Here is a 72,089-nt window from a genome sequence, read left to right on the forward strand (position 1 = left end):
CTGACAGGCTAACAGAGAAAACAGAATATATATCAATGCAAAGATTATAGCCAGGCGCGCACACACACACACACACACACACACACACACACACACACATATGTATATATACATATATGTGTATGTATATATATATGAAATCCACAAAACATGGTTACACACACATTTAATTCTAGTGTGAGATATGGAGGAGACAACAGGATCAAAAGTTCCAAGTCATCGTCAGTCTTCAGAATTACACAGGAAGTTCAGCATAGGATCTTATCTCAACAGAACAAAAACAAAAAAATCTGTAAATATTAGAAACAAAAGAAGCTCATTAAATAAAACAATAAATCAACATAATCATTATAAATAGATACACATGAAAATTATATCACCCAAGACAATGAAGATGTTTTTTTTAAAACAAACAAGAACAAAAAATGTAACCTACAAAATGTACATTATTTTGCTAGAGAGGAGATATCTCACCCTCACTTCCACCCATTTTGATAGAAGTTAAAACATAAAATACCTTTAAGAAGCATGGAAAGGTATCTAAAAGGTATCATTTGAAAAAGGTAAATAAATGTATTCTGTTTAGGCTGCAATAACAAAATATCAAAGGCAGGTTATTTTATAGCAACAGGATATATTTTAAACAATTCTGGAGGCAGATAAATTCAAGTTTAAGGTATTCACAGACATAACATCAGACAGACGTCATCTTTTGTTTTACAGAAGGTATTCCTGAGTGTACTCACATTACAGAAGAGGTAAATGTGCTCCTTTAGGTCTTTCTTAATAGGAGCACAGTCCTGTTCCAAAAGGCTCCACACCTCATCTAGTCATTTGTAAAGGCTACCTCTTTAGAACTTTTCGCATTGGTAAGTAGTTTAAGGACATGATTTTGGAGGAACATAATGTGCAGACCATAACCAGCCTGATTACACAACTATATACAATAGTCATATTCTATACAATACAGTATGATGGCACTGACAATAAATTCAGAAGACAGAAATCACCTTAGGAAACAATAGTCCCTAGACTGTCACTATGTCAAGAAATATGATATGATAATACACATATCAGAAAAAATAGAGTTTAAGTTAAAAAACAGGATCTGATATAGAAGGTTATATCATGGTAAACACGTTCCCTAACAATATTTACTAATCCTAACTAAACTAGCACATACTTTATAATACATTCAGTTTAAAGAAAGCAAAATCCAAATGGGATAACAAGTAGAAATAGATGAGTTTATAGCAGTCATGAAAGAATTAAGGAACTCCTAAGAAACAGATCTAAGAATAAGGAAAGATGAAGCAGTTGAACAAGGGAAAAGGATGTAGAGATCAAGGCCACAATATAGTTAGTGGCACATTCAGAAAGGGAAAAGTGATTCTTCATACTTGAATAATTCTTTGTATTTTAAAACAATTACACATAGCATGATTTGGTTTTGAAATTATCTATTTACAACTTTGACTTTCTTAGCACAATTGAGCCAACAGTCTTGAGAATTTAAGCAGTATGAAGACTGGAGAGATGGCTCAGTCAGTAAATGTCATCCAACTGTGAGAACCTAAATTCAAACACCTTGTTCCTGTGTAACAGTCAGACACCACAGGACTCATCTGTAACCCTGGGGCTGACAGGAGGAGACAGGGGTCCCTGGGGCTTTCTGATTAATTTAGCCCATCTAGACAGCTTGTCCTATGGACAAGTTCTAGGTTCAGTGAGAGATCTGGTCTTGGTGAAAAAACTGTGGAAAACAATAGTAGATAATGTTATCAACTGTCATCCACCTGCAGTAACCTCCACACAGAGAACACCACACACACACACACACACACACACACACACACACACACATACATACACACACGTACACACAACATACATGTGTATACTCAGACACACTAAACAAGCTTTGTTGAGAGAATGAGAGTATTTTCTTCACATTTTGTCAGTGGGTCAAAGGAAAAACTTTGAATAAAGATGAAAGCAAAGGGTAACACCCACTTTGGTGCCAAATCTCTCCCACCCACCCAACTCACAAATATGGACAACTTCATTCTAAGTATCCAGACAGATAATTTTTCCATGAGTAACACACCAGCAAACATGTTTTTCTTTAGAACTAGATGATAGTACCTTCAGATAGAGGTTTTTGTTACTAGATGTAATTTGGCTCCTTCAGATTCAATTGTTGGTTTAAGTAACAAAAAAAATAAGGAACTGTTTAGAAAGTGTTACACAGCTACCATTCTGTGAAGGCATCACTGAAGGTCATTCCACATTTCCAGCAGGCCTATTGCATGGAATTTACCATTTACTTTAATGTAACAACAAGAGCTTTTGGTCTTTGGTTACTGTTCTGTTTCCTCTTCTCAGAAAATTTGACTCCTGAGCATCTTTTCTCTACATCACAATGTTTCTTTCCCTGCAGCTCCAGCTCACAGATGACTTTGGCTCAGCTAGACTCTCTTGACTCTTACGATCAAGCACTAAAGGTCCAGTAGTCTTCATAGTTCCAGACAAACTTGTAGCCAGTTCTGGCCAAGAAGAAAGTGCTAGCATAGCCTAAAGGCATCCAATCAATTATATAATTGCTGAATGATTAGTAGTCAGTCTACTCAAGAACATTTGTTTACTTATGTAACTTTAACAGAATTCTAAATCATGATAGAAAACTACTTTAAGAAATGCCAAAAGCCAACAGTGGTGGCTCAGTCATTCCTTCAGTTGGCAGGCAAGAAAATCTTGAGTTTCAAAGACAGCCTGTGTTACAAGTAAGATCTTGTATCAAGACAAACACAGAGATAGACAGACAGACAGACAGACACACACCCACAGATAGACACACACACAGAGACAGATACACACACACACACACCAAGAAGGAAGGAGAGAAAAAGTGGGAGGGAAAGAAAAAGAATGTGGGAGAGTGAAGGAAGAGGGAGGGAGCAGTGGGGAAAGCTAGCTTTTCCTCATTACTGCTAACTAATACTGGAACAAATCTTCCCACCTAACTGTTTCTGCTGGTCATGGGTACTGCCTGATGTTCTCTATGGAAGGCCTACTATAAACGATGATGGTTTTAAAGTTTCAAAGAATAGTGGCTCAAAATTACAGTATGTTTATCTTTCAAAATTACAGAATTAAGTAGATAAATATTCAAGATGATAAATCAACAGCTACTGAGTCCCAGCAAATGTCTGCCTCTTGGGTTCCTTTGCGTGCTAGAGTCCCTAGAGGGCAACAGATACACAGGAAAGGAGTGGCAGCTGGTTGTGGCGCCATCTTGAGGAATGTTCATAAAGATGAAGCTGTGGAAGAACCATGGGTTAGAAGGACTCCAAATTGCCTAGGAACATTTCCCAAGTTTTATTTATAGCAATTTCTTCATGTTTAAATGTGTGATATTCTAAACTAGCGTAAAATCCACACAATGGGAATCAATGCTCTATCTTTCAATCCACACTTTTGTTACACACCTTGTCAAACTCTCTTCCCCCCCAAAAAAAGATCTGCCACTGGTGTTTAGAGAAAAAAAAGTCTCCTGCTTCATGCATTTCCTTCTAGATTTTTGTTTTGTTTTCCTCTTTTGCAAGCCCAGCCTTCAAAGACCGCTTCTTTCCTACACAAAGAATGTCCTGAGCTGGTAGTGTCTAGCTGGACTGTCACACGCCGACAGCTGAAAAGCTGCAAATCTGCAGTGAGCTAACAATAGGGTCCCTGACCTCTAGCGCGCCTCACAGTCGTCTGACCCATTCCTTTGTGTCTCTTACTTTTAGTTTGGGATATGGCGCCTAGAGTTTCTTCAAAGATCCAATGCCATTTTATTAGTTTTTTTTTTTTGAAAAAGTTACATTCCTTTTCTCAAATCCTCTTGGTAAAAGTTAACTTACTTTAAAAAAAAATATTCTTTCATCCATATGAAGACTCTCACATATACACAGTTCAAATGCAATCTTTGATTTTTGAGAATGTGTCTCTAGGTGAATGTTCTCAATTCCTTCCAGCTGAAATAGAAAAAAAAATAATATTACTAAGTCATTCTGACAAGCTAACTAAAAAATTCTCAGTTTGCATAGTACATAGCAACAAGTGACCTGTTAAATGATGACAAATCCTTCAGATTATGGCTTTAGACCTTTAACCTTTTGACTTTGGGCTGTATCCAGGGAGCAGTCAGAGAGGAAGAATGCAATAAACGGCTTGTAATCTAGTGGTCTCAAAAGAAATTACATCAAAACCAGCTGTTACCCCACTAGTCATTAAAGACTGACAACATGTTAACTGAAATGCGGCCATTATATTGAAAACGACTTTTTCCCCCACCCACTGCCAAACTACTAGAGGTCTCTTGTGTCGCTGGACAACATCAGAAAACATGGATGCGACAAAACAAGTGCGTAGCTGAACTGGGAGAAAGTGAGTTGCATTAGACTGAGACATGCCCTCTTTATTTTTAACATGTTTGAGGGATTTGCCCAATTTTGAACATTTGTGCCTTATACTTCTTGGCAGCTAGAGTAACTTCTCTTTGTATTGCTTTAAAAAAAATGTGTGTGTATTTCTGTAAGATTGCACCTGTCTTCTTTCCTCCCTCTTTTGATAGGAAGAAAAGCTGATGTGGGGATTTTAATCATAAACTACAATTCCCCGGGTATCATCTTCCTGCCTGCTTCAACTCGCAACGCTGAAGAACTGAGGTGGAAGTCACACTGGTCTGTCTGACAACCAATGACATGTCAAATCTATGGTATAAAAGCTTGAAATGTAGCACGCATCTTTCTGGAGATTGTCATCCAGCCATACCAGCGTTTAAAATACAGCAAACAGTGCTGGTAGGCTTCAAAGATGAAAGTCAAAATCAGTGTGGGAAGCACATAGGGGAAGCTGAAAAACATGGGATGGAAAACCTGTTGCTAAGTGACTGCTTCAAAGACAAACCTGTATAAAACAGAGAAGCCAAGGGCATCTCAATATGAGCAGGCACATGTCTGTACCTGGGAAACCATGCGTTTGAGCAAGAAAGAAAAACCAGTGACATAGCCAGAGTATAAACTCAGAAAGCCATGATTCCCAAAGCATCCATAAGACCTTATTTTCTCTCAGGCAAGGTTCAGGACATAATCTTCTCATGAGAAAAGACTCTTTATTGCATTCTTAGGCATTTTATACCTAATTCTATTTTGATCTTTTAGGCTCAATTTGGTTGGAATGCTAAAGCCCAATGTATGAAAGGGTAAATTTCCATTTTAGAGAAATGAAAAATAGCAAGTATGTACTATTGTTAAGCTTAAAAACTTAATTCTATCATGTAGAGTCAAGTCTATAGCCAATAAGAACATTGCAGAACTTTCTCTACTGCTGAAAACAGAGTGAGTCTGGCATCTTCCTGTTTGCTGGTGTGCTGTACAGTCATCAGCCCCCAGCAGACCTCTGCAAAGAGGCCCGAGTCAACCAGGCCTGAGGTTCGAATTTACGTATCATGAAGGACCAAATAAAGGACCCACAGTGAGTCCTGCTTCACCACTACCTGTTCTGTGTCCCAGCACAACTTTACCAAAGCTGCCATTTTTCTATTTGCACAATGTAGTTTGTAATGCTCTCAAATTTCACAAAATCATGTTTTCATTTTTTTTTTTACAAAAATACAACAAAGTACCATGATGTCAGTGCAGCTCAAAAGCCCATGAACAGAAGGCCTTAATACTTGCACAATGAGTGGTGAACTTGTTTATGGGATCTCTATGTATGTGAGATTGCTCCCATATGAACCCTATGGCTTCTGGCATCTCTAATGTGGACCTTAAAGTATTCACTGGTAAGTAAAAATGTTAGTTCCTTTTAATGATCATATGCCTTCTAGTGGTTATAGCAATCCACACAGCACTTTCAAATTAAAGAAATTCTATCACCAATTATTTTTAATTCACTGATTACTTTTCAAAACATGAAAAGGTCACTGGTGCTCTATCTGTCTTCCCATGTTCAATCCATGCACATCCTGCAAGAAGTCCCAGTGAGTTATTTACTTACTGCAAGTCAACTTCACGCCATTTAACCAAGGGACATCTTTTACCAGGAAAATTTCTCTCTTTGATAAATTTTATTTTGATCATTGTTTTGGGATGTTTTACACTGAAAATAGTGCATGAATGGCTATCGTCTGTCTATTATTTTCACACTTTCTGCCCAATTCACAGGGATGCTTAATTTGCTTAAAATGGCTCTCTACAATGTAAAAATAAGCCCGTGGTAGCCATGTTCATAGTCCATGAACATGCCCGATAGAACACATGGCCTCAGACAATAAATGTAGGCTAAGATACTATTAGCCTAATTATTAAAATTGAATAATTTAAGTATCAAAATTTAAGCACTGTCACATTATGTCTGCATATTGAAACCTGTGACCTATAAACTCATGTAATACATTATTCCCCTGCATCGAACTACAGATCAGAGAAGATAGGGGTTAGGGTTCATATTCACTGATCCATTGATAACATCTTAAGGCAGGCAACGAAAATAGAGAGACTATTTAAATTGATAACAAATTGATCAAAATTTTTATGAGCTTGTCATAATAAGTAATATTCAATTGAAAATTTTCTGCATGATTTTCTGATATTAAACTAATTGTACTAGAGATTTACATTTTTAGAGTAGACTTTTGCGATCATTTGTTTGGACCAGATGGTCAGCAAATTTTTGTTATACCATTGCCAGAGCTTATCTTTGAGTTAACAATAACAAAGACCACATGTACATTCTCACATATGCATGCACAGTGCCTCAAGACACTGACCCATAGAATCGACAAGACTTACCTCAGTCTCAGTGTTCTCAAAGGACCAGCTTATTCCAGGTCTAGAGCAAAGAACTTCTGATGTGAACTGTAATTATTATGATGATATGTCAGAAAAAAGAGAAGTCTATATGAAAGTGGCCCAACAGACCAAAATCTAGGAAAATTTATGAACTAAAGTGATTAAGAATAATTTGCAATTTAAAATATTTGAAAATGTAGAGATTCAGAATATAAAACTAATGTTTAATGAAACAATTAGAATGGCATATAACTAATGTTAAATGCCAAGTAGCAAATGACAGAGGTGGTTAAATTTCAGAGTGTGCAGAAGTATGGAAATGGGCATTTACAATCTTCATAACAAAGCTTGGGTCAGACAAAATTTACATAAAATTGATCAACCTAGGAGTAAATTTTAACCAAGTGAAACATTTATTTTTGTCCCAAAATTATGGCATGCAAACTCCATTAAAAGCATCTGATTTCTTTAGATACACATGTTCTGCAGAGAACAAGAGGAAAGGAGATGACAGCTTGCCCTGGTTCTCTCCTTCTATCATAATGGGTCCAGGGATTCAGTTAAGGTCAACAGGCATAGAAGCAGTCGCCTTTACCCTCTAAGCCACATCAATATTCCCACAAATCCCTTTTTAGTGACAAGGAAACAAAAAAAGGCAAGGAGAAGGTAAAGGTATGAAACTCTTCACATATGATTAAAAGTACTGCTACTAACAAGGGTAAATTGGCACCCTGTATCAGAGATGTTGTCACCTGAGGAGACAAAGTAACAAAGTACTAGGAGACACTGGGCTCTCTTTTTAATACTAGAAAAATTAATTTAAAAGTGTCCAAAAAGTTGTAGATTAAAGAAAGTATAAACAGACACAAATGCAGGATGTGATCTGGATCCTGTGCTGAAGAAGGAAAAGTCTATAAAGGGTTGATTTTTAAAATTAGAAAACGAACAGAGCGTTAACTTACTATACTAGTAAATCCATTAAAAGATGTTGATGGTTGCACTGTAGACACATAAAGAAGAATTCATATTGGAAAATATATGTTGAAATAATTGTGGATAAAGAGCCATGTGATACATAATTTTCCCTTCTCCAGATGGTTTAGGCAATTATATATCAAGTAGGTCGGTAGATGCCTAGATAGATTGATGGTAGAGAATATATGATAGATGGATAGATAGATAGATAGATAGATAGATAGATAGATAGATAAAATTATTAAACAACTTGGACAAAATGATCACACAGGTGACTCTGGATAAAACTTTTATGAGTGTCCTTTGAATTATATTCACTTTTGCATTTTTCTATAAGTTTGAAATTATTTCCAAACTGTAAGATTTTTGTTGTTGTTGTTTATAGGACAGACTACAACTTTGAAAATTTTTTATTCCAGCATATCTCAAACTATTAAAAAGTATTAATAAATATTCTGAAAGTGTAAGTATACCATATTTAGACAAACTTTAAAATATAGTATAAATATTAAATGTTCTTTGCTGGAGATCTTCAGGAAGCCTTTTGTTGTGGACAGAGATGGTCAGTCTCTAGGAAAGGTCCTTTGGAAAGTTCTGGGAATTGGACCCTTTCTCCTTGTCTGTTCTCCATACTTCATGAGTTGACAAACCACAGTCACAGAGGGCAATCTGAATTTTGAGCAAGGGGATATAACATCCTGCAACGTAAAATAGCACAGTACTTAATTAGTATACAACCACAAGTACAAGCTATGAGCCAATTTTAATGCATTTCATCATAATCCTCTAAAGTGGAGGTTACATTTGATAGGTCGGTTTCAGAGGCCACATTACCATAACATCTATCTTCTGTTAGGAGGGTGGCTGAGCTCAGCCTGCTTAGCTCTGAAGCCAAGAGCCTCTGCATCAGACTGTCAGATCAGTTTAAGGCTAAAACCTTGAGACTTCCTTCTAAACTAGTCCTCTCCCTTGGAGGGAGTCACTAAATAAAGTGACCTAATTTACTTTCTGTGTTCATTATCAGAGTCACTTAAAGAGTTATAGAACTGGATAATTAAATTACTGTCTTGTTCGTTTTAGTTGTCCTTCCATGTTTTCTATTTTACAAAAAAATTAATGTCTTATACGTCCCAATAAATACATATATAACAATTATCTTGGCAAATGCTAAGTGTACAGTTTACTTTAAATAATTTTAATTTTTGCTTGTTTGCGTATTGTTTCAAGTTTCTAAACTAGCACATTAGCTGTCCACTCCTGGAGACTTAGAGTGTTATTATTATGAAGTAGCATTTACAGAGCACTTCATATTGCCAAGTGTTTTGCAATCAGACATTCCTCTCTAGACTCTCCTAATGTGGAACAAGAAGTTAGTTAAATCCCCTGAATGAGCCGTAGATGATAATGATTCCAAATAAGTGTAGTGGAACTCAAAGTGCGAACACCACCCTTCCAGGTGCTACGATTGCCGATGCCTGTCAAGGGCAAAACCCCAAAATCATGAACAACGAAATCCCTACTAGTTTAAAAGTGTTGACAGAGCTAGGGAAGAAAGCTGCTGAATCATGCCTATGTGCAAAGGAAAAACTGTATCTTCCAGCATTTCTGCTGATTAGTTTCTGAAGTTGGCTGCACATCAGCCTAATTTTCTTTCCACTTGTAATTTTCAAGTATCTTATTGAGGCCAGTCTTCTAATTCCCATTTTAATGGAAATTCTAAGCAGCTCCTTACTTTGATATGTATTGCAATAACATTCCACAAGGAGAAGAATGTGGATCTGCTACTTTTAATGAAGAATTATGGTACAGACAGCAATGCTTGTCTTAGCAACTACTGATGTAGAAATTGACAGCTCTCGGGCCGCTGTCTCCTCTGTCCATCTTACGGTAACTGCTCCAGTGAGATGACAGTTTTCCAGAATGCAAACGCCACTAGACATGCACAGCTAACTGCCTGCAAGAACAACACTGTGGGTCTCAGTTACTCTTTATTTTACTAGCTTATCAATCAAAGTACACCAGGAGCAGAGCTTGTAGAAAAGTCTGTTACAAGCAGGTGGAGTCAGGCAGCAGCTGTCTGTTCATAAAAATAAGACCAAGAAGAGATACTCGCTAATGGCTGACCAAAATCATAGCTGTGTGCAAAAGTTAGACCTGGGCTGAACAGGGCATGATGCCCAACTCGAGTTCAGGAAGCATTTGCTTCTTTTCAGCCTGCTCATTCAGCCTCACTTTTAGTCACACCAAACCCAATCAACTCTTATCTCCATGATTTCAGCAAAACTTAATACTTCCCCTTGTTCTCCATTCTTCTTCTCTTCCAAGTACTATACTGCTTCTGCACCTTCCTAGACTCTTTAATCTTTGCCTACCTTGCAGAAATTCTCCCAGATTTCCATCTCCTGTTAGCAAAGGCTGCTTGTTCTTTTCCTGGCCACCCAGACAACCAAAGTGATCAAACAGACATCTGTATTAATTGCAACTGTTTGGCCAATAGCTTAAGCATATTTCTAGCTAGCTTTTACATCTAGAATTAACCCATTTCCATTATTTTATATTTTACTATGAGGTTCATGGCCTACCGGCAAGGTTCCAACTGGCAGCTCACGTCTTTCCACCCTGGCAGCTACATGGTGTCTCTCTGACCCTGCTTTCTCTCTCTCTCTCTCTCTCTCTCTATATATATATATATATATATATATATATATATATTTCAGACTGGCTATATTCTGTTAAGCCATTGGCTAAAAGCAGCTTCCTTATTCATTAACCAAAAAAGCAACACATATATAGAAGGACTTTCCACACCAATCTCCTATCCTGTAGACATAGGTTGTTGATATTTGCTCAATGTTCTTTTTGTTCCTTTCATTTTAGTATTGCTGTATGCATCCATTTATTTATAATGATGATTTACAGATATTTATAATCCACTAAAGTGTGAACACCTAGAGAGAAGGTAGATATGCCAAATGATGGCTTTCAACCAAGAGCCTACCAGTGTACAGATTCACGGTATATCATCTATAAATACTAAAAATATGTTCACTTTAAGTCAATCTTGGAGACTTAATAGATAACCCAATAAATATGTATAGTGTATTAAGATATCAATAAATGTTATATCTCATTTTATAGCATAATCTTTTTATAAGATGATATTTTGAAAGTATTAAATAATAAAAATACAAAGTAAAAATTTGTCATGTTGTACATGTACCCAGAGACTTGGTAGGTGTAAAGTTATATAAACTTACAAGCATAAAACAAAAATTTACAAATGACATAATTTTATAGAAGCCTTTATGTAATGTTATTTTTGAAACTCAATTGTGTTATGTAGCTGTATGTATTGATACTTATAATCTAAGTTTCATCACAGTGGCAGTGGAGTCATTCATAAAATTAACAAAATCGAAAATATGCTTTTTTACCTTGATTGATATTTAGGTGCATTCAGCTTTCCATTGCCCCAGATATTCTTACCTCTGTGATTTGTGCTAGTAATGTACAAGTTACCTTTAGAGTCTTTGGAAATATAAAGTGGTGCAGCCACTGTGGAAAATGGCATTTTGGTTTCTAAAAATAGAATTACCACATTGTACAACAATACTTCTGGGACACAAATAAAAGAATCAGAAGCTCAATATTAAAGAAATGTTTGTATGCCTGTGTTCATTCATCTCTTAGCTGAAATGGCAGTGCAATCCAAATGTTCACCAACAAATAAATGCATAAACAAAATGTGGCACATGTATGGAGGAATAATAGTCTTAAAAGGGAAGAACATTCTGCCATATGAAACAGCATGGATAAGCCTTGAGGGTATTATGCTAAATAAAAGAAGACAGACAGAACGACACAAACTTTGTGTTGAGCCATTTGGGTTAACACCTTAATTGTAGCAGAATTGTAGAAGCAGAAGGTAGAGTGAATGTTGAAGCCTAGCAGCTGAAGAAAAATAGGCTTATTGCTCCATGGATAGAGTTTTAGCTGGAGAGCTGAAAAAAAAAATGAAGATGCATGGTGGTAATTATTGCACATACAGTTATGCTTTTTTTAATCTTGAAGTTGCATATTTTAAAATAGCAAGCATGCCACAATACATTTCACGTGTGTATTTGGTTCTTACTTTTAAAAACAAAATGTTTTATAAATTGCTGTTAGTCGTCAGGTAGACCATCTCCCCATGTTTACTGCTTGTCTATAATCCTTCTGCTATAATTTGCTAATATAATTGCCTGCGTTTCTGGTGTTCTGACAGATGTGCCACAAAGGGTGGTCAATGTTCTTAACACAGATGTGAGCAACTTCAGAATTCTCTGTAAGCATGCAAAGCAATGAGTAAGGCTCTTCTTGAACCTAAGAGATGGCTTATTACTTAACCAGAAGACCATGGTTCAGGTCTCATTGCTCAGAACCATGTGTAACTCTGGCTGCAGGATATCTGGTGCCCTCTTCTGGCGTCTGCAGGCACCAGGTGCACAGGGGTAATACACACCCAAATAGGCAGAACACTCACAAAATCATTTTAAAGGACTCTTACTTGTTGTTGTTGTTGTTGTTGTTTTAGTGCGTATCAGAGCACAAACCTCCATTAGTTCTCTTTCCTAAATCATGATGACACTGTGTCACATGTTTAAGCCACAGAAACCAAGATTGTCCTTTGTACTGCCATTGTGAGGTAGTCTGCAAGATTAAGGCATCAGAACCCTTCTTTCCACCTCAGAGTTATCCCTAACCACATTCCCTGAGAAATAATTGTGACTAATATAATTTACTATCTTTAAAGATTTTATTTATATTCTTCATATTAACTATGTGATCTGTTTTTCACATACAAATTTCAAACTCATGTTTCAATAAAATTTACTTCTTCAGAATTATAATTTAAAATGTTATTTAACTGAAATACTTGGCACAATTTATTCCCCAAAGCATACTTTCTTTCTGAGGTCTGTAATTCTACAAGATAAGACAGTTGCTAGGATGAGTCTTGACACACCCTGCACACCCCCTCGTGCCATGATTCACTGTGGCTTTGTTGATCTCAAAGGTATGAAAATAAATCTGATTTTCCTGCTATGAACACCATTATTCTGAGATCCTGAAAGATTAGTAGGTGAGAGCCCCGGTAATGTTGTCTCTAAGCAAAAATGAAAAAGCAAAGTTTCAGGATCGATTTTTGTCAGGTATGTGAACACCCGTTCTATAGAATTCAGCTCCTGTTTTGACAGCTTATTGAATACTCTCTCAACTTTCCCCGCCTGGTAATGTCTCCCATTAATTAATAGTGATTCTCTGCTCACAGTTGTGATAGAACTGCAGTGGTTGTTAATACAACACTCACAACCACAATTGTTCAGGTGTTATTTGTCTGTGTTCCACAAAAGCCCTGGATACTAATGCCTAAAGGGAAAAGGGACATTATATTTTAAAAAATCAATCTCAGTTTTAAAATAAGGCTAAAAATTCTATTTAATTTCACTTTTCTGTCTTTTCTTGCAGTGGTATCAGATTTTATAAAGAGTCACTCTTGTATTTCCATATTTTATATGAATAAGACTTACCAGGATTTGATGTTTGACTTAGTATATACCAAGCAGTATATTGTTATTTAATTGAACCTAGGAATTTTCTACAATAATGCATATAAAGAGATGTCACACATCCAAGAATGATTTTTCCTTTTCGGTGTTAATAGTAAACTTTTGAAACTTTTCCAAAGCTCAGAAGACACTAGAACAGACCGTCTCCAAATGGCTAATGTGTAAAAGTATCAAAACCCTAAGGAATACTAGAATCAACTTTCATAGAGGAGTGTAGATTGATTAGGGAATAGTATAGTTGTCTACATATGTTTCAAAAAGATATGTACACACTGACAAAAACTGAATGTAAAAAGTTTGATGGAGAAACACTTGTAATAGTGGTAAAAATAAACTTGACCATTTTGTGGTTTCTTCAAGTGTTTTTTTCTGCACATACATTTTTCTTGATATATAGCCTAACCATCTCTTTCATGTTATAACCTCTTGTTCAAACTATTGTTTATTGTCCAGAAAACATGCTATGAAACACATTAAACACTGAAACTTCACTTGGAATATTCTATATAATCATAGATTTGCTTATTGTCATTCAAAATATAATACTAGGTAAATATTAGGCAAAATATCTTAAAGCCCATGGCCTTACTCCAAATTAACAATTACTAGGGTAAGATGAGTTTCTAATAGTGAAAGTACTTGTACAAATATATAAATATATGTGTGTTTACATAGATGCATATACACATACATGTGTTCTTACAGAGATACATATGTATGGTCTTATAGCACACACACATCCATATATATATACATATATACATATGTGTATATATATATATATACATATATATATATATATATATTCTGGGGGGGGAGAAAATAGAACCAACTTGCCCTTCTGCCAGAAATATTTAAACTTTAATGGAATCATGAAGCACTGTAAGCATTTTGTGTTGTTTATTTTTGTTGTGTTATTTCATCTTGTTTATTTAGCTAACAGTAGAGAGGTATCGAACTCTTATTTTAAAATCCTTTGGCTTTTGTTCTGGTATTGTGGATTATTTCCCATTTTGCTGTTGGTTTATTAAGAAATAAAAGTAATTGAGATTCTGTGTACACAAAAACAATAACATCAGCAATTTTTAAGAAAGCAATATGAAACTTTGAGTCTAATGGTTCATAATTATTAAAGTACAGAAAGAATAAGCTTTTCTGAAGAAATTTACGGCATGGTGATTTTAGTATAATCTTTAATTCAGTGCCCTGATCATTTAAGGAAAATGATCAATAGTGGTTGGAAAGACAGAGTTGTTACTTTAAAGAAAGATAGTCAAGTTTCTTGCCAACCCTAAGATAGCTCCCTCAATTAGGATATATATTTCTCTGCTCCCGTATCCGCCCTTCCTTTATCCCAACCATCCTGTTCCCCCAAGCTCCCCCCATCCTCCCCTTCTCATGTTTCTCATCCCGTTTCCCCTTAACCCCATGCCACCTCACCCCCAAGTTCCTAGTTTTTGCCCGGCAATCTTGTCTACTTCCCATATCCAGGCGGATGGCTATATGTTTTTCTTTGGGTTCACCTTCTTATTTAGCTTCTCTAGGATCACAAATTATATGCTCAATGTCCTTTATTTATGGCTAGAAACCAAGTAGTGAGTACATCCCATGTTCATCTTTTGGGGTCTGGGATACCTCACTCAGGATAGTGTTTTCTATTTCCATCCATTTGCATGCAAAATTCAAGAAGTCATTGTTTTTTACCGTGGACTGAATAAGCATGGGATGAAACCGGACTTTCTGAACATGACGGACAATGAAGGCTGATGAGAAGCCAAGGACAATGGCACTTGGTTTCGATCCTAATACATGAACTGGCTTTGTGGGAGCCTAGCCTGTTTGGATGCTCACCTTCCTGGACCTGTATAGAAGTGAGGGGACCTTGGACTTCCAGCAGGGCAGGGAATCTGGACTGCTCTTCATTCTCCAGAGGGAGGGGGAATGGAGTGGGAGGAAGGGGGAGAGGGGGAGGAGAGTGGGGGGAGGGGACGATGTGTGGGAGGAGGGGCAGGAAAATGGGAAACGGGGAGGAGGCGGAAATTTTTTTTCAACAACTAAAAAAAATAAAAATAAACAAATAATAAACAAAAAATAATGCTGAAAGTTCTGTAAGTATCAATGAGGATGGAAAACTCTTTAATACATACACGTTAAATAAAACTTATGGACATCATTTCTGAATAGATGGAAATAAAAAAAAAAGAAAGAAAGATAGAAATCCAAGACACACACGGTCTCCAAGGAGCTGCAAACCTGCAATACTTGCATGGAAGAGGCCGTGTGTTTGAAGCTAGCTTGAGCAACATACGTGAGGTTTGTTTGGTCTTGAGAAAAAAATGTAAATAAAAAGACAAGGAACTCTTCAATACATACAATGAATACACACTGGTAAAAATTTTAAAATAAGCCATAAAGTGGATGAGACCATCTTAGAAGAGTAAGGATACCAATTATTGAAAGATGTGGGAGAAACGTGGGTAATGAATGGGAGAACATTATATAATATATATATGTGTGTGTGTATGTATATAGTAATGTAACATAACATAATATATGTATATTCACATTTAAATTATTTTGCATGATGAATATTCTCTATAAAATTAATTAATTATATGTACACACATATGCACACACACACACACATATAAACACCTCACTTTGCAATAAATAAAAAGACAAAAGCATGCTTGGGTCACATGTGTGATTTTTGGACCATGGACTTTTGGTGGTCGACTTTTGCAACCACTGCATTTTAGGCTGACTTGGATTCAGAAGCGTGATGACCTGAGAACACAGCCAAGTTTCCATGTGTGAATTTAAGAACACATATACAATGGACTAACTAATTAAGGTAAAACTTTCTGTTCAGGAATGAAGCTGAGGGAATGAAAAGGAGAGTGGTTACTGATATTGGGTCAGATTTATATTGGACTTGCTAGTGAAAGTCCATCATAAATTTCGGGTCTACAATTGACCCACTTAACACTGATTTCTACACAGCTAATCCCTAGGTCAGTATCGCCTAATTGCACTATGTAAGGAAAAGTTATTATCTGTTTGGAACTACAGTGAAGCACAAATTCATTTTATTTTTTATTGTAAGAGTATTTCTACAAAGAGTATGTTTTTCTTTGTTCAACGGGAAATCACGAGAAGGCCCTCATTTTCATTGCATTCATGTGGCATGCCATTCTTGGCGGGGAACTGTAGGTGTTGCTGCAGCCACATAGCTGGGAAAACTGGGCTCGGCTGTCACTCTGTGGCTCTGATGCAGTTCTATTTCAGCCTTGTCCTCCTCCTCCCACTCAAATTCTGTCCCCTCATGTGTTTGGATACGCCGCGTCCTCCAGGTTTTCACCCTAAATATAGTCTCAGGCGGGAGGAACAGAACTTGCCGATGAGTCACGCTCTCTGAAGACTCCTCTCTGGTGGACAGCTCAGGGGCTGGAACAGTTCCAACGGGTCACAGGGGTAGAGAACAGGAGTGAGTCCATCGAGTTCTGCAAAGGCAGAGAAGACATGGAGGGAGTGGAGCTTTCAGAGCACGCTGAAGCGGACACACATAATATACTTAATAAATTTGGGTGAAGGAGACTGTCCTCTAAGATGACGCTCTCAAGCTCAGAAATTGTATTCATGGCCTGTGTAGGAGGTCAGGCTCTTTGTGTTCCTTCCCGTTGGAGTTGTTGCCCTTTGACCATTCTCTGAGCATAATTTGTTTCCAGTCCTTTTGTTCTATGAGTGAAAAGGTCAGGGCCTTTTGACATGGCATGAGCATTCAGTGCACTAGGGGAAATTTCACCAGCAGTGCTGGACTTAAAACAACTTCCGAGCAAGCAGAGTCAAACACAGGAAGTGTTGTTCCAGCCCCCAGAGGATACTGGCTTTGTTGATGAGCCAACTTACATCTTGTTGAATTGCTAAGTGTTGCTATCATGAATGAGCAGATATAGTAACGACTCCAGACCCAGATGAGGAATTTGTAGGCAGGAGATAGCAACATCATTTTCCTGAAGTGTCCCCTACAGGAATCTAAATACAGAGTGGCTATTTTCTTAAATAGGAAAAGTTCCATCTCAGGTCCCCATAGTCCAATCCATGCTAATTGATTCTCCAAATGAACAAATACTGCTTTGATGAGACAGTAAATTTAGTTAGAGAAATAATAAACCAGAAATGTAGAAAAAAGTGTGACTTTTTAATAAATAGTCTAATCAAGAAGTGAATTACACATTTAATTTTGTGCACACAAGACTTTTTATTATTATTGTTAGTTTAGGAAATACTGACCTGTTCACAATAGCATTGGAAACATTTTTACTCATATAGCCTATATAAATTTCTAAGTGTATTGTGGTGAATTAATTGTTATTTTACTCATATAAAATAATGTTAGAACTTTATTTCACAGATTGGGAAAAAAGATTAACTGTTTTGAATAAGGTCATTCAGTAAATTTAAAATAGTACCACATTCATTTTCCTAAATTACCAGCTGTCTACACCTTTTAAATGAGCGAATCAGTTTGTTTCTGAGTATAGTGGAGAAGTTCTGAGGCTCAGGAATACAATAGTGATGTACAGCTGTCCTCAGCGTGAAAATAGAGGGAACATGGCAAACACACACACACACACGCACGCACACACAAACACACAGCTTTTATTGATTCTCTACTTCCAGGATTTTGTTATTGTTTTTGCTTTATAAACCAGGACTCACTATGTAACCCTCCTCAATAGCCAGGAACTCACAATGTAGACCAGGCAGACCTTCAACTCTAAGAGATCTGCTTGCCTCTGCCTCCTAGGTGCTGGGATTAAAGGCATATGTCACTAGGCTGAACAAGACCAACCATTTCTGCAACATCAAAAGTAGTTTTAAATAGGCAAAAATAAACCAATGCAGTCCAGAGAAGAGTACCAAATAAGCATGCAGAGAGCAGCCTCCTTGCTCTTAGGTGGTCATGATACCACTAGACTTCTGGTCTCAGCCTAGCTTAATTGCTGGGTGATTGTCACCAAGAGTGTGACTTTCCTTAAATTTAAGAAGACCTAATAAGATCTGCCCTCACTCAGCAATGCCATGAACACCACATGGGATTATGAACACAACAGCTCGTATAAAGAGCTGTACGTTCTAATGTGCTGCCCAGATCCCATTAGAGATTATAATCGTGGAACCATTGTTCACATGAAAGAGAAGGCAGGAAGCCAATGAATCTGTTTTCGTCATAAATTGAGTCCCCAGTTTATATTACCATCTTCACTGAAAACTCAATGAAAATCATGAATTTTGTCTTCAGAACAGTTTATATTGGGAAATCCAGCGAAATTTTCATTGCAGTTTCAAGAGAGTCACAGAGCACTTGAAGCCTATGTGTCATAGAGCTTACAATAGGAACACTTGTAGAAGAAAAGAAATGCAGGTAACTCAGAAAGCATGGCAGTCCAAGAGTCCAGTGGGGATGTGAGTGAGCTCAGCAATCCAGGAACAAGCAGAGAACAAACAACCACTCAATGTAAGACAGAAATGGACAGATTGCTGGTTCAGAAATCGTGTCAGCATGCCCTTGTTTATGAGATACAGGAAGTACCTATCCGTTCATGATTGTTCTGGGAGGACTCTCATTTAATTGAGAACAAAACTCAGAGAAGTGTATCAAAAGGGAGCCATGAGGATGCACATGTTGAGAGGTGGAGGTGAGGTGACAGTGTTGCCCAGGAGTCAGCCTGGGCTGCTTTGTCCCTGTAGTTCACAGTAACTAATAGTTCAGTGTTTCACTCCCCAGGCCCTTCTCCTACAGGCCTCCCAGGAGGCCACACTGGAAAGGCTTACAGGCAATGCTCGAAAGAGAACAGGAACTCTAAATGGCAAAAACTCCTCGCTATTAATGCTATCCTGCAGCTGAACAGTTCTGAACTTGATAACTGTGCTCTCTACGAATGCTTTGATTACCTACTGCTGAGTCTGCCTACAGTTACTCCTTTTGTACCTATAATGACAACCTGAATCATAGATTTGACTTCAGCCTTGCCCAAAGCAACTCCTGTGTACTCTGCATGACTATCTGCATGTGTTTGTCTCAGTGCCACTACTTAGGTCCGTGGTTCTCAACCTGCAGGCAATGACCCCTTTGGGGGTTGCATATCAGCTATCCTGCATATCAGATATTTACATTATGATTCATAAAAGTTGCAAAGTTCATTATGAAATTGCAATGAAATAATTTTATGGTTGTGTGTCATCAAGGCATGAGAAACAGTATTTAAGGGTCACAGCATTAGGAAGTTTGAGAGCCACTGATTCAGGCTCTTCTGTCCTATAATATATGACACATTCCGCTAACTTCATTCTGACTCTATAGCCTCTCAGATCTCATCATGAACAGTCAGGAGAACTTGTGCAAGTTCTAATGTCATTTCTGTTGATTCCTGATTTGAAAAATATAGATGAGAAAGGACAGAGATTTGTTGAGAAATGGCTGTGTTGTGGAAGTCCTAACCTACACAATAAATGTGACTGGTTGTAAATTCTTCAGTAGAAGTCATGGGTCACCTCTGAGAAGAGAACTCCCCTCAAAATGTCATTCTTGAAGTTTGCCATCTTTGAAATAGCTATGAATTTGTGTATATTTTCTGAAGACAAAGTCATCAGCAACTGATGGAAATTGAACTATTTTTAAGACTTCTATTTTAAATTGTAATGTATGTGTGCACATGCATATATGTGCATGCGTGTGCAGGTGCCCTTGAAGGCCAGAAGAAAGTAGTAATCCCTGGAGCTATAGTTACAGATGGCTGTAAGACTTGTGAGTGCTGGAATATGGACTCGGGTCCTCTGGAAGAGCAGCATGGAGCCATCTCTGCAGTCCAGAAATTGAATTCTTAACTGTTGGACTACCTTGTATAGTGAAGTAACAGGCTGGTGCTTTTCCTTCTAAGAGCAAGGGGGCACATATGCTCACAAATGCCCTTCATTTTCATTTCACCTTGGAGTATAACATTCGTCCTAGCACTAGCATCCTAGGATGCTGAGATTTTCTGGGTTTTGTAGCCCACATAAAATCTATAACTGTGTGCTCTGTTATGTAAGACAAAACTTGGTTCTATTCTGTTCTTCCAGCACTCACCCCTCAATGATTCTCAACTGGGAGGTGGAAATAAAAAGCCTAAAGAGGGAATTGGAGAGGTGGAATTAATAAGTAAGGCCAGACACCTCTGACTCTACTGTACTTCTCTGGGTCTTAGAAATGGCAATCTATTTTAAGAACCATAAATTTATTATATGCAGCTCTGAAAGGAGAACTTCCTTTTGAGAACAAACTATGAGAACCTCAGCAAAATATCCCAGTAATTTATATAGGCTACCTTAGATTGGCTAAAAATGCACAAAGAACCTAGCTTTTAACAGACATGTTATTCCACTATCTGAAAAAGCAGCAATCATTCCACGTGTGATATATAGCAGTTTGTGGAGAACTGCTGTTTTATAAACCCTGAGGATCTCTACATAGAGAATAATGTAGAAAATTTCACTAAGTACTTAGCTTATTCTCTAAGAATCTAGTTCATTATTTCTTACTCTATCATGTAATGCTTTGACATAAAACATATAAACAAAGAATCAAAATTGATTTTCATGTTCTTAAATAAGTTTTATTTAAATGAAAGGAATCTTGTATTGTTATTAGAAAACAATAACTTGGAAATTTTTAAATTCCCTTTTGGAAAACTTATAAATAATTCACCAAATTTCAGAATGAAAAAGCTAAAAATCTGAAGAAGGTTTATCATGCTTTAACCATAGATAAAGAACTGTAGGCAACTCGGAGCAGGAGAAGTGGTCTGTCCCAGGGAGAAGACCCAAATGGTCATCCCCGAAAACATGCACATACAAATGACATTACCTGAACCAAGCAGGCTGGACTTACACATTCAGGAGTACATATATATCAACAATTAAAGAGAAAGAGGATGCGAATTTGAGAGACAGCAGGGATGCACATAAAAGAGGCAGAAGGGAACATTATAAGTTCAAAAAAATGGAAAAGTGATAAAAAAGCTTAAAAATCCAAGTTCATCTAAAGTTGCTAATTAGTCATAATCAGTAAGCCTGCGTAGATTGCCTGACCTGAAAATGAGAAGATAGTTCTTTTGGCAATAATTATTATCGTAAGTGAATTTGAAAAAAAAAAAAGAATACACTGTACTCAGAGCTTCCATTCGCCACCCATAATCCAGGTCAAATAATTCAGACTGAGTGCTTGATCCCTGGGTGCACTACATGTAGAGGGCCTACCTGGCGGAAGTAGGTCACTGGGGCATGCCTCCGATGCTATTCCTGGTTACAAGGTCTCTACATACTCTGTTTCATGTCTGCCTTGAAGCAAAATCTCTGCTTCTTTATGTTTCCATCAACAGGTTGTTCTGACCAAGCAACCATGGAATGAGCTAAGAAACCATGAGCATCACCAACTTCCTTGCTTAGGGTGGCTCTAGAATATAATGATAAACCAGAAATAGTTTCTGTCTCGGTTATCATGAAAACGCAACACATAAATATTATGATAATAACAACCTTTGATCATAAGCCCTATTACTTAGAAGGCTATTTAATGGTTAATAATGCTTAGGGTAGGTGAGAGGAAAATGATAAGACAGATATAAATGAGAAAGTTATGTAGCATAACCTTGAAAGATAAGAGTTTTTATATGAGATAATTAATATTTTCATGTAAATGTCTGTTTAGGTGGATATTCTGTAATCTCCATTCCAAAACCTCCTCATAGAAGCTCTCAGCAGTTGCACTAGAAGATTGTTCTTTTTATAGGTCAAAACCTGTTAGCATTAGCTGTTTCGTGGTTTCAGCATAAGACTTAATGTCAGGAAAGACTGGGATATTCAGCAAGGAATCAATACGGCTACATTTTAATCTCACAATAATTTTATGGACAGCAGAGTATAGAAAGATTTAAAAGGGTGCAAAACAGTGATAAACGAGCCAGAGTAGAGGAATATTGCAGAGATGAGTTTGGAGCTAATGGGATTCTAATTTAAAGCAAGAGAAGCAAGAATTCTATGGCATCCAAGCACAGGTGGGAGACTACAGAACTGGCATGTTTGGTACCTTACTGAGATTCCCATAGCAGAGGGAAAGAGAAATGTCAGGTAGTTTTCACTAAGCGCTAATAGTACCGCCTAGTGTAACTGATTGATTGTTCTGATTTTATTTTTGTTTTTAAGATGTTTTAATTGAAATAGATATAGTTTTCCTCTTTTCCAATCACAATCATGCCCTCCACTCTCAAGTTGACAGTATACATACAGATACATTCTGCCGAGTCCATGTGTGTGTGAGTTTTGAGACAGGATTTCTCTGTGTAACAACCCTGGCTGTCCTTGAACTCGCTTTGTAGATCAGACTGGCCTTGAACTCACAGATATCTGCCTGCCTCTGCCCCCACAGTGCTGGGATTAAAAGTGTGCATCACCACGTCTGGCTGGCAAGTTTTTGTTGTTGTTGTTGTTGTTGTTGTTGTTGTGTGTGTGTGTGTGTGTGTGTGGTTTCAAAGCTGACCACTCTGCATTAGACAACCAGAAAGAGGGCTGGGAGAGGCTAATCCTTATTTTCCCAACAGAATTTAGTTGCCTATATTTCTTCGTCTAGGGCTAGGAAAATTTCCCCTTTCCCCTTTCACATGTCCATTGGTATTGTCACTGTTCCAGGCTTTGTTTGCGCAGCCATTATAGGAATGATTATTGCTTTACAGCAGAATTCCCCAGCATTCTGATTCTAAAAACCTTCAACCTTCTTTTCATAGACATAGTAGCTGTGATGGAGCTGTGTCAGATGAGACTGAACTTCTGTGGTCCATCTGTTTATACCTGTACATCTGACTGGCGATTAATATTCAGGATACACAAATGACCCAATTATAAAGCAGGCTGAGGATCTAAACAAAGTTCTCAATAAAAGAAAGAAAAATACCTAAGAAATCCCTGAAACATTGTTCATCATCCTTAGCAACAAAGGAAATGCAAATAAAAGAACTTGGACATTTCACCTCAACCTAGACAGAGCAGTAAAGATAGACAGAACATCTGCCAAATGCTGGTGAGGTTGGAGAGAAAGAGGACCCCTCGTTTCCTGTTGGTTGGAATGCAAGTTGGTGCAGCTACTCAGGAAATCAGTATGGAGAACCCTAAAAGGCAAAAACAGAAACAAAACAAAAAAACAAAACAAACAATAAATCTACTACATAATCCAGATCTGCCATTCCTTGGTTTATTCCAAAGGACTATCCATTGTACTGCATAGACACTTTCCCAGCCATAAGCATTGCTGTTCTATTCACAACAGCCAGTAAGAAACAACTGAAAGTTCCTTCAACAGATGAATGGATACTGAAGATGGGAGACATTTAAACAGTGGAATACTATTGAACTGTAAAGAAAAATGAAATTTCCAAGTAAATGAATGGACCCAGAATAGATTATGTTGAGTGAGGTAACTCAGACCCAGGAAGACAAATGGTACATATTCTCTCTCACCTGTGACTCCTAGGACCAAATCTGTACATGTGAGAAGTAACCATAATACTGAGTAGCCACAGAAATAAGGAAAGTATAAAGGGACCATAGGTGGATCGAGGATTGGGAGAGAAGGAGAAGGAAACAGGTGATATGAAATGGGAAGGATAGAGATCAATACAGAAAAACAGGGAGGTACAAGAGACAAATAACCCTAACGCTGTTTGATAAAGCCTCAAAGAATTACATTATTTTATATTCATCTAAAATTATATACCACAATACACATAAGGGTCTGTACACACACATGCACACACGCGCACACACACACACACATTAAAATAGACCATGGATGTAGGACTTGGTTGCCTCTCTTGGGTGAGGATGGACCTCTATTTCTAAAGACACTTCCCACTTAGGACACAGGCTTTGAATAAAATGAAATGAAAAGATCCCTCTTGCAGTCTAGTTTCTATGGTTTAGAAAGCACTATTCAAGCTGGCAAGGAAAGGAAACAATTAAGCAGTTTTACCCAGGTGCAGTTTCCTATGAACTATCGTATTTCCCAGCATGGCAAGATATGCATAAATGTGCAGTAAGTGGCATTCGTGTGTTGGTGGCAAACAGCATCTGTCTAATGGGACTTATGCCCCCCTCAACAAGTAGAAAATCACCCTGGTTCTGGAAACCTAGTCAGTTTCCTGCGGTTAATAATGTCATAGACCTTAGAAAAGAATAGCCACTGCCACTTTGCTAGACCACAGTGATTTCTTACTACATTTTAGATTGTGTCCTCATACCCACAGATGAACAGAGCTACCATTGGTCACCAAGAAGCCAGTCTTTAAAGTAAATGGAGACCACCACAGAAAACCACAGCTGGACACTGCAGAGAATGTTCCTGGTTTTTGACTCGGGACCCTAATTATTCCTGGCAAACCTTGCTCTTTCACCTTTACTAAACCCCTTTCACCTGCCTTTACCTGGTCCTTTGGAAACCATTGTCTATGTAACGCATTTTGTTGTTCAAAAACAATGACTTGATCTTGTTTTATTTGAAGGGAAAATGGAATGTCTAACCCCACCCCACCCCCATCCAGTGGGAATACCAGCTCTTCATAAGCAGAGCACATCTGTGCTGTCTATACCTTGACTGTCACTGTAGCGCCTGCAATGATGCATGCCAAAAGAAAGCAAAATTGACTTCGGTAAAACTGCAGGTATATTTTTTAAAGTGTTTGTAATTACAGGAAGAGAAGATAGTTGTAACATCCCAGACTTAGCTGTCCAGTTGCTTCCAATCACAAGTTACAGACTCATCCTGCGTGCTTGACGGGGTATTAGACATTTGCCCCACCTCAGCAGTCCTTTCAGTTAGTGTACTTGGAAAATAATTATAAAAATTTAGAGTTTGACACTTGCTACCATTTTTAGCAGCTTACTGTTTGTTTTAATAAATCTGAAAGTGAAAATAGTGGATAGAATGTTAATTTTAAAGATGAATAGAAGCCAAGTTTGTTGCATGTAGCGAACTGTAGGAATGAAAATGGATGGCGTCAGAATTCCTCTGACCTTGAATATCATTGTAATATATTTTTCTGGAATTGAGCACATCTATTTTACTGATATTTTATTCAGTTCTCAGATCCTTCATATAAAGGGAAATTCTTTATTAGCGTAAGAAAAAGTGCATTGATATTGTCAAACAATTTAACATACGTTGCTTTTGATTATTTATTAATGCTTTTTGGTGGGTGATTTTTCTACAACTTAGATAAAGTATAACAGCTAAATATTTAGTGTTTTATTTTTCAGACTTAATTAGTACGATATTTTCTTTGTGCATGTTGAGAAGAAAGACAAGTCTATCACCATAAAGACCTTTCAATAGTTCTCGTTATGTCTGCCATTATAATTTAACCATTTTGATATAGTCTTGTCTATATTGCATATGAAACTGCAAAATTTGAAAGGTGAAATGATCTATCCAAATTATCTGCTATTATACAAACAGGTTAATAACTGTAATTAAAAGAATAATTATGCAACTGCATGCCACTCAAAAGAATCATTTAAATTATGTAAATCAAACATAAGGTCATGTAATGCTAAGAGGAATGAACTAAAGATTGCAAAGTACCGCCTTCTGTTGGTGGTGCCAAGATGAAAAATGATCCCATCGTGGCAAGCACAAAGCATGCCTCTCATTTTGAACCTTTGTACCATAAAATCAAATTAATTTTTCTTACCTTATTGAGTACTCTGAAATTTGAGTACTACATAATTTTACAGATGAGCTGGTTTCACCAAAAGGGAAGAATGTTTAGGGTTTTTTATTTGTTTTTAAAACAATTTTTCTCATTATGGCAACATATAACACTTTAAAAAATTATTTGGAAACCCACAAGAGTATAAATAATTAAATAACTTAAAACTACCTATTATATAAACTTGAAATAAACACAAATTCACTTTGGGGCTAATTATCTCTTTTTCTAGTGCATTTTTCTCTCATATTCAAATTGTGGCCTTTGTTATATTTGCTTTTATGTTTTATTTGATATTATAATGAATACTTCTTGAAGCCTGAATTCTTGATGGTGGCATAAAAGTTTTTACCTGTGTATCTTATATTTAAATATTTCATTTTATGCTCTCTTCATTGATCACTTTTAAATTATAAATCATGCAATAATTAACAATTATATTAAACTGTAATGAGAAGTATTGAATACTGTGTTTGAGTAGATTGTTAGAAGATCAGAAAATTGTTTCACAGCAATGGACAGAATTAGATTTTTATTTAGTATAAGGATTAGAAAAATAAGAAGTAGGAACTTAAATTTTTCATAATACATACTACATTTATTTATAAATATTTCCCAAACTCTTCAGCTTGTGCACATATTAATAAACTTAACTCTAGAACATTTCTAACAACAATGAAAATTATCTCCAATTATATGGTGACAACTAGAACGGCCTCCATGCCAGCAGGTTCTTGGCTTTCCCCTTCTGTTTACCAATAATTATATGTGACTTGTTCTTTCTCCACTAGGTAGAACTCTGTCACACTGTTGCAAAAAGTTTTTGGGGACCCCATTCACTTTACATTCCTGTTTGGAACAGGACCTTTTGTCTGTTTACCTACTCTTCCTTACCTGCCTTTTAGCTTCATAAGATGTTCACCAAATTTAGACTATTATTTTCTAGATCCATATTAAATTATGTTCCTAAAGGGTATAAATAGGCATTTTACTGCTAGACAATTTTCTAATGTTTTTTAACTATACCTCCTTCCTGCATGTTTCATGTTAGCTTATTTCCTAACAGTTGCCTAAAATTTATTTAGTCTGCCTTATTTATCAATCTATGGACTTTTATATGAATATTTAATATTTCAATGACTATGTTGTATATTGCTTTAATGTATTGGAAAGCTCATGCAATACCTACTTCTTCAGTCTGAACACACTGAACCTGATAGAAGAGAAAGTGGAAAGTACTCTACAACACATGGGCACAGGAGACCGCTTCGTACATATAAGCCCAGCAGCACAGACTTAAGGGCCTCATTGAATAAATGGGACCTCCTGAGACTGAGAACCTTCTGTAAAGCAAAGGACACTATCACTAAGACAAGAAGGCAACCCGCTGACTGGGAGAAGATCTTCACCAACCCCGCAACTGACAAAGGTCTGATCTCCAAAATATATAAAGAACTCAAGAAACTAAACCGTAAAAGGCTAATCAACCCAATTATAAAATGGGGCACTGAGCTGAACAGAGAATTCTCAACAGAAGAAGTTCAAATGGCCAAAAGACACTTAAGGTCATGCTCAACTTCCTTAGCAATCAGGGAAATGCAAATCAAGACAACTTTAAGATACCATCTTACACCTGTCAGAATGGCTAAAATAAAAAACACCAATGATAGCCTTTGCTGGAGAGGATGTGGAGAAAGGGGTACACTCATCCATTGCTGGTGGGAATGCAAACTTGTGCAACCATTCTGGAAAGCAGTGTAGCGGTTTCTCAGGAAATTCGGGATCAACCTACCCCTGGACCCAGCAATACCACTCTTGGGAATATACCCAAGAGAGGCCCTATCATACTGTAGTAATAAGGGCGAGCAGCGGGGCTGCATCCCCAACACCCCAGCCGCCTGCTCGGCTAGCTTTTGCCCCGAAATAATTACACAGACACTGTATTCCTTTAATCACTGCTTGGCCCTTAGCTCTAGCCCTTACTGGCTAATTCTGATATCCCGATCAACCCATCTCTAATAATCTGTGAGCACCAGTCTTACCGGGAAGATTCTAGGTCGGAGCTTCATCGCGTGTGTCTGCCCGGGAGCGGGGCATGGCGTCTCTGCTGAGGCGTCTGCTCCCGAGAGGAGAGCTGTCGAGTCTGACCTCACTTCCTCTTCCTCCCGGCATTCTGTTCTGTTTACTCCACCTACCTATGTCCTAACCAATAATATGGGCCAAGGCAGTTCCTTTATTAGCCAATGACCTTCCTCCATCATCATACAACAAAAGTATATGCTCTACGATATTCATAGCAGCATTGTTTGTAATAGCCAGAACCTGGAAACAACCTAGATGTCTTTCCATGGAAGAATGGATGAAGAAAGTATGGAATATATACACATTAGTGTACTACTCAGCAGTAAAATACAAGGACTTCTTGAATTTTGCATACAAATGGATGGAAATAGAAAACACTATCCTGAGTGAGGTAAGCCAGACCCCAAAAGAGGAACATGGGATGTACTCACTCGTATTTGGTTTCTAGCCATTAATAAAGGACATTGAGCCTGTAGGGATAAGTCCCGCCCCTTAGGGGGCGTGTTCTCCTCTGGCTAATGTTGGCCTATAAATATGGCAAGCGTGCTCCCAGCCGTCTCTTCTTCTGCCTTTTCCTGGTCTCCGTGGGAACGGTGGTTCTGTAAGTCTATTTTGCCATTAAAGCTGTATATATATTTTTACAATCTGTCTGCATTCGTTTACACCGTTACATGAGCCTATAATTTGTGATCCTATAGAAGCTAAATAAGAAGGTAAACCCAAAGAAAAACATATAGGCATCCTCCTGAATATTAACCTTCATCAGGTGATGAAAGGAGACAGAGACAGAGACCCACATTGGAGCACCGGACTGAAATCTCAAAGTCCAAATCAGGGGCAGATGGAGAGAGAGCATGAGCAAGGAACTCAGGACCGCGAGGGGTGCACCCACACACTGAGACAATGGGGATGTTCTATCGGGAAATCACCAAGACCAGCTGACCTGGGTATGAAAAAGCATGGGATAAAATCGGACTTGCTGAACATAGTGGACAATGAGGACTACTGAGAACTCAAGAACAATGGCAATGGGTTTTTGATCCTACTGCACGTACTGGCTTTGTGGGAGCCTAGGCAGTTTGGATACTCACCTTACTAGACCTGGATGGAGGTGGGTGGTCCTTGGACTTCCCACAGGTCAGGGAACCCTGATTGCTCTTCTGGCTGATGAGGGACGGACGGGGACTTGATCGGGGGAGGGGGAGGGAAATGGGAGGCGGTGGCTGGGAGGAGGCAGAAACCTTTAATAAATAAATTAATTTAAAAAATGTGATAGAACTTCAAGGAAGTCACTGGATTTAATTATCTCATTAAAATTGTATCTGTTCCATGTCTTCTTAGACAGCAACAAAGTCCTACATTTATTTTTACCATTTGAGCATACGCATAGAACACAACTAACTGAGGGGCCTGCCAGGGCCTCAGCCTGGCCAGCAGAACTGGAGCACAGCTCCCGTGTAAAGGTGAAAAAAGAGAATGACGCCTCAAAACTCCCCCGCCTTCCAAACATGCGTCACGGTACAGGTGCTGCACATACATGTCTTGCACACATGCAAGCAATGTAATAAATTTAAAAACAAAATGTTTGTTTAAAATATATAAGTGAGTGAAAAATTCAAATGAATTGCAAATTCACTAAATTTTGTATGTTTGAATATATTGCAAAAATATTTTTCATTCAGATCCACAGCCCTTCTTGAAACTTTTAGCACTCTTATTCTTGCCTTATGATTAAATAAATACCACATTATTGCATGCATTGTGATTAATCACAATTTTTTTTACATCTATCTTGTATTTTTGACAGTTTCTCACAAGTATTCAATGAGTTTTTGTCATTTTACCCCGTTATGCTCTATGATACACCCTCTCCTGTCACTAAAAACCTTCTCACTAACAAGGCTTGCTTAGACTTTCATGTCTTTTCATGCGACACCCTTGGTTTAATTAGGGCTTACATAATCACAGATGAGAGGTTATTTCCTAAGGCAAAGGCAGCTTACCAGTGGTTGTTCCACTAAAGAAAGGATGCCCATTCTCCAATCACCGCTGGCTGTCAGTACTCCCTCAGGGAGGGTCAGGATGTCATAAGCCCTTCCACAGTCTATGATGGGCCCAACCTAGTGCAAGTACTGTGCAGAATGCATAGCTTCAGTGACTTCACAACTGCAATGGCTATGTCATATCCAAAAGATATATCTGTATTTGCATCTTTCACATGGTCCATTCTTTCTGCTCTCTTTTTTCCAATGTTTCCAAACCTTGGGAGGGTGATAGAGATGATCTTTCAGGGCTGAGCCCTGCATCATCACTCACTAATGCTCACCGTAAAAGTTATGAAAACTAAAAGTGGAACCTATCTACGGATATACATGTAAGTATTTTAAAAGAAATTTGACCACATTTAGTAAAATGACAGTAATATATTTCCCCCTAGGGCCTATGATCTTCTCAACCACCAACTCTTGAAGAGGTTTACTCTACCAACCACGCATTTCTTCCTTTGGAAGGGGCCTTAAAGCCAATCAGAGAGCAGTTGGTTACCCAGTAATATTCATGCCATGATTGCACCAAGCACTACATATTGCCTGGCCCACCCACAGCTAGATACAGCTGTTAATGTGTTTAGTAACTTCAGCAATAGGCCTATTATCAAGTTCTGGTAGGTAACCAAGAGCAACGATAATAACTTGCATTGTTTGGAGAAGACTCTCTGATCAATATCTTATCAGAAGATATCTGATACCGGGCATCCAGCATTTGTCTCATAACCTATTTTGCGGGGAGAGACATTATTCCCCACCCAGTCATGTATAGTTTCTTTTTTAAATTGTATTTTCAGTAATCTTGTAAAATATTAAGTTTCCACATGACCTTTTCATACATACTTAGTGTTGCTTTTCCCTCTTCTCATTCCCTTCTCTGTCCTACCCTCACATTACCCTTCATACTTAATTTTTTCTAACTGATTTTTCCCTTTTCCACCTTAATTTTACCTCTGTTCTACTATGTCCCCTCCCTTAATGTCCTCCTTTTGCCCTTTTGCAATAGGCCCTTTTGACCTTCCTGGCCTCTTCATACACTCCATGTTCAACACACTAAGAATTCATAGTGAGGATCTGCATATGAGTTGGAACATATGGTGATGCCATTAAGGCCTGGGTTACTTCTCTAAGTATATTTCCCAGTTCCATTCATTTTCTTGCAAATTGTATCATTTCACTTTTCTTTACATATGAATGAAATCCCATTGTGCATATGTGTCACATTTCATTATTCATTCAGCAGTTGATGGACATGATAATCGAGGCTGGCTTCATTATCTGACTATTGAGACTAGCACAACAATGAGCAGAGTTATATGAGTTTCTCATATACGCTATAGAGGCTTTCGGGTATATGACGAGGAGTGATAAAGCTGGATCACATGGCAGTTATGTTTTCAGCTTTTGAGAACTCTTCACACGGACTCCCATAGAGGCTACACAAGTTTACACTGCTGCCCATGGTGGATAAACTTTTCCTTGTCTCTAAACCCTCATCAACATTTGTTTGCTTACCATTCTCACTGGGGTCTTGTTGGAAATTGAAAGTCCTTTCTCTTTTAATTAGGACAGATAGTTTTGCAGGTTGCCTTAGGCTGGGTTGGCGGCTGTGATCTTTAAGAGTTTGAAATGCACCATTCAGAGCCCTTCTTATTTTTATATTTTTTTTTAACTGAGAAGTTGGATGTTCTTCTGAGGAGCCTGCCTATATATGTGTCTTTCTTCCCTTGTGGCTTTCAGTGTACTTTCTTTGTTCTGTAGATTAACTGTTTTAAGTGTAGTCTGATGTGGAGAATTTCTTTTCTTGTCCTTAATGTTTAGTGTCCTGTGTGTGTCTCGTATCTGGATAGGTTTCTCTTTCCCTAGAATTGAGAAACTTTCTTCTATAGTACTAATAAAAATATTTTACCCCTTTCTCATGAAATTCTTCTCATTCTGAGTCCATAATTCATAAATTTGCATTCTATGATAGTCTAAAGATTTTGTATGTTCCATTCACATACTTTTAAAATTTATCACTGACCTTGGCAGCTCCTTTACCTTGTCTTCTAGCCCTGATATTTTATCTTCCACTTGACTCATTTTATTGGTGAGACTTTCCAGTGAAATTTTTATTTGACTTAATCTATTAGATTTTGCATTGCTAGCATGTTTTGCAGTTCAGTTTTCTTCAATATCACTATCATTATTGATTTTATATTTATATTATAACTTTATTTCCTCATTTCACTCATCTGCTTTTTGCATTCTATTGGAAAATACTTGTCTTCTTTGAAATATATAAATATGTCTATACTATTCTTTTGACTTCTAAGTCTAGAATTCATCTGAATATCATCAGGAGCCTTTATTATGAGATGGTTATTTTTGGAAAAGACATGTTGTCTTAGCTTTGTATGTTACTTTTGTTTCTGTTCTAGAGTCTGTCTATATGGTTACCTGTGTTCTTTCAGCAGAAGCATATCCTGTATTCAAGGGTATCTAGGTTCTAGTATTTTAGTGATGTTTTCCTCTGTTATACTTGTATTCAACTAACCAGATTCTACCCATAGTCCACCCTTGCATGTTGCGTATTGTCTATATCATCATTCACTATCTAGCTGTTAATCCATACTGAAAATAGAGTACACATTGACTATATGTTAATTTTAGTCTCACCATTGTTTTCTGCATGCATAGATTCTCTGTATTGTCTTCCTAGACCTGTTCTAAGTTATACTAAATGTTGATTTTTACCAGTCCTGTTTGTTTGTGTATTTCCTGATTCACTTCTGTGTGGAGCTAATTGGCTCTGCTTCACGAGCTGATGTTAGCTGAGACCCTGACCAGTCTCGCATCGAGTTGTTCCAAAGACATTCTCACAATTTCCCAGTTTCCTATGGGAGTGTTGATGGCAGTTGTGGATATAGGAGTTTTTTGGATCCCCCTGTCAAATAGGTTAAACCCCTATTTGTGGTGATCTGAATGAGAAAATCCCCTGGGCTCAGGTATTTGAATACTCAGGGCTCCCAGCTGTTTGTATGTTTCAGGGAAGCTATGCCACTTTTTGAGGGGCCAACTTGTTGGTGGAAGTATATCCCTGGGAGGAGACTTTGAGAGTTTATTTCCTTGCCCCATTCCAATTCTTTCTCTGGTTTGTGTGTGTGGTTAAAGATGTACACGCTCTGCTTCTTGTTCCTACCCCTGTGCCATGATAAGCCCTTATATTTCTTAAAGCATAAATCAAAATAAACTCTTTTTCTGTATGTTGTCATGGTCATGATGTCTTACTGAAACAACAGAAAAGTAACAAATACACCATCAATGCATCATCTGCGGTTTTCCTGAAAGTCTTTAAGTCTGGTTTGTAGTTGACTGCAGGAGTTTTATGGCACCTGCAGGGTGGCAGCCACTTTATTGTTTGTGATCACAAGCAAGAATACAGGTCTAGTGGAGGAGGAAGTTAATTTGGGCACTGATCAAGTGAATCCTAAGGACTGGAGAAGCAGCTTTTGATGTAATAAGATATTTTTCTTTCTTTTCCTCTAACTATTGTTGGAGGAGGGCCCGCTTGTTTGTCCCAGCTGCCCAGCTAGCTTAGCCCCGAAATAACCACACAAAAACTGTATTAATTAAATCACTGCTTGGTCCATTAGCTCTAGTTTCTTATTGGCTAACTCTTATACTAATTTTACCCATTTCTATTAATCTGTGTATTGCCACATGGCCGTGACTTACCAAGTAAAATTCTCAGCATCTGTGTCCAGCGTATCCATGGTGTCTCTCTCAACTCTTCTTTCTTCCTCCTAGAATTCAGTTCTGTCTTCTCTGCCTCCCTAAGTTCTGCCCTATCAGGCCAAGGCAGTTTCTTTATTCATTATCCAATGAAAGCTGAAAATGGACAGAAGGACCTCCCATACCAAACTATAATCACCCACTCACTCCAGTGTACCTTCTGGGCCACCATCTTACCTGGAAGACCCACATAAAAATTATTGTGATGTAGGAGGTGGAGAGATGCATGTGGAGGTCAGAAGTCAACATCAGGTGTCTTCCTTGTTTATTCTCTACTTTTCTTTGGAGACAAGGTCTCTCCTGGGACATAAAGAAACTCACAAGTTCATCTATATCAGCTGACCAACAAGCCCCTTACAAAATTCTCCTGTCTTTGTCTTGCAATAGCTTGAATTACAAGTGTTCATCACCATACCTATCTTTTTACAAGGGTGGTGAGGATCTGATCCAGGTCCTAATGCTTTACCAGCTGAGTCCTTTCCCCCAGCCTTCAGGATTCTTTACTAGGCAGTTCATAAAACTTTAATTTAAGACCACTTAAAAAGAAATAGAGCAGCTTAGTAACTACATTGTATAATGATATCTACATTCACATATTGTTTGACATCGATGTCAAAAAAAAGTGCCAAAATCTTCTTTAAAACTCCATGTTGATTTATTGTCCTGAAAATGGAGATGATCTGAGATTTTACCCACTGTTTGATGCCTACCCAGGTAGGTGGATGTGTTACAGGGGAGGTTTTCTAACTTTACAGAACCAGGATATTTCATCATGTGTGGAAGACATGTCATTGTTTTATTTTTTCCTTTGGATCTCTACCTTTATTCTCTCAGAACTGTTTACAACTCAAACACGTTTGAAACTGGAGAAAAACATAAGTGCATTACCTATAAGATGGATAGAAATGCAAGAGTCCCATTGGGAGCCGTTTCTTGATGAGAGCCTTCCTTAAGGAAATAGCAGCAAAGACCATCCATTACTCTCAACTGTCAGCTGTCTCAGCAGAAAGAGAAAACAGGCTCTCATTGAGGAGCCCTGGATGAAATCATTGGTTAGTCATTTTCACCTTTGTTATGACTTGACAGAAGAAAACTTAAATGTTGAAGGACTTATTTTGCTCACAGTTTCAGTGTGTTCAGTCCATAAGGATGAGGAAGGCCCAACAAAGCAGCTCAATTCACAGTAAGGTAGCCAAGACACAGAGGTGGGGGAATGCTGGCACTCCTTTTATTCTTGCCAGGTCTGTAGCTCAAGAGATGCCATCCCCCATATTAAGGTTATGCCATTTCTCCTCACTTATTCCTCTCTGAAATCTCTCCTAGATGTATTCAGAGTTGTGTCTCAGAATCTGAGATGGTTCTGAATCCATTCAGTTTGTTGTTAAGGATTAATACATGCATATCCCTCAACCACTAAATCTGATTGACCTGCTCATCTTTGGAACTCATGTGTTTATGAATTGAGAACTGGAGAGAAGTGAGTATCCAATGATAGAGCTGTGTACTGTTAATAGTAAGAAGTATTGATTTCATGAAAACATGATGCAGAGATAGTTTCTATCACTTATCCCTTTTCCTTTCTGTGCCTTACTGTTCAATCATCTCTCTCTCTCTCTTTTCTTTTATATCTTTTTCCGTCATATTCCTGTAGCCCCATAGTTCTTTTCTTGGCTAGAGAATGCTTCCCTAGATATACATGGTATTTTGTCTCCTCAATATACCATTTTTCACTTTCTGCATTGAATTGCAGGAATCTAGTTATACGTCTTAACTTTTGCAACCAATCTGCAGTCTCCCTCTGTGAAATCTTCTCTGTTCCTTCCTGTATGCCCTATGCATAAAGTAAAGAACATTCCATTACACACACACACACACACACACACACACACACACACACGTATATGAAACTAAATTGAATTGAATTTCAATCACTTTCATATCTTAACTAACAGTGATGGAACAATTACCAAGCCAGATGTCCAGAGACAAGGCTTTCTCTTCCTGTTTTTACCACATACCGTGTTGGCCACCTTGAGCAAATCTATTAACCTCCCTGAGGCTTCATTCTTTCATTTCAGAAAGGTGAAACTGTGTGCTCCTTCCTACATGGTTACTGAGATAATAACATGAGAAACTGTATAAGAAATTGCGTTGGAAATGTAAACCACCCTAATAATTAATGAATTTCATTTCCAAATAGCAAGTGAACCATTTCTGTTATATGAATTCAACGTGTTTAGTATTCACAGAATGGCTATTATAAAACGGTAAGTAGATGTGATTTGAGGAATACTTGTAATATTCTGCACATGCAGAAATTTTCATTTCTTGCTAATTTCTTATTCCTAAATCTAGATGTAATTTCTTAATTTTACAAATTTCTGCCTCTACTAGTGATCATCAAGACAGAAGGTATCAACAGCGCAATAAACCATTATGCTTGTAAATTCATCATGCTGTCTTATCTGCTTGATCAGCAAAAGGAGATTCCCAGGCTATCTTTGAAAGGACAAGTAAAGAGTTGGAGGTTATAATTATCATCAAATGTGTAGTTCCCCTCCTTCCACAAATTTTATTTATTATGGTTGAAAGCAAAATTTACTTTTCAAACAAAATGATACTGGAACACTCAACTTTTCCCTTGAAAGGCAAAAGTGCTCAGATCAATGCTTAACTTAAAAAAAAAAAAAAGCACAGAACAAATCCTGTATCTTTAAAAAAAAAAAAGACAGAACTAGAAAATCAAACCTAATCATTAGCTAACTTGTAAAGTAATTGGAAAAGGAGCATATTAGCAAGAAAAACACTTTTAAGGAGATACTGAGACATTGCCAAGTTTAAAGAGCGGCTCACTCCTAGCTTTTTTTAGTACTGGTCACATAGAACACATCAGTTTACTGCACCTGCTTTTATTAATTCACCATTTTCTCCTTCATATTAAGATAGGAAAACATACATAAAACAAAGTAATCTATTTGGTCAAATATTTGTTTCCTGTCAGAGACAAGAAGAGGAGGAACCCATGTTTCTTTGAAGTTTCACTTTTGCTATATTAACAGTCAGTTGGTTGACAGAATGTGTTTTTGCTACAACTATTTCAAGATGTAGCTTTCCTCTCCAATTTTAATAAAACTCTCCAAACACTCACGTTAAAAATTATCTCTATGGGAGCTGCTTGTTTTTTCTACTTGTAGGATAAATCAATACATTCCTCTCTGCTGTTATTTGGGTGTTTGGTTTTGTTGTGTTTTGTTTTATCATGGCTATTCTGACTGGGGTAAAATGAAATAACACAGTGGTTTTAATTTGCATTTCCCTGACGGCTGAAGATTCTGTCTTAGCTGAAACACTTAAACTTGTGTCCCATATTTTGAGAACTTTCTGTTTAGTTTATATCACATTGTTTAATTGGATTCTTTTCTTGGTATTTATTTTTGTTTTAAATTCTTGCACACAAATTCTAAAAATGAGTTGTAGCTATCCAAGAGTAAATTTTAAGCATGCATTTACTGGATGGAAAGATGCCATGACAGCTGATGAAGCATTGCTTCTAGGTGTGTTTCTGAAGGTACTTCCAGAAGATATTGACATGAGTTGATAGACTGAGGAAGAACCACTCTCATTGTGAGTGTATGCAATCACCTGGAAACAGGTTGAACAAAAAGGCACAAGGGGAGGGGATTCTCTTTCCTTGCTGGAGTAAGGCACCTTTCTTGTCAATCCTTGAACATCAGAACTGATACCAACATTCCCCTGGAGTTTTCAGGCCTTCAACCTCAACCTAATGATGCTATGACATCTTTGATTCTGAATCTTGTGAATTTGAACTGAGTCATGCCATTCATATCCTACAGACTTCAGCTCACAAACCCTCGTGAGGGACTTTGCAACCTCCATAAAAAGGCCAAGCCAATTATTCCAGTAAGCTATAGCTAGAGAGAGAGAGAGAGAGGGAGAGAGAGAGAGAGAGAGAGAGAGAGAGAGAGAGAGAGAGAGAGCCCAAGCTATGATGATTTAACTTTTCTTTGTTTCATGACTATGTCTTTGGTTTCTGTTACTTTTAATTATGCATATGGTATTAGGTTACACCATCCTCAAAAGTCAAGGAGCAGAGGATCATCTGCCTCTGTTGTGTATCTATGCTTTTGCTGTTGCTCTCCTCCACTCTCACTCACCGCTCTCTCTCCACCCATCCATCCAAACACTCCATTGGTTTCATGTCTCCAGAAAACTCATAAATAAAAGATTTAGACGAATCTCTGATCCCCCCCCCCACACACACACAGTTACTGTATGTTCACAAAGTGAAGCAAAAAAGTGAAGAAGCTGCAAGAGGCCAAGGGATAGCCCCAAACCAGAAGAGGCATTTTTCATTGTGCAACTATAAAAGGCAGAGGAATGCTTCTCATTCTCTTTAATAAAGTTCATAATTAGCTATATTTTCAAAGAAAGGAAAAACATGAATCCTTCAAAATTCAGGATTGCAAGTTTTAAAATTGTTCTACCATGCTTTCCAAAATTGGAGTTCCAAACCTCTAAAAGCAATAAGGAGAAATTCTCACCCAGATTTGGCAGTAAGAGTTTTCTCATACAGGGAGCTCCTTCTTTGCCTTGACTGTAAGCATTATTTACAGCAGAGGTAGCTTGATGCTCTGCTGGGATCACTTCCCTAAAGAAGGCTTGTGCCTAGGAAAGGCCTGCCCAGCTTTGTTTACATTTCCCAAAAGAGGCGTGGACACAATGCCTCTTTAATGTTTAAATATTATTGCTAATGTGTGAGTGCACGTCTCTGCAGACGTGATGAGTGGGTGTGCACAGCTTCTGTGTGAAGCTCAAAGGAGAATGTTACAAACTCATTTCTCTCTCTCTCCCTTGACATGTTTCTCAGATTGAACCAGGTCACAGGGCTAGTGCTGAGTCATCCCAAAGCCCACACCAGTGACCTTTGAAGTCTAGTGCTGGAAACTCAAAGACTCTAACTTCCCAAGTCCTGGAAGAGGCACATGAGCTCAACTTGTCTTCACTCTCCTGCCCCTCCCCGCAGCGTGCCACCAGCTTGGAGCAACTGCATTATATACTTTTATGTAAAAAGAAAAAAAATTTTGCTTTGCTAACTGACTCAGTTTGTGGGTTTGTTCATTATAAAAGCTAGCATCACAATAACTGAAATCATTTGAAATCTATCTTGGACCATCTCTTATAAAGAGGGCTTCATAAATGTAGAATAACTGAATCTGTAAAATGGCAAGAGTATAATATCCATCTACCGTAGCTGTTTCTGTGGAAGGAATTAAATAATACAGATGAATATGTCTAAAAAGTTTTAAGCTCAAACCAGTGCCTTTACTGCTATTATCTTTATTGACAGAAGAAAAGACAATAAAAAATCAAAGATATATGTAGAAACTTGAGACCATATTTCTCTTCATAGAAGAGAAATCACACTAAGATTGACTACAAGTAATAACCAGCCACGGAGTGCTATTTACTCAAGTGTTTCAATGTCCCAAAGAAAGTGACTGTAAATTGCAGACTGAGTTTACACAAGGTCAAGAAACTTGCTGAAGAACAAGGCCGCAGGAGGAAGTGAAGAAGCAGCATTGTGTTCTATACACGTGACATTTCAAAGATCTAGAGGCAGACCAGAAAAAACTGCATGCCGATAACATTTTCAGTGAGGTCAAATTATCCCTTACTCTTCAGTAAGAGCTTATGGGGTTCCATGACAAGGAAATTCAGACATAAATTTTCTTTATCAAGAAAATGAGGCTAATTAAGAAAGCATATTCAGCTTGGAAAATCAGGGTTATGTTTCAGGAACTTAAGCCACATACCTCCACTTTGCAAAAAGAAAAACAACAGTAGAACAGACAAGCAGAAACCATCGTCACAATACAGAAGGAGCCGTTTCAACTTACAGAAAATGAAGTGCAAAGATGTTTGATCTCTTATTCCTTAATGTCAGAAAACAAAGGTAACTTGGTTTAAAAAAATAATCAAACAGTTTTTTTGTTTCCCATTTTGTAATCCTATTAACTTTACATCTATAATTTAACTTGAAAACAGTTCACTGTTACTTCGCATTTGAAACTGAGAAGTATGAGGCATCTCTCCCAACAAATGACAGAGATTAGGTTCCAAAGCATGCTACCACACTCCCTGCAACCAGATGTGGTACAAATAGGTTACCATGCAAATGGAAAACTGAAACTAGAAGAAAAATAAAATTAAAATTACCGTGTCATGGCAGAAAAACATGACATCAGTTCTGAAATTCATAACAGGTGTGAATAGGTTTCATTTTAAAATTAATTAATTAATTAAACAAAACTATGTGAACAATTAATCAAAAACATATTGAGGGCAAAGCCAATTCTAACCTCCTAACATTAAATGTGACAGATAATAGTAAAAAAAAAATCTACCAGAGGAAAAGGTAAGCAACTATCACACAAAAGACTACATGATCAATAAATCATAGTCTAGGCTATCAGTGATTGGAGCTTCATTTGGGGTAGTCGTCTCTGAGTCAGTGCAATCAACTTGAGGAATGGAAATAGAAGGACTTTTCAATCCAACATGCTATCAGTCATATACAATACCTTCTTTGGGAAATTTCTATAAAGAATTTTTGCCCAATTTAATCAAGTTATTTACGTTTTGCTATTGAGGAGTCACAAGGCAGATGTTTAGTTTGCAAATATTTTCTACCACTTTGTAGGCAACTTCTGCTTATAGACAGTAATGAACTGGCCTCTGAAAATAGGGATCATCTCTCATAAGCCCTACATGTTCTCTTTTTCTTGTTATTTATTTATTTGTTTGTGTGTTTATTTATTTATTAAAAATTTCTGCCTCCTCCCCACCACTGCCTCCCATTTCCCTCCCCCTCCCCCAATCAAGTCCCCCTCCCTCGTCAGCCCAAAAACCAATCAGGAGGAAACCCATGTTTCTTTGAAGTTTCACTTTTGCTATAATAACAGTCAGTTGGTTGACAGAATGTGTTTTTGCTAGAACTATTTCAAGATGTAGCTTTCCTCTCCAATTTTAACAAAACTCTCCAAACGCTCACGTTAAAAATTATCTCTATGGGAGCTGCTTGTTTTTTCTACCTGTAGGATAAATCAATACATTCCTCTCTGCTGTCATTTGGGTGTTTGGTTTTGTTGTGTTTTGTTTTATCATGGCTATTCTGATTGGGGTAAAATGAAATAACACAGTGGTTTTAATTTGCATTTCCCTGCGATTGTTCTTGAGTTCTCAGTATTCCTCATTGTCGGCTATGTTCAGCTAGTCCGGATTTATCCCATGCTTTTTCAGACCCGGTTGTGGAGGCAATGGGTTTTTGATCCTACTGCACGTACTGGCTTTGTGAGAGCCTAGGCAGTTTGGATGCTCACATTACTAAACCTGGATGGAGGTGGGTGGTCCTTGGACTTCCCACAGGGCAGGGAACCCTGATTGCTCTTTGAGCAGATGAGGGAGGGGGACTTGGTCGGGGGAGGGGGAGGGAAATGGGAGGCGGTTGCGGGGAGGAGGCAGAAATCCTTAATAAATAAATTTAAAAAAAAAACCCCATTGCCATTGTTCTTGAGTTCTCAGTAGTTCTCATTGTCGGCTATGTTCAGCAAGTCCGGTTTTATCCCAGGCTTTTTCAGACCCAGGCCAGCTGGCCTTGGTGATTTCTCGATAGAACATCCCCATTGTCTCAGTGTGAGGGCGCACCCCTCGCGGTCCTGAGTTCCTTGCTTATGCTCTCCTTCTGCTCCTGATTTGGACCTTGATACATGTTCTCTTTTGAACTAAAACTATTTCAAAACTTCGTAATCACAAATAAAAGAGCAAATCATGGAAGTCTTTGTGATATTGTCAGTTAAGTTTTTCCAACTGAATAAAATAAGAGGCTTTCTGGTGCTTTGGATAACTATAAAATATAAAATTTAAAATATATTCAGAACATTATAGAACCTAGCTTTTTATGATACCAGGATAGACACATCAGAACTCTTCTCTAGGCCTGGGTGCTGGTCTGTGACAAAGCAGTTGCTAAGGATATGCAATAACATTGCAATCAATCCTAAGCATATTCAACAAAATTAGCTTTACAAATAAAAGATAAAAGAAGTCAGCTAGTACCTAAAGAGATGACAGAGCTCAGATCATTTTCTTTGTAAAGGATCCCGCTGGACATGAACTTCTTTAAAAGGATCTTGAAGTGCCTTCATTTGTCTTGTCATATGTGAACAATCTCCAAGAAATCCTGATGCCTGTGGGTGAGTGGGAAATGTTACAGATGGTGGAAGAGGCCAGAACTTAATGTGCAATCCTATTCTGTCAGATACTAGCAGGTGATCATAATGAGTTCATTTGCTAAGACTTTTATAATATAAAAACATATGTGGATGTATTTAAAGACAATGATGTATTTTGTTTAGTTTCTTTGACCCTGGTAAAAGCAACACCTTTTCTTCAGTAATAGTAATTTATCTCAGAGAACACAGAGGCACAATTCCACTGGCACTGTCCACCTTTTCCTTTTGAGACAGTTTCTCACTGATCTGGAACTCATCAAGTAGACTAGACCGCCTAGCTGGTGGGTCTAAAGGAGTCACATATCTGTCTCTCCAGTGCTGGGGTCATGAGCATGCACCATCAGACTCTTGGGTTCTGAGTATTGAACATTGGTTTTATAATAGTCTCTTCCCTCCTGATGAATAACTGCGCAGTTGGCTCTAGTAAGCCTATAATGAACAGCTCCTAGGAGTATGTAACCATAAGCAGATCTATAGAGAAGTTACTTAAGAGTACTGTGTATGTGGTTGCTGCAAGAGAGGTCCCTATTAGGTTCCACCGCTACTCCAATAATTCCCAGTTTCATGATAGGTCATAAAACTTACCCTGTAAAGAATCTGGCAGAATGGTCTCTCAGCCTGTGTTCTCAAAGTAGTATTGGAGTACGATGTCCCTGTGACCTCATTATCAACGATTCCATGGCTATCCCGACTGCTTGCATCCTTAGTAAATTATCTTTATTGTTTGGTTTTGATTGCACTTGAATCTACTAGCATGAAACTCAAGGGGTGGTTCATTCATTCAGTAAATAAGTATTTTCTGAGTGTTTTCCTTGTACCAGACACTGAACCAACTACTCAGAATACATCAGTGAGCAAATGAATCTGCTCCTCGTGTTCAGGGAGCCTATATTGATGAGTTCCAGGTCAGTGAGACCACGCAGAAAACTAGTCAAACCATTAAGAGAAAACAGTTGCAGGTATACTCATTCAAATCAGCAAAGGAAAATAGAAAAGGAGAGTTGCTGAGGAAAAGGGAGATAGAGAGAAAACTAGAAATTAAGAAATACTGACTGCCATTCTTTTTATTGATAATATATCATGAGATAAACATGATCCACTAAATATTAAATCTCAGTTATCACCTGCCACTCACAATATGAACATCTCCCCACTGAATGACTGAGTCTTTTAAACATGTGAGAACTGAACACAAGTCACTGTCTTTATCTTATCCTCACTTGAATTAAGAGTAGTCTTGGAAGACAGTTTGTGTTTATTAAAAGTAAGGAAAGTAAATATATAACCAATGTGTTGCGTTCAAAATAGAATTCCCCAAGGGTGATGTTGGCCTGCATGAATCCCATTTATGAGAATGTATAAGCTATATATCCACTAGATAATGATCTGCTAGGAAAGGAATCGAAGTATTTAGATGTTCAAATTATGCCCTGTTTGACTCCATATGTCACTGTAAATTCAGAGGCAAAGTTGGTGGATTGTGTCTTCTGCCAGGCACTGTAAAGTTAATTCCTTCTTTTAGCTATGCCTGCTAACTATTGTTGATATCTTTAGTACACAAAGAAATTTTGAAAAGATGAAAGCATTTGCCATTAATAAAGGTACTTTCTTACTTAGGGATGATGTTGAATTTAAACTCAGCATAATTCTTGATATGCATGAGGTGGATCCAAAGTAACCCGTTTCCATCAGCATCTCCACTCTTCATTTCTGTTAGATTTTCAGGATGAGGCATTTGAGTATTTTCTTCCAGCTTGTTTTCTGGCTGAACATGACTGACTACTCTGTACAAATAAACTGGAGTAAAAGAAAAGAGTCTTTGGATGAATGTGCCCTATGTAATGAAAGAGAATTTGCACATACAGCGAAAGCAATTGCCTGCATAATTCAAGGCAAACCTCACTTTTATCTCAATTATCTGGATCTTGCAGTAGAAGAAATGCATAAATTACTAAGATAATTGTATTATTTCTTCAACTCACTGCACCTCCATCCTCAACTACAAAGAGTCTCTTGTTTTCTTTTTTGCAAACAGCTCAGTTTCCAAACTAAATTGAAATAAATAACAAAACTAATGAAAGCATTATCATTCAAATAAAGATTTGATGACCCAGAGAAATATATGGTCCAATAGCAAAATGATGGCAGTTAACTTTTGTATTGCTATTGTATCACAGTGTTGTTTAATTGATATTCAAGAGCATGAAAACTCATGCAACTTCCCCTTAAACTGAAGTGGAAAATGCTGAAGTGGAGAAGAAAAACCAAAATGCATAAATAAAATATGAAAACTTTTGTCATGTTCTATTAGGAGTTTTCATGTTAGCATCCTATTACGTTAGTATTTGTTTTCAATAATATGATATGAAAATTGCTGCAATGATTGCATGGTCATATCTTGTTAGGCAACTCAAATTCTTAAATTATACGATTCTAATATAAAATGAAAGAAAATAGTTAAATTATAAGAAGTTTGTAATGTGAAGTGAAGGCCCAGCTGGACAAAAGTTTAAGATGTTTTGGTGTGATTTCTTCAAAGTATTTTATTTATAGAAACCAGGTGGTTGCAAAGAAGAGGAAATTGGGTTGAGAAACACTGGTGTTACACTGTGTGCCGACATGTAAGTATCACAAACATCTGTGAATCACTCAGTACTATGAGTACTACCCACATTGAGATAGGTAGCTGTAATCGTTTACTGTTTTTTGTAAGAAAAGCGTGTAGCATTTCTCTTCATAAATTTTTCTCAGGTGAAAGTTACTTTTAATATGTGTTTTAAACAGCAGGGAAGAAGGTGTTTTGCTTTGAATTTAATGCTAAACAACATGCTTAGACAGACTTCATAGTGGAAAAGTAGAGGTTTTTAAGTTAAGGGAAGAAGTTCTTATTATCAGATCACCATGGATTAAAGTTAGAATTCAACAACAATGCTACCCCCAGAAAGCCTACAAACTCATGGAAACTGAACAGTCAACTACTGAAACATACCTGGATTAAGGAAGAAATCAAGAAAGAAATTAAAATCTTCCTTGAATTCAATGAAAATAAAGAAACAACATACTCAAACTTATGGGACACTATGAAAGCAGTGCTAAGAGGAAAGTTCATCGCACTAAGTGCCCACTTAAAGAAAACAGAGAAAGCACATATTGAAGACTTAACAGCCCACCTGAAAGCTCTAGAAAAAAAAGAAGCAGACTCACCTAGGAGGAGTAGAAGATTGGAAATAATCAAACTGAGGGCTGAAATCAACAAAATAGAAACACAGAAAACAATACAAGGAATCAATGAAACAAAAAGCTGGTTCCTGGAGAAAATCAACAAGATTGATAAACCCCTATCCAAACTAATCAAACGGCAGAGAGAGAACACGCAAATTAATACGATCAGGAATGAAAAGGGGGACATAACCACAAACACAGAGGAAATTCAGAGAGTCATTAGATCTTACTACAAAAGCCTGTATGCCACTAAACTGGAAAATGTAAAAGAAATGGACACTTTTTTAGATAAATACCATTTACCAAAATTAAACCAGGACCAGGTGAACAATCTAAATAGACCGGTAAGTTGCGAAGAATTAGAAGCTGTTATCAAAAACCTCCCTACCAAAAAAAGCCCAGGGCCAGATGGGTTCAATGCGGAATTCTACCAGAACTTCCAAGAACACCTAATTCCTATACTCCTCAATGTATTCCACAATATAGAAACAGAAGGGTCACTACCAAATTCCTTTTATGAAGCTACAGTTACTCTGATACCAAATCCACACAAAGACTCAACCAGGAAAGAGAATTACAGGCCGATCTCACTCATGAATATCGACGCAAAAATCCTCAACAAAATACTGGCAAACCGAATCCAAGAACACATCCGAAAAATTATACATTATGATCAAGTAGGCTTCATTCCTGAGATGCAGGGCTGGTTCAACATACGAAAATCTATCAGTGTAATCCAGCATATAAATAAACTGAAAGAAAAAACCCATATGATCATTTCATTAGATGCTGAAAAAGCATTTGACAAAATTCAACATCCATTTATGTTAAAAGTCTTGGAGAGATTAGGGATACAAGGGTCATACCTAAATATAATAAAAGCTATATACAGCAAACCGACAGCTAACATCAAATTAAACGGAGAGAAACTCAAAGCCATCCCGCTTAACTCAGGAACACGACAAGGCTGTCCACTTTCGCCATACCTCTTCAATATAGTACTGGAAGTTCTAGCAATAGCAATAAGACAACATAATGGGATCAAGGGGATTCGAATTGGAAAGGAAGAAGTTAAACTTTCGTTATTCGCAGATGATATGATAGTGTACATAAGCGACCCCCAAAACTCCACCAAAGAACTTTTACAGCTGATAAACAGCTTTAGTAATGTGGCAGGATACAAGATCAACTCCAAAAAATCAGTTGCCCTCTTATACACAAAGGATATGGAAGCAGAGAGGGAAATCAGAGAAGCTTCTCCATTCACGATAGCCACAAACAGCATAAAATATCTTGGGGTAAATCTAACCAAGGAAGTGAAAGATCTATTTGACAAGAACTTTAAGGCATTGAAGAAAGAAATTGAGGAGGATACCAAAAAATGGATGGACATCCCTTGCTCTTGGATTGGGAGGATCAACATAGTAAAAATGGCAATTCTACCAAAGGCAATTTATAGATTCAATGCAATCCCCATCAAGATCCCATCAAAATTCTTCACAGATCTGGAGAGGACAATAATCAACTTTATATGGAAAAACAAAAAACCCAGGATAGCCAAAACAATCCTATACAATAAAGGATTGTCTGGAGGCATTACCATCCCTGACTTCAAACTCTATTACAGAGCTACAGTAATGAAAACAGGGTGGTACTGGCATAAAAACAGAGAAGTCGACCAATGGAATCGTATAGAAGACCCGGATTTTATCCCACAAACCTATGAGAACTGCTTTTTTCTTTTTAGCTTTTTTATTGATTTTTTTTTAGCTATATATTTTTCTCTTCTCCCCTCTCTATCTCTCCCCTCCCCTTCAACCCTCTCCCAAGGTCCCCATGGTACTAATTTACTCAGGAGATCTTTTATTTTTCTACTTGCTATGTAGATTAGATATGTAAGTCTCTCTTAGGGTCCTCATTGTTGTCTAGGTTTTCTAGAATTGTGATTTGTGGGCTGCTTTTCTGTGCTTTATGTTTAAAAAATACTCATGAGTGAGTACATGTGATAATTGTCCTTTTGGGTCTGGGTTACCTCACTCAAAATGATGTTTTCTAGCTCCATCCATTTTCCTGCAAAATTCAAGATGTCATTATTTTTTCTGCTGTGTAGTACTCCATTGTGTAAATGTAACACATTTTCCTTACCCATTCTTTGGTCGAGGGGCATTTATGTTGTTTCCAGGTTCTGGTTATGACAAACAATGCTGCTATGAACATAGTTGAGCATTCTTTGGTTATATACCCAAAAGTGCTATTACTCCATCTTGAGGAAGGTTGTTTCCTAATTTTCAGAGAAATCACCACACTGACATCCAAAGGTGCTATACCAGTTTGCATTCCTACCAACAATGCAGAAGTGTTCCCTTTTCCTTACAACCTCTCCAGCATAACTTGTCATCAGTGTTTTTGATCTTGGCCATACTTACAGGTGTAAGATGGAATCTAAGATTAGCATGTTTTGATTAGCATTTCTCTGATGACTAAGGATGTTGAGCATTTCCTTAAGTGTCTTTCAGCCATTTTAGATTCCTCTGTTGAGAGTTCTCTGTTTAGGTCTGTACTCCATTTTTTTATTGGATTATTTGTTCTTTTGATGACCAATTTCTTGAGTTCTTTGTATATTTTGGAGATCAGACCTCTGTCAAATGTGAGGTTAGTGAAGATCTTTTCCCATTCTGTAGGCTGCTGTTTTGTCTTGTTGACTGTGTCTTTTACTTTACAGAAGCTTTTCAGTTTCAGTAGGTCCCATTTATTAATTGTTTCTCTCAGTGTCTGTGCTGCTGGGGTTATATTTAAGAAGTGGACTCCTGTGCCCATGTGTTCAGTGTATTTCCCACTTTCTCTTCTATAAGGTTCAGTGTAGCTGGTTTTATGTTGAGGTCTTTAATCCATTTGGACTCAAATTTTGTGCATGGTGATAGATATGGATCTATTTTCATTCTTCTACATATTGATATTCAGTTATACCAGCATCATTTGTTAAATATGCTTTCTTTTTTTTTCTTACTTAGTTTTTATTCATAATCATAAACTTAACTCTGCGATCCAGCTAGACTTGAAGGGGAATGAGGAGAATATGGAACCCAAAGAACTTCAGTGAGAGCAGAGATTACAGGGTACTGCGAGCAGATGGGGCTGGGGTGCTCTCCTGAGCTACAGAAGGAATGGTCTGGTGAGTAAGAAGCCCTCAAGTCAAAAGAATTAGAGTTGTCCACAGTCGGAAATGGTGATCTTCTTGCTGGTCTTGCCATTTTTCCATTTTATATTTCTTGCTTCTTTGTCAAAAATCAGGTGTTCATAGGTGTATGGATTAATATCTGGGTCTTCTATTTGATTCCATTGGTATTCCTGTATGTTTTTATGCCAATAATCAGGCTGTTTTCAGTACTGTAAATCTGTAGTAGAGTTTGAAGTCAGGGATTGTGATACCTTTAGAAATTTTTATTGTACAGGATTATTTTGGCTATCCTGAGATTTTTGCTTTTCCATATGAAGTTGAGTACCATTCTTTCGAGGTCTGTGAAGAATTTTGCTGGTTTATATTCCACACTTTCTTTATCCATTCTTCCATTGAGGGGCATCTAGGTTGTTTCAAGGTTCTGGCTAATACAAATAATGCTGATCTTGCATATCACCATAGAACCCTCATCTGGAGATGGATGGAGATAGAGACAGAGACCCACATTGGAGCACTGGACTGAGCTCCCAAAGTCCAAATGAGGAGCAGAAAGAGGGAGAACATGAGCAAGGAAGTCAGGACTGCGAAAGGTGCACCCACCCACTGAGACGGTGGGGCTGATCTAATGGGAGCTCACTAAGGCCAGCTGGACTGGGACTGATGGAGCATGTGATCAAATCGGACTCTCTGAATGTTGGTGACAATGAGGGCTGACTGAGAAGGCAGGGACAATGGCACTGGGTTTTGATTCTACTGCATGTACTGGCTTTGTGGGAGCCTAGTCCGTTTGGATGTTCACCTTACAAGACCTGGATAGAGGGAGGTGAACCTTGAACTTCCCACAGGGCAGCAAACCCTGACTGCTCTTTGGACTAGAGAGGGAGGCAGAAGGAAAGTGGGGGGAGGGGGAGGGAAATGGGAGGAGGTGAAAAGTTTTAATTTAAAAAAAAGAATTTTGCTGGTATTTTTATGGGCATTGGATAGAATCTGTAGATTGTTTTTTGTAAGATTGACATTTTTACTTTGTTAATTTTTTTGGCTTATTTATTTATGTTTTTTCTTTTTTTTATTTATTTATTAAGGATTTCTGCCTCCTCCCCGCCACCGCCTCCCGTTTCCCTCCCCCTCCCCCGATCAAGTCCCCCTCCTCATCTGCTCAAAGAACAATCAGGGTTCCCTGACCTGTGGGAAGCCCAAGAACCGCCCACCTCTATCCAGGTCTAGTAAGGTGTGCATCCAAACTGCCTAGGCTCCCCCAAAGCCAGTACGTGCAGTAGGGTCAAAAACCCACTGTGATTGTTCTTGAGTTCCCATTCTTCCTCATTGTCCGCTATGTTCAGCTAGTCCAAATTTATCCCATGCTTTTTCAGACCCAGGCCAGCTGGCCTTGGTGAGTTCCCGATAGAACATCCCCATTGTCTCATTGTGTGGGTGCACCCCTCGCGGTCCTGAGTTCCTTGCTAGTGCTTCGTCTCCTTCTCACCCAAAGAGCATGGGAGATCTTTCCACTTTTTGGTGTCTTCTTCAATTTCTTTCTTCAGAGATTTAAAGTAGAACTGCTTTTTAACTTTAAGTATTTCTATGTGCTAATATGTCATTCATTAATCTAATTTACTACAATACTATGGATTCAGTGAAAAGGTCATTACAATTTGGGGACATAAGTGCTCTGGAAGTATGAGACATGGTGCTATGTCAAGTGCACTTTGAAATCAGGTAGATTTCTTCATCAAAAATGTGTTTTTATTTTATAGAACCCTGACAGAATAATCAAGGTGAGAGATGAAAGAAACACTGGTAGAAATCAAACACCAATTACAAAGGATCTTCCTTGTCTTTTCAAAAATAATTATTTCAAAATTCTGTATGTCTTCTTAAAATACTACGTTTGAGAATGAATTGTCACATTTTAATATGTATCTTAATATAACATTTCATAGATTTTTTGTCCCAAAGATAACATTACCAACGGTTTACAAGATGATGATAATTGCTTGTAGGTCTTGGCATAGGCAATCTAGTTCTGACATCTATTACTTTTATATAAATATAAATTTATCTCAATTGGCTCTTCATAGCAGATGAAAATTGAAGCCATTTAATATTAACTGCCAGACATAAAAATGATATTAGTTGAACTAGAATACATTTTATAAAAACAAATTAATAAGCCTGACTTTGGGACAGAGCAACTTTTTTTTTTAATCTTATGTATGGTATAAACTTCTCAGAGCCAGGCCACTTCTACTTGTCTCATTTGAATCTCCAAACTCCAAGGGTCTCAGACCCATGCTCTAATTCCTTAACTGACTTTCACAGAAACCTTTATAATGTAAATATATACAAGACGATTTGGAGTTCTGTGCAGAATCACTATAGCAAGTTTGCAAAAGTAGCAAATGAACTAGTCATTAGAATAATTAAAATGGTACAAGTTAAATTTAGTGTCCATGGACTTAAACAATCATATGCTATACCACCTTGACTAGGTGGTTCTAATTGGTACCTCTTCTCTTGTCCCAAGAAGAGTTAGACTGTAGTGGTGTTTCATTTGTATTTTAATAAATAAAGCTTGCCTGAAGATCAGAACACCAAAGAGGTACACTAGTCAGCCCTACAGGCTAGACAGTGGTAACACACACCTCAGCTATAGAGGCAGGGCAGTAGTGGTGTGTATGCCTTTATTTCTAGTACTAGGACAGAATATAAGGCAGGATGAGACAGGAACTCACTCTCTTCCAGTCTGAAGATTTCATAGAGGTAAGAGTTCTCTAGTGACTTGGCTGTTTTTCTTTTCTGACCTTCAACTTGAACCCTAATATCTGTCTCTGGATTTTTATAATTCGTGCTACATTTGGTGTCCAATGTTTGGGGTACAAATTCATGGAAATATCATTTGCCTATCCCCTTTTGGCCACTAGCACAGACAAGAGTAGCACATGGGGCTCCCAACAGAGCTGCATGTAGGGCTCCAGCCCCACCGAGCTATGTTTTCTTTTCTTTTTTTCCCCAAGCCTCTGAGCGAGTTTGGTATTTTTCTGTTTTAGCCTCTCTGAAACAGTCTCCAGCTTCTACCCAAACTTCAAAATCATCTAGGCTTCAAGCACCACAGGACTCTCTTACCATAGACTGACTGGACTGGCTAGTTCTGCTTAAGGCAGCTTCCTGCCACACTTGCTTTTTCCGAACAACTCCGTTTTTCAGATAGTTGGTGTTCTCTCTCTCTCTCTCTCTCTCTCTCTCTCTCTCTCTCTCTCTCTCTCTCTCTCTGTCTCTCTCTCTGTCTCTCTCTCTCTCTCTCTCTCTCTCTCTCTCTCTCTCTCTCTCTCTCTCTCTCTCTCTCTCTCCTATCTTTCTTTCTCTCTGTATCTCTCTCTTTCTCTCTTTCTCCCCACTATGGGTTGCAGGCTCTCGCTGTAACCTCTTTTTGAACTACTGCCAAACTGGTTAGCTACCTTGAAATCCAGTCAGGCTTTTATTGTTCTATGCAGCAGCTATAAGTCCCACATCTTCATCAACATCATTGCATTATGGGTAGATTTGGTAACAGAATTGGTAATTCTTTTCTTTTCTTTCTTTCTTTCTTTCTTTCTTTCTTTCTTTTTTTTTTTTGGATTTTCAAAGCAGAGTTTCTCTGTAACTTTTGGTGTGCCTGTCCTGGAACTAGCTTTTGTAGACCAGGCTGGCCTCAAATTCACAGAGATCTGCCTGCCTCTGCCTCCCAAATGATGGGATTAAAGGCATGCACCACCTCCGCCTGGCCAATTAGGAATTCTTAAAGGTAGAAATTAGTTAAAACAGAGAGTTTCACACACACACACACACACACACAATGAGAAAAACCATTGTAATGGAGGGATCTGGGTCTCTTTTAATAATATGCTATACAGTTTGAAAATGAAATGATTAAATAAGAGGATATCTAATGTAGATGGGATTTATATAATAACTATAAACATTATCATCTCTATCACTTTTGTTTTATCAATAAAAATATTGATTAATCTGAGTGCTAAGATACAGGCCTTAGAAAAGCCTAACAAAACAGATTACAGAGATACTCAAATCCAGACAAAGGAATTTAATGGAGAACTAATTTCATCATTGCATTATAAGAATAGAGAGGACCAGCCTAAGGTTTTCAAACAACCATCCTTAATATATGCTGTAACTTAAAGAACCAGAGGTTCTGTTATACCTAACTGGGCTCCTGTGACAATGTTGCATTTAAAGAGATTCAAGGAAGCAGTAGTCTCATATGACATACATTCACCTTTTGGGAAACAAATGTTAAATTTGTGGTCACTTTGTCATAGAATTATCTCTAAAGACTATACAGAATTGGTTAAAGATGTTTTAGAGCTGGGTCCACATTTATAATGGAGTACCTGATTCAGAGAAGAGGTCAAGATTATTGAACAGAGTAGAGCAAGAGGTAGATAAATCTCCCAAGATCAAATTCTTGGAGAAGTAGATTATGTTACTATATAAAGGAAAGTTATATATGATGACTACCCTGGATTTATGCCATGCAGCAGCTTTGAATGCTTGGGACAGAATAGGAGAAATAGGAAAGAAAATTGAGTCATTTACTAAAGTTTTACAGGGCCCAATGTATATAACAAAGATTAACTGAAGCAGTAAATAGAATGATTACCTTTAAAATGGATGACAAACAAATGTTATTGGGTCATGCCTTTAGCAATAGAGAACTTCAAGATTTAGAAGAGCTAATACAGGACCAACTAGATGCTGAGTATATTAAAGAATCCACCAGCCCTTTGAATTCTCTTGTATTGTTGTTAAAAAGAAATCTGGAAAACAAAGAATTGTAAAAGATCTAAGAGCTGTTAATAAGGTAATTCAGCCAATCGGCTCTCTACAGTCTGGAATTCCTTTGCCTTCTCTATTACCTAAATGTAGATGCTTTAGAATGTTTAAAGAAGTAAAGAAAATTTTGCCTTGTTGGGTATTATGAATTACTCATGAAAAAATGCAAAGAGGAGATTCTCTTAATTATTTAGGTAATAAAATAGGTTTCCAAAATGTAGACTCCCAAAAGGGCAAATAAGGAGAAATTGATTACAGACTCTTAATAACTTCCAAATACCGTTAGGAGACATTTCTTATCTATGGTGCACTATTGGAATATGTACTTATGACTTGATTATTTTAAACAAAACCTTAGAAGGTGACAAGAACTTAAATAGTTCCAGGGAACTACCACCTGAATCTAAAAGAGAATTGGCTTTGACTGAAGAGAAATTATAGAAAGTACATATAGATCATGTGGATCCAAATATTAACTACATTCTGGTCATATTACCCTCCATACATTACCCCACAGAGGGTAATGCAGAGGGAAGATATTATCTTTGACTGGATCTTTTTTTCACATAAATTGAGTAAAAAATTAAAAGCTTATGTGGAAAAGGTCTCTGGGTTAATTCTAAAAGGAAAATTGAAACTTCATCAATTAGCAGGAATAGACTCAACAGAAATTAGAGAACCTTTCAATAATGATGAAATTGACAAATTTGGGGCAGAAAGTGAACCCTGGAAAAGAGCTTGTAGTAATTTTTTGAGAGAGATTAGCAATAACTATCCCAGAAGCAAAAGAATACAGCTTGAAAAAAAGAAAAAAAAAGAATACAGCTTGAAAAGAGAACTAATTGGATCCTTCCTCACACACACCAATAACCTGAACCTCTACATTCTATATTGATGCAAATAAACCAGGAAAGGCAGGTTACAAATCAGAAAATATAAGCAAAGTGGATGAAAGTTCTTATGATTCTGTCCAAGAGTCAGAATTATATGCTATTGTCATGCCATTAAAGGATGTTAAAGAATCTCTCAATATAGTTACCAATTTACAATATGCTGTAAGAGTTGTATTATTGAAACTGCTGAATTTATACCAGAAGATACAGAATTGACTTGATTATTTATTCAGTTACAAGATATAATCAGAAATAGGAATCAGCCCATATCGTCACATATATCTGATACCATACGACTCTGCCAGGTCCTCTATCACAAGGTAATGCAGAAATTAATCAACTGTTGGTTGGAAATTGCTGAAGGGTTCAGAATTTCATTAAAAAATCATGTCAATAGCAAAGGTTTAAAAGAAACTTTTCCACCATATGGCAACAAGCAAAAATAAATGTCCTATTTGTTCTTTATAGAACCAAACACCACTACCTGCAGGAAGTAATGCAAAGGGTACTCAAAGGAATAAAAACTAGCAGATAGATGTGTTTCATTTTGTAGAATTTGAAAAACTAAAATATGTACACCACCATTAATACTTATTCAAGTTTTTAATGGGCAATTACTTTGAGTTTGGGAAAGACTGATTCAGCAACCACTCATTTGCTAGAAATTTTGGTCATCATGGGTATATCTGTACAAGTAAAGACAGATAATGTCTCTAATAAAGACAGCAAATGTCTCTAAGAAAATGAAATAGTATTTTGCTTATTATAATATAAAGCATATTGCAGGTATACCACACAATTTTATAGGACAGACATTTATAGAAAGATCAAATTGAAATCGAAAGGATTGGTTAAATAAACAGAAAAGGATGATAAATGCCCCCAGAAATAGATCGCATAATGCTTTATTAACTTTGAATTTTCTAAATACTAATGAGAAAGGAACAACATCTGTGGAGAGTCATTGGATAGTAGTAATAACTACAGAATTAAATCACCTAACATACTTTAAAGATGTACTGACCTCATAATGGAAACCAGGACGTGTGTTATGTTGGGGAAAGGTTTTGCTTTTGTTTCTTCAGGAAAAGAAAAGCTATGGATACCAGCAAAATTGATAAATATTCTATTTGGACAAGAAATACCTCTTAATTAGAAGAGATGATAGTTCATTAAGCACCAGGTACGTTTAATCTAAAGTAACCTATAAAACTAACAAATGCTTTTTCATTTGATCAGATACAACTTACCAAAAGAGAATCTCTCCAAAATTAGGGTTAGGGAAGAGTTTTGTTTCTGCCTTTTCAGGAGAATAAAGGTATACAGCTAAGAAATCTGAAGACTACTGGACAAATGAGACATCTGAAAAAAAAGGACAAGTCATCCAGAAAATTGTCTCAAGAAAATGAGTAAACTGACCTATTGATATATCACATTTCCAACAGGATAAAATTTTATAAATCTTCCCCAATATTTGTTTCTGCTGTCCTCTGTGGATATGTAATGCAAATAGCCTTTTTGAAGTCCCAGTCTAATTAAAAATCAAAGCTGGTTTTGGAGTTGGCATGCAGCTCTTTCTTTCTCTAAACACAAGTATGCTTATTAAAGTGTAATCCACAATCTCTGTGTCTTGTCAGAAGAGCCATCTGATATATAACAAAACAAAACAAAAACAAATATTTAAAGACAATTTTATTGCCGCTAATCCCACAATCCTTTGGTTTTATATTGACTATTTAACAACTTTTCTTAAAGTATAAGTTTTATAAGATTAATACATATATATAGTCTAATTTTTTGTCATGATGTTAATGGTCATATAGAGTACTAACTAATTCTAGAAAAAAGATTCAGCTACCTTTCTGTATGTGATTTGGATTTGAGTCTCTATCAATCTTCTGCAGTGAATCATGAGCATGCCTAACAGTGACCTTTGAAGTCTTCATAAAAAGGATGGAGCCCCACAGTGGCAATTCCTCCAAGACTATGATAACACCACTAAGCTGAAAAATACCACCTAAAGATTGACTTTGAACTACAACTGCTCAGAACAGTTTCAATGTAGCTAGCTGAGATGATCTAGCCTAATAGACTATTCTAGTCAGGACTTGAGAAAAGCCTTGCACTTTCCCATTTAGCAGAGACTGTACAACAAATGACAAAGCTACCTCTCTCAGGACTTGACAACTAACCTAAAGTTTTCTTTTCAGTATCCCCAGATGCCATTGCCCCCAGACAGCACAAAGTAAATTTAAGGATATGACATCCATATTCCTAAGAGATGGGATGGGTGGATTTTGGTCATTCAATGGGTTATGAATATTTGTCATTGTTTGGGGGGTTGATTACTAGTTGCTATTGGTTATAACCAAGAGGAAAATTGAACAAAGGAAATTAGATCCAGAGTCCTTGTTTTGAAAAGAAAAAAGAGAATATAGATATAATAGGATAAAAGGGTAAATTGTTGAATTTACTCTGAAAAGAAAAAGGGGAGGATATAGATATGGTAAGATAAAAAGGAAGATTATTGAATCTACTTTTAAAAAACAACTTCTAGTTTTTAGATATTTTACATTAGATTGGATTTTTGTATATTGTAATACAAATTTTATATACTGATACAAATTTGAGATTAATTTTGTTAGAACACATGTACATACATTTCAACACTTGTTCAAGATATTGTACCTATATAACTCATTTAACAATGTAATATAAATTTCTAGTCCTTGAAAATTATCATTGCCAACTATTTAGGATAATAAGAAAATGCAGATTAGTAGTTAATCACCTATTATAATTGACTTGTAGTCACATCAGGTATGTTTTCATGTTCAACCAAAGATATATTTTAGATAGATAGGTAATCTTCAAACACTTCAGAGATCTACAGATTATGACATTTAAGATGTTTTAATAACATAGGCTAATTTTAATGACAATGAGACATGTCTGATCCTAATAGCACCAATCTACTTTAGAAAGACAGTGGACACTGAAGAAACTTCACATGGAGGTTACTTTTTTGTGGCAAAAAATAAACCATGGGGCAACAAAAAAAAATGTTCTTTCTTGACTGCTGACAGTATGGTTTCCTAATTGGACAAGCAGGACACAAAAGAAAGTGACTGCCAAGGCAAGGAGAGACAGTCTTTTAGAATATTTTGCTTCACAGAAAAGTCTGTCAGATATACTAGGCCTGTAGGACGAAGATGTATGCTCCAACATTTGAGAGGAACTTTGGGGGGCTGTCCAGGCAGTCATTTCCTCACATTTTTTGGAAGTCTCTTGCTTTCACTCCCTTCTTACACAGTTAACTGTGTATTACTTCCTTCTTGGGTCTCTGAGGGAGTCGAAGATTAGGTAGTTATAGTTACAGTTTTCCTTGTTTACTAGAGGCAGAAAACAATTTATGATAGAAAGTAAATTAGGCACAAGGTTTTGGACTCAGCAAGATAGGATAGACAGGAAGTATTTTCTCTGAATTTGTCAAATACAAATGGACTAGACATTGTTGATGTGTTTACTGGCTGTATATAATATATATATAGTTATTGTACTTATTGTATATAGTCTTTCTTATGTTAGACAAAGAAAGACAAAGAAAATGAAGTCTTTCTTCATTTTAGACAAAAAGGAGGAATTGTAATGATATTTCATTTGTATTTTAATAAATAAAGCATGCCTGAACAGCAACACTGGTCAGCCATATAGGCCAGGCAGTAGTGGCACATACCTTTAATCGCAGCAGCCACACTAGTTAGCCATAGATGCCAGATGGTGGTGGTACATGGTTTTAATCCCAACACTAGAGATAAATATAAGGTGGGACGAGACAGGAACTCTCTTCAGTCTGAAGATTTCATAGAGGTAGGAGCTCTCTGGTAGCTGGCTGCTTTGCTTTTCTGATCTTCAAGTTGAACCTCAATATCTGTCTCTGGGTTTTTATTATTCTTACTGCATTTGTAGTAGCTGTGATCCATTTCCAGAACACTGTCTGATCAAAAGATTAGATTTATTTTACGGTAATAAAGCCAGTATTTCCCATCAGTGAAGGGAAGCAACGTGGAGCACTGCAGCCTGACTTTATCTTCCATGCAAAGTAAACTTCCCCATTTCTGTGTCACTGTTTTTCTTCATTGCTGTGACCTTCATTCTCACCTGTGATATAATCATCACAGACAACATAATCCATCCTCAAGCTTAGATTTCGCCTGTGTAATTTTTCTAATGTTTTCATTAACTTTCTTTAAATTGCCCACACAGTGAAGAAATAATGAGTCACTACAGCCCTTGTCTTTATTCCAATCTGGTCATAGTAGAAGCCACAAAACTCACACTGTATTATCTCCTGCAATGAGAACACAGCCAGTCCAAACCAAATGCCTTTCTTTCCTCAAAGCCTCAGCCATGATTCCCTCTGCTCATAAATTAGCTGTGTTTAGAAGAAGCCTTGGCCACATTCTATAGATTAGCTTGAGCAGAGTTTCCATCATCCATAATACATTTGGGCTCTTTCTAGTGGAAGATTTATATATTTTTTTATTGATGGGTTATGAATATTGACACAGGAGATATTCATTGTTTATTGAAGGCTTGTTTACATAAAAGATCTTCACAGGCTACCCCCTAAGTCTAGAGGTCCTACACCAGTGTCAGGGAGCTGTCTGGGTATTTTTTCCCACGTATTGCACTGCCATTCTACCAACAATAGAGGCCCATTAACGTTTGGCCCTTCAAGTTACTGCAGCCCAAGCCTCAGTGGCAGGACGTCTGCCCAATATGTAAAATAACGGAATGAATGGATTCCTTGGAAACAATGATAACAAGACCTGGCTGAGCTAACTGTGACAGCATGTGGTAATTTTCCAGCCCGCTGGCCCTGTAAAGGAAACTGGAACACAAAGCCGAGACTGCGGGGCGGGCCGGCCTGAATAGCTGCAAACAAGTGCAGAATATCTGATGATGTCATACGCACAGTTTGACAGATGGGGCTGGACAATCTCTCCCCCTTCAAACGTGTTCTTAACTGTTTGTATTCCATTGGCTTCTCACTTGAGAAGTTCAATTCTGTAATCACCTGCTTAAAAGACTAAACAAACCTTAACTGTCATGTGCTTGATTCAAGTACTACCAGTTTTATGAAGAAAAATGATATCCATTATTAGTGGCTGAATGCTGAGGGGAACAGCGGTGGGGGTGGGAGGGTGCTGCTTTGGATGAATGCATCACCTCTGCTTTCAGCTGTGGGCCAGGTTTTCAGTCTGGCTCCGACCGAATCCTGCCATACACTTTGAATAGCATAATGAAGCATTGTGATTGCTCCAGTCTAGTCATTACATCAGGGAAACAGACATCTAAAGTTATCAAAACTGATTACTAGCTGGGCTTTTGTGTCTATAAAATAAGTGCATTAAAAGCAGGGGTTTCCCCCTCAGTCTTACGGGTGTTCTATCAGAGTCGGATGTTTTAATGTTTGTAGCCTTATGAGTCACTGTGTATAAGTTGGTGTAAGGGTATATGGACAGACAGTACTCTCCCCAAATGTGTTGATATGTAGATCTCTGTGTGTGTGTTTAGGTTGGTACGTGGGAGACAGAGAAAATGAAGATTGACAACGTTTATAAAAATGAGACACAACTCAATTAAAATTCACCTAAAATAGTAAATGAACTGGGGTACTCAGTTTAATTGTAATGACACAGACTTTGCACCCTTTGAGTAGGTAACCGCTTTGGATCTCAGAGGTCCTCACCACTTTATTCATGTAGCTCTTATTTACTTTTCGAGGAATTTATGTAAATATATGTAGGCTCCAGAATAGGCCCCAGATCCAGGTCTTTCTTTAATCTTTTCATCAAATAGCTGATTAAAGAGGAATAGCCAAAGGACTCTGTTTATGGAGAATTAATATCAGTTCCACAGAAAAGCATGGCACACTGCCGGGCCCACAGAAACAAGAATAGAAATAGCACAATCATAAAATTAATGTTTAAGAATTACAAAATACTTTTCAAACTAGGAAAGCACCCCACATAAAACTACTTTTTCAGAACCTTTCAGATTATAGACACCTCACAGAAAACTATCCCAGATTTATCATATCCCTCTTAACTGAAACAGATGCCAGGTAGGAGAAGGGATAAGTTGTTATTAAATATAAGCAAACAAAATTCTCACTATCAATACTGAAAATATGTTACAACCAGTTTACCTATATCCCCGGCACATATTCTTATCTTTTAGACATAATCATGGAAACATACACTGGATATTTTAGCTGTATTTCATATATTCCTCTGATAATTATCATCTTCTGTATGCTAGACTATGAGTTCATTTTATGCAAATAATGAGACTAGAATTGCATGATTTATTTAAAGGTATCCTAATTCCTTATACAATACACACTTGTGGCAGTAACTACTTTTCTGGGAAGGCTTGTGATTCATAAGCATCTACCATCTAGTGCAAGGTCATGCCTACGTTTGAGGACCCGCATGGCTGCTATAAGCTGTAACGATTAATAAACTCATCACAGGTCACACTGCTCATGCAGAGGAGTTCATTCCTGCCTCCCACATTCCCCACTAACACACACCAAGGGCATCCCTCTACATGTTTACACCAGATGGAAGCCCCCATCTGCTACAAAGAGCCAAACTGTTTTATGAGTAGCTGTGGTGCTGCCATCTCTACAGGAGCCTAAGAAGGTGAGAGGAAAGAAACAAAAGGTGGGGACAGGAGGCAAGAGCCCTTAGCACTCATACATAATCTGAAGATATCCACAAGCTGCTCCTTGACGCCTGCTTCTGAACTATCTATGCCACCAGCTTAGGTGGGACTCCCTGGGACCACAGCCAAGGAATTCAGTGGAGCAATAGTGTAATACTAGGTTAGAAAAAAAAGAAAGAAAGTACAGAAGGCCAAGTTCTCATCATTAACACCAAGTTAAACCGTGTTAACACATTACTTTGCAAAAATCCTCATCTCAGGTTTTTTTTCAGACCCAGGCCAGTTGATAGCTCTATGGGCTGATGAGGGAGGGGAACTTGATTGGGGGAGGGGGAGGGAAATGGGAGGAGGTGGCGGGGAAGAGACAGAAATATTTAATAAATAAATAAACGGAAAAAAAATCCTCATCTCACGAAATAAAGTGTTAGGAAGGGATCCTGAAGGATAAGTCTGTGAGGTTAACCAAATTAAGATTAAGAAAAACAACAATCATGATAGTTTTTCATAATAAGGATAACTTGGCAAGATATTTGAAAGAAATCAAGTTTCTCCACTCGCTTGGTATGACATGAAAATATCAGTAAAGATGTTGTCATAGTATATCAGAGCAATGATCATGCAAGCAAATCAACATGCATTCTATGAAGGGAGATGGAAGATCAAATTTTTATATAAACATAGTTCACTCTCGTAAATATGTCTTTCAAATTTTAAACCCTAGGACTACCAGAATAGAACCTAAATAGTTTTTGAATCTGTTGAGAATTTCAACTTATTGCCAATAAGATTCACAAACACGCTAATCATTTCACAAAGCCATGCTTGATATTTATCTAAAAACTACAACTCCGTTCAATTAAATATATTTAATAAAAATTTACCTACTTAATTTACCTAGGTAAGTACTACAAATAAATCTTTTGTGTGCAAACAGTCCACAAAACTACTTACAATAATCACTTACAATGTATACTCTCTCCTTCATGATTTTATATATATATATATATATATATATATATATATATATATATATATATAGTGTGTGTGTGTGTGTGTGTGTGTGTGTGTGTGTGTGTTATATACAAATCTAAAAGAAATAACTATTAGAACTCTGGGATGGGATTTGGAAGATAATATGCTGATATTGAACTTTGGTTAAAATGTGACCCATCCTTAAAGCCTTTTTTTTCTTACAACAAAGCAAAATAATTTCTAACAGTTTATCCACCTTTGAAAATGTCCCTCAACTCCTAAGTTTTCAGAGACTGTTCTTTGAATAGTCTTGAATTTCAGAAGTTGCATTTGCACCTTCCTTAAGTGTGTTAAAATACAAACTTTCCATTTGGTCGTTTGAAAAATAAAAACTTTCTGAAATCTAAGTCCAAAATAGTATAAGCTGAAATATGTGAACTAAAGTGTGCATACTTGAAACTAAATAATAATATCTATTGATGTTGGAGAGCGGTTCAAGAAAATAAGGGAAAGAAACCTGCAGACGGAGGCAGAGCTTTATTTAGTTCTCGATACTTGTTCGGGATAAGCATTTAGGGTATTTATAAGCTATCACATAACACCTTTCAACTCTGTGTATCACAGTCGTTAATGTGGACAGCAAAGAATACATGTGTTAGAGACTTGAGAGGCTTGGGGAGCAGTGGGTGTGTGTTTGAAGGCTCACTAGTGTGTTCTGCATCTTGTTTCTTATTTACAGACTATAAATAATATCAACATCACAAAGTTCTTATTGCAATAACTAGACTATGCTGCTTAATTGTTTCTATAGCCTGCTATTAACAACAGAGATAATAAAAGCTTTTCTTTTCTCGACTACAAAATAAAATGTCTATTGTTTTACAATGCTTCTTACCCACAAAATGTTGTTTTCAGTAGCAATATACAAACTTAATAGTGTCATATTTTTCTTCTTTATCTAAATTATCAATAACTTGGAAGGTAAGGCTAAGGCATAGATGTAACTGTGGGGTGGCTGCTTGACTGTAAGCCTCTTGTTCAGCCCCAGCTCTGTTCCTTCCTAATTTAGTGCCCTCAAGTAAGGCAAAGAGCTTTGTTGAAACTGCCCAGAGAAAGAGATGACTAAGGCTTTTCTCAGTAATAAAGTCCTCTGTGGATTTCAAAGTTTTATAACATTGTTGGTCATCATTATCTTAGAAGATTGAGTTTTCAGTATCACACCACAACCTTAAGTTCCAATAGAAATATTTTAGCATTTTATGGTCATTTATAATCAAAATCAAATTTTATTAATAATCAACTTCTAAAGTATTTTATTCAAAAAAAGCTTGCCCAATTATTACAAAACCATTCAAAATCTCCTAGAAATTCCTTCCGAAGGAACTTATCTAAAATTTTTATTCACTCATTTTATTAATCCATGTGATATGTAATGTCTGAATTCTGAGGCATGCCATGAATGTCACCACATATTCGTACATGCTCCTCTGATGAATTGGAAGAGCTAGAGAGCAGGTCTAGCTGTTTCCAAAGTTTGCTAAAAACATTCTTAAAATCTATTCGCCAGTACGCGTTATGTCGTTTCCAAAGGAACAACACTGAGACGATGCCGCGATGATCACAAAATAAAAAAGATTAACTCACCAGCCAAAAGAACTTGCAAAGCAGCAACCTGTAAATGAGGTACACAAATAGCTCACGAGAGGCTCTGTGTGAGAATCGAAAGCAAAGTATCACAAGAGAAAAGGAAGAAGTATATTTCACCTGGAGAATAACTCCATTTGCAATTAGAAAAAAAATTCTCTTCAGGATGAGTCTGCCAATAACTTGCAAATAAAAGACTCAAATGGCTCATAATTATAATGTAGGTTGGCCCATTTAAAGAGCTTTCATCTCATATGATGTGACTTCAATAGTAACACAATGAAAGATACGTACGTGTACGTGCATATGGATGCTTTCTTTCAAAGGTTACCAAGGATTTTACTACTGTCTGCATGCTTTCTATTAGTCACTATAACAGAATCATGGTCACATCTTTAAAATGTAAGATACATGTGTATAAAATAAACACCGGATGCATTTGGGTTAGCTGGACACAATGTAAGGCTCCCGGAGCATTTCGGCAGGTGTGTTAACTCAACCATCAGGGCCCCTCAGGTTTATGCAGACCCCCAGGGAAGGATACGACTCCTAAAGAGGCCCCTTCCCAGGACACCATTCTTTGGAGTCTTAGTGGTCTTCTTTAAAGGATGGGGTCCGTCACCCTTACCCCTCTGCCCTCCCTAGTCTGGGTCTGGGCACCATTAGTGCACTGGAGCAGTAATTTCACTAAATTGTACCTTACTGGCCTCCTATTACGAAAGGAAGTGTGAATGCTGCCAAAGCCCTTTCCTAACTGGCAATGGAATCACAGGTCAGAAAACATCTTTAGCAAGCATAAATTATTAGGCTCACTATAAAAGAGAGCTGACAGATGAAACAGGCATTTCCATGAGTGAACAATACAGCTTCAATTCAAAGACTGCTGATTGGGTGTTCAGCCTTCCAGCATAAACAGCTATTCAAATTTTAAACTGTAACCAAGTGAATAAAGGGAAGGAATGCCACGGCCACCTCGGGTTCTTCAGAACGATTCAACAAGAGATGTGATATAAATAAAATGTCAACCCATAGGTTGAGTATTTCTTCTTCCCAAGGGTGCTCCATAGCCCATGAAACAGAAGGCCAGTGTTTTAGACCATAGGCCACCCCAGGATCATGGAGAGCTGAGTTCCCCTAATAGTTGCCCCAGAGCTTTGCTAGGAGATGGTCACTGAACACATCAACCTCCCTCTCCTCCCACCGTCTGTCTCAGTCCTCCACAGTCTCCCCTTTTGTAAGACGTTATCTGTATTCATGGGGCGAGGCTGGTGGGGATGAAGTCACAAACATGTAATTATAAACCTCAGAACAATGCAGAGCATTCTACTCATAAGAAAAGTAGACATTGTCAGCTTCTTGTGGAGACACCACAAAGGAAGAGAGTCCCCCTGAGATAATAGCGATACAGCTAACAGAAGGGCACCGCATTTATCTGCTTTACAGAAGGACTCAAGCTAGTCCTGGAGGTTTTAAGCCTCCTAGCATTTGTTGGAAAACTATGATAAGAGCTTAAGACCATGTATAGTCTTTGGTTCTTTGTGAATCTCTAATTCAATTGTGGACATTGGCTGTCTGTATAATGACAAGAAATACATGAGTATCCAGTACATTCTTAGAGAATATTTCACCCTCTCACAAATGGGACACATTATTTAATATAAAATAGTTCAACTATTAACATGTTTACTTAAATTGGGACTCCTTGAGTTTGAGATCAGAAAAGTAATTTTAAGTACAAATGACAAAAAATTATCATCAGTTGTTACTGGCTTGCAGGACCTTGGGTCTGTGCCTTCTCAAAAACCTACATGCCAAGTACTACCCACAACCCTGTTGTCCCATGGGCCTCAGCTTGGATCTTATTCTTTACACAAAAGAGAAACTGTTACCACAGAACTTTTGCTTTAAAATGGTCGCTTCTGGGTTAATTTCCCAGTATTTTGCACTGAGAAGTTTTCCAGCGCTAATGATCCTGCTATAGCTATAGCTCCCAGGTCTATAGAGAGTTGGTGGTCTTTAAGGGAGGAAGTGCCCAAACAGTTGGTTTATGCTGAAGACCCAGTCAGAGGTATTTTAAGTTGTAGCATGCTTTCTTCTCATCCCGACGTGTTTGCTTCATATAATTGTGGGGAAAAAACATTGAAAGTAAACAGCTTAGTTTTCGAAAAATCTACTGTCAAGTATTTCTACATCGATTCACATTACAGAAGCAAAGGGCCTCTCTGCTGTGAAGTACAGCTTTCAAACTTTGAAGGCTTCTCAAGGACGTTGGCTACACTGATTTTATGCGCTAAGAATAAAATCAGCTATGTATTAATAAGCGAAGAGTCCTGCTGCTGAGAACTACTGTGAAATATGACACTGGAAGAGGAGTGACTTTAAGGAGGAGAAAACTGAACACATGTGCAATTAGATATGCTTTTGATGACCTGTGGGCTCAGTGTGGGCTGTCTTCATTCAATCTCTTTCCCACAACTACAGCTAAGTAAGGGTCTATTTGGCTTAAGGAGCAGCTCCGTGCCACTACTGGGGAGAAGTCACAATGTGTTTGTGTCCCTTGTTATTAAAATACTCCAGGCATTGGTCAGTGATGATGATGCTTAAAATCCAACTTCCAACAGGTCTATCGACATATAATCATTTATAAGAAAAATCAGTTACTTCCCTTTAGTTGAATAGACAAAATTTTCTAATCCAATAATTTTTGTTTTTAATCCAAAAAATATGTAGAAAATATTACCCTGGCAATGTTGCTGTGTTAAAGTTCCTTCTGAAAAAAATATATATGGAGGTAAATCAAATAAATGCATATCCTTATCTAGAAGATTTTTCAGAAAAAAATGCACAGTGCCATCTGTTGACTGTCCAAACACTGATCTTTTCAGGAAGGGCAATTATTTGGTAAATGTTATAACAAGATGTAATTTTAACTCCGTACTGAAATGACTTTCAATCAGTTGCATTTTATTTGTCCCAAAATATTTGCAACTAGTCTACATAGGTGCTTGTCTATGATGCTCCAAACTTCCATTTTACTGTGTATACTACTTTGTCATGATGGTCCTCATCTTTGGATTATAGGTACTCAGTATTTTTCTTTTCTCTTTATCAGTAGTTCTTAACGCTAAGCAAACAAAACTTTCATTCAAAGCACGGCAGCATATCCATTTAGTCCATGTGCTTGGGAGGCTGAAGCAGGACGGCAGCAAGTTTGAGGCCAGCCAGAGATACCTGGCAAGGCTCTGGTCAAAATATTTTCTCTTTGAAATTGAAAAGCAGCTGCAAAGAGTAAAACTCTCTGTGTTGGCAGATGTGTTGAAGAGAAAGGAAAGATATTACATTGTTGCTGCTTTTTTTTTAAGCTTCCAGGGATTAATGGGCAGCTAGTAGTTCTCCAGTACCTTGCTCTTCTGTAAATAAGACTACTCCTCTCTGTTGTTACATGAAAAATAACAGCACCTCGAGTCCATGTTGGATAAAGATGTGGTCGCCTTACTGTTGTCGTGTACAGCACGTGGTTTACTAATGAAAACCACAAAGGAATTTCAGACACCTCCTTTGTGAAGTCAACCCTGGGCAATTGAACTCTTAATTTTATTTACAATACAGCAGAATTTGTTGAATTGTGCAATTAGTTCAGCCTTTCTTTATAAGCCTGGTTTTTGTTTGTTTGTTTGTTTGTTTTTGTTTTTATTTTTGTTTTTTTGAGACAGGGTTTCTCTGTAGCATTAGAGCCTGTCCTGGAACTAGCCCTTGTAGTCCAGGCTGGCCTCGAACTCACAGAGATCCACCTGCCTCTGCCTCCCAAGTGCTATGATTAAAGGTGTGTGCCACCACCACCTGGTCCATAAGCCCATTTTAGGTAGCACCTGCAAAACACTACCTGAAATCCTTTAATACCTTCTTATTGCTGGGTGTTCTCAGAAGGCAAGCTGATGTGACCCCTATTTATCTGGCCATGAACATGAAATTGTTCTTGAGTTAAGCTTATCTTACTAGCAAGGGAACTGTTCACCTTTCCATTGGCTCATATCAAAACGTGATTTAAGAAAAAAAACAAACATGAAATTATTTATTTCCCATTTAGAAGACAAAGAGCATTTGGGCATCTATAGTGAGTATTAGTTCAATTACAGATCTTATTTGAGTAAAAACACCCAGAGAGATTTTATGGAGAGCAATACCAGCCTATATTAATATCACAATCAGGGATCCACATCTGAATGTAACTTAACTTTAGCAACCGTTACATTTTAATGATAATAATGTTAGATTATTACAGTACCTATATAACTTCTTCCCTCTTTTTCCAGACCTCAAAGCAAGTTTCTTATAATTAGAGACAGAATTCACAGAATGCATTGGTGCTTTCCCGATAGGAACTATTGATATATTACAGTTTTCATTCTTCTGCCTATTCATCATCCTCTCCAGGCAGGAGCCAAGATGTTTGACCTGCTCAAAAAAAGTAGCACACCCAGTCTCTGAGCCCATAATTCCTTTTCCTAGAAGTCTACTATGTTATGGTGTAAAGTTCCTGGACCACGTAAGTGGCTTTTTCCTGCTTTCCACTTCTTCACTATTGCTTTTCCTCCCAACAAAGCTTTGGTTCTATGTATGAAAGTGTTTATGCAGCCTCTCTTCTGTTGTTCTCAGCCTCTTTGTTTCTCCTTGAATCACATCTGTTTGACAGTCACTTGATATTTCGTTTGCATCTGCTTCTTCATGGGAAGACTTTTGCCCATTTCTCAGAGTTATTCTACTTTCAGATACTTCCCCCACCCCATTCTCCCTCTCTCTTTCTAAAGCCTTTCATAACTTCCTTACTTTCCTCTCTTGGTAAATGTCTTCCAACCCTTTCCTTCCTTCCCACTGCTTCCTGAAGGAATTAATAAATATCTATATACTCCCATTGTTAGTCTTCCATCATCTCTGTGCCTATCCTTACCCCAGTTACGGTTACACATTTCCTGAAGTAAATTGGATTACTCACTGCATCCAATTGTCATTGACAGACATTCAAGTTCATATCCCCTCCAGCCTGTTTTAATACATTAGCTTGAATTTCAACATTCTGAATTTCATTTGACAAGACACTATTTAAATCCTTATGGATGGTAATAATCCTAGAAATAATTCCTATTTAAACTATATTTCATTTGTGAAGTTTTTATATTGTCTGAATTAAAAATGAATTAATTTTTCTAACTCTTTTATGGACAACACAAAAACATAATTATTCCCATTTTGCATATGAAGTCACTGAGGTAAGACCCTGAATACTTTCCTTGTGTCAAAATAGAGCAGGAAGGAAGTAAATGCCCAACTCCCAGCTATTTGCTGAGCCATGATAAAAGAGAAAAGTTCTTAAATTCAAGAAACTCAGCAGCCTTTATGCCAATGACTTAGCGTTACCTTCCTTGAAATGATTATAGTGTATATTTATTCAAGAAATTCTAAGATAGCTCATGTGTGTCATGCTACCCAGAGAAGGAAATGTCAAATGACAGAGACTAAGAAAAATGCCATGAAGAACATGACCCACAGAGGTGATTAAAATGGAGTTTATCCATTTAGATAAAAAATTTAAATGAAATTTTTTACTTACTGCAACATGAGGATGAAGACTCTCTGCAGATTGGTCTAAGATGGGAACCAGTGCCTCTTCAGAGGATGGAGACCTTTTCTTTCCCCTCCTGTCCTCACAGTGCTAGTCCTACCTTGAAAGGTTACATCATAAGAGGAGAAAGAGGGAAAAAAGAATAAACAATAAAGACTCATGTTTCACCCATGATGTGGGAGTGTCATATATCAATCTGTTGATTTCATTGGTTAAGCAATAAAGAAATTGATTGGCTGGCCCTCATAGGTTAAAACATAGGTAGGCGGAGTAAACAGAACAGAATTCTGGAAGAAAGAAGCTGAGTCGAGGAGTCACCATGATTCTTCCACTCCAGGCAGATGCAGGTTAAGATCATTCCTGGTAAGCCAGCTCGTGGGCTACATAGATTATAAGAAATGGGCTAGTCCAGGTGCGAGAGTTAGCCGAGAAAAGGCTAGATATAATGGGCCAAGCAGTGTTTAAAAGAATACAGTTTCCGTGTAATTATTTCAGGTATAAAGCTAGCCGGGTGGCGGGAAGCAGCCCCGCCGCTCCTTATTACAACAGATGGCACCCAGACGTGATGGGCTAAATCCACTTAAACCTGAGAGAGCTTAATTTTAAACAGAGAAAAAAACAGAGTTTAACACAGATTTTTGCTGTTTGTTGGTGACGTGCTGTAGAGAGATTTCCTGATTCGGCAACAGCAGCAGAAAAAAAGCTGCGTCATTTTTAAGCACAGCTTCTTGGGGCTGTGCTGCCAGTGTGAACTCTGGCTTTAATGCATTTCAATGGATTTTATGGGACTGGATGTTTCTGTTCCCGCTTGGGATCGGAAGGAGAGTGCTCTGAGACCTTGCTGATGGCTCTCAGCGCTCCCCACCTGCACCTGGGCAGACGGCAGAATCAGGCTTAGGCAGGCGGAAGAACATGGCGGATTCCTACCAACATATAGAGAGATGTTTTCAGACTGCACAGTGCTCTGCGTGTCAGATTTGGCTATAACTTGGATAAAAAGAGTTTCTGTGCTGCACGCTCAGTCTCAGAGTTAAACTGCTGACTGCGGTGCCAATGTGGACTTGCTGTGTGCCTGGAACTGTGCTCAGCTCAGGGGCATCAAATGGATCTGAGGCAGGAGTAGCTGCTCCATGCTGAACTGTGCTGACCTCAGGCAGGAACTGCCGTAATTACCATAATAATAGCGCAGTTAAGGTTTAGACTTGGCAGTAAACAGGCAGTACCATATTACCCCTACATGGTACAACTTAAGTTTTTAAGAACTGCTTAACATTTTAAGAAATGCTCCTGGATAGTAAAAAAATGTTACAGATTCACAATAAAACAGATTCAGACATAAAAGACCACACGGTTGGATGAATGTACGTAGGCTTGAGAGAGAGAAGAAAAAAAATATAGAGAATGAAGTTAATGGTTTAAAAAAAAAGGTAAAGTCTTTAAAGACATAGAATACAGAGAGTTAAAAGATTAAAAGAAATAAAGAAAAATAAGCCATGTAAAAATGGAAAATTCACAGAGTCTGGATTATGTACATTGTGTTTTCTTTAAAATTTTTGACTGTAAAGGAGCTAAGTATAGAGAGACATTTCATTACATGGGCTGCTAAGCTAAACCAGAATGGATATAAGGGTATTACGATTTCAAAATTTGGGTCTAAGGATATGATGCTTTGGAAAGGGTCTTCTTTTGTTTTCACAGAGGACCAGACCCTGTGGATTTCTTCTATTCCAATTTGGTATGATAGACCATGCCCTCCTGAAAGGTTGCTGTAACACCCTCAAAAAATTACTTCACTCAACTGCCAACTTAGATGACCCTGGCACACAGGTTATACCATGAAAGACCTAATTAATGATGCCCCCATTTAACAGGAAGCAGTTTGGAGTGAAAAAACTACACCCATGTTCCCAAAATATTGTTTATATGTGTTCTTTTACATTAAAGGGGGAAATGATATAGGTATGAATAATTTGCATTGGTATGGATTTTACAGTCAATTTTGTTATATGTATATGTATTTCTGATCTTGAATAAGGTGTTGTGATTGTGTAGTTCATTTTTAAAATGTAATGTATAATAAGAAATAGAGGTTGATAATGGATAATCATCAATGATAGTAAAGTTTGTAGTCATGTTACTTAGATTTTCTAGATATATAGAGATATATTTCAGATAGGCATTCTTCATATCTCTCAAAGGCTACAGAGTATGGCATTTAAAATATTTTAATAACTTAGGACTTTTCATGACAATGAGACATATCTGCTCCTGGCGGCACCAATCTACTTCGAGAGGAAGATGGGCATCGAAGAGGATCCTTATGGAGTTTGATAGCCATTTGGGCAAGAAACTGCTCTTGCCTGGACTGTTGCATAAAATGGACACAGAGAACCCGCAGAGAGAGGACTGCTGAACTTGCCTAAAGGTGAGATGGTCTTTCGGGGTTCATGACTCATGAAAGAGTCTGCGAGACATTCTGCAGGACACAGCTGATAGTGACTGAACTGACTTTGGAATTTCCTGCTTCATGGAAATGTCTGCTGGATACTTTGGGCCTGAAGG

The sequence above is a fragment of the Microtus pennsylvanicus genome, chromosome 6 (genome assembly GCF_037038515.1).
Source record: "Microtus pennsylvanicus isolate mMicPen1 chromosome 6, mMicPen1.hap1, whole genome shotgun sequence".
Lineage (NCBI taxonomy): Eukaryota > Metazoa > Chordata > Mammalia > Rodentia > Cricetidae > Microtus > Microtus pennsylvanicus.